At 36.0% G+C, this 72,089-nt stretch overlaps 4 protein-coding genes and 1 pseudogene across 5 annotated transcripts in view; 3 read left to right on the top strand and 2 right to left on the bottom strand.

The window, feature by feature from the left end:
• LOC113305355 (glutathione S-transferase 2-like) overlaps positions 1–5,202 on the top strand; it is a gene marked incomplete at its 5' end in the record, with an annotated part of 5,231 nt that extends 29 nt beyond the window's left edge. Inside the window, 10 exons of the mRNA XM_026554410.1 lie at positions 1–23; positions 114–209; positions 305–361; positions 455–540; positions 661–732; positions 1,354–1,407; positions 1,503–1,578; positions 1,793–1,854; positions 2,071–2,220; positions 5,071–5,202. The exon at positions 1–23 is cut by the window's left edge and continues 29 nt beyond it. Coding sequence (XP_026410195.1) covers positions 1–23; positions 114–209; positions 305–361; positions 455–540; positions 661–732; positions 1,354–1,407; positions 1,503–1,578; positions 1,793–1,854; positions 2,071–2,220; positions 5,071–5,151 — 757 coding nt within the window. The remainder of the gene's footprint in view (positions 24–113; positions 210–304; positions 362–454; positions 541–660; positions 733–1,353; positions 1,408–1,502; positions 1,579–1,792; positions 1,855–2,070; positions 2,221–5,070) is intronic.
• An 8,089-nt stretch (positions 5,203–13,291) lies between these two features.
• Positions 13,292–15,946, top strand: LOC113304808 (glutathione S-transferase 2-like). The gene is made up of 9 exons (XM_026553947.1): positions 13,292–13,432; positions 13,538–13,634; positions 13,735–13,791; positions 13,902–13,987; positions 14,113–14,184; positions 14,855–14,908; positions 15,025–15,100; positions 15,264–15,325; positions 15,525–15,946. Exons 1-9 carry the CDS (start codon positions 13,415–13,417, stop codon positions 15,687–15,689), a joined length of 687 nt encoding a protein of 228 aa, XP_026409732.1. The 5' UTR covers positions 13,292–13,414; the 3' UTR covers positions 15,690–15,946.
• A 1,789-nt stretch (positions 15,947–17,735) lies between these two features.
• Positions 17,736–21,704, bottom strand: LOC113302186 (uncharacterized protein At4g22758-like). Of its 2 annotated transcripts, XM_026551039.1 has the most exons (5): positions 21,013–21,704; positions 20,676–20,730; positions 19,014–19,309; positions 18,729–18,939; positions 17,736–18,235 (listed from the first exon to the last, which is right to left on the bottom strand). In XM_026551039.1, the coding sequence occupies exons 3-5, from the start codon at positions 19,077–19,079 to the stop codon at positions 17,931–17,933; spliced, it is 582 nt and encodes a 193-aa protein (XP_026406824.1). In that variant the 5' UTR covers positions 19,080–19,309; positions 20,676–20,730; positions 21,013–21,704; the 3' UTR covers positions 17,736–17,930. The 2 variants fall into 2 exon arrangements, with proteins under 2 accessions (XP_026406824.1, XP_026406823.1); XM_026551038.1 differs by lacking the exons at positions 20,676–20,730; positions 21,013–21,704 and having other exon boundaries at positions 19,014–19,645.
• Positions 21,705–38,131: 16,427 nt separating this feature from the next.
• Positions 38,132–39,471, bottom strand: LOC113305356 (annotated as a pseudogene).
• A 9,081-nt stretch (positions 39,472–48,552) lies between these two features.
• Positions 48,553–50,444, top strand: LOC113305357 (protein ALP1-like). The gene is made up of 4 exons (XM_026554411.1): positions 48,553–48,886; positions 49,299–49,419; positions 49,592–49,933; positions 50,057–50,444. The coding sequence occupies exons 1-4, from the start codon at positions 48,553–48,555 to the stop codon at positions 50,442–50,444; spliced, it is 1,185 nt and encodes a 394-aa protein (XP_026410196.1).
• The last annotated feature ends 21,645 nt before the right edge of the window (positions 50,445–72,089 follow it).

The raw sequence follows: 72,089 nt of genomic DNA on the forward strand, positions 1-72,089 counted from the left end.
ATTTACAGGTCCAAAATTTCCAAGTTCTGTCATATAATTTGACTTCTTATTGTTTACTTTATGCTCCTCAATCTATTTTAGGAGCTAATTATTTCTATTTCAATTTTGTGCAGGAAGTATCATCATCTGCACCAGAAAAAAACTCATCTTGTATTCCTGCTGGGGGAGTTCTTGTTCATGGCGGGTTAGATTCGCTCTACACTTAAAAGGTTAGATCCAATTTACTAAATTTGGTCTGGATATAAATTTGATGTAAATTTGGAAGTAGAAGTATTAACTGGGTGATTTCAATATTTACTCTCAGAGCTTCCTTATGAGTACAGAGCAGTTGATCTTAAGAAAGGAGAGCAATTTAGTTCAGGTTAATTCAACATCAGTTAAGTAATTAATAATCACAAGTTAGAATTAATATTAATTAATCATATGCCATACACGTGTTGTACTGAATTTGCAGAGTTTGATCGGTTAAATCCACTTCATTTCGTTCCGGTCATGGTGCACGGCGATCTGGTGATTACAGATTCATTTGCAATCTTAATGGTTAGTGATTATCGTTACAGTCTGACTATAAGAGATCATGGGTTCAAATCCCACCGCTAGCGATAAGATATATTTGAACAAGCTTCTTACTAGATTGTTGTTGTTGTGATGGGCTCACAGTATTTGGAAGAAAAGTATCCCCAAAATGCACTCTTGCCAAATGATCTAAAGCGCAAGGCTATTAATTTTCAGGTAGGTTGGAATGGTGTAATTGCACTGTCTAGACTTCAATTGATGACGGTACTTGACTTGCATAATATTTCTGTTTGTTATAGTTTGGGGTTTTTCGAAGAAAAAAATTCTTGTAATATGCAGCATATTTAGAGTTTCTAATGCGTCTTACCCGTACGAATACGTGAAAAATATTATTAGGCATTCTTGGATGAATTTCTACGTATCATGGGAGCAGTGGGCTTTAAATAGAATCCCTTCCTTTTTGTACACAGCTAGCACCACTTTTTGAGACAGTAAAAAATCCTCAACGAGGACTGCACTTTGCGGGAGTTATATCTTCTCGCAAAGATTACAATCTTCACCAAATATTGAGTTGAATTCAGAATTCTACTCATATTAGACTATTGGAGAAAGACTGAATTTTCCCTTAGCATGATGACAAATGGAAAGTAGTTTATCTTCGCAGCGGCTCATAACTGTAAAGTCTAGTCATCTGCGTATCAGAGTATATGAGTGTCTCTTACAGAACACATAGCCAAAGTTATTTGTGTCCGTTACAATTTTTTGACTTTCATATATGCCAAAGCTGATGAGGTTAACTTAACTGAAGTTATTTGAACTTAGAGTTTTATGTTACAGGCAGTAAGTATTGTCAGCTCCAGTATTCAACCTCTGCAGATGATGCGAGTGGTGGTAAGCCTCTATTACCACTTCATATCCACTCATTTGGTCCTTTATCACTTACAGAACTAGTCTGTGAAAATTGTTCTTCTCTCTTATTTCTGCAGCTGACCATTGAGGAAAAGGCTGGTCCAGGAGAAGGACTATCATGGGCTCAACAACACATAGAAAAAGGCTTTATAGGTATATATATTTTTCCCTGTTCTGCATTTCCGTTACCAATTTAGCTGTGGCTGATTAGGAGCTTAAACCTAAATATGCCGTGGTGTTACCATTTGGTTGTGGCCAATGGGGAGCTTAAACCTAAATACGTCGTGGTAAAAGAATTATCAGTAGAATTTTACTCGATCTTTTACAAATCTGATTTGTCTTCTCAAAACTTACACTTTATATACAGCTCTAGAGCAGTTGTTGAAGGGTATCTCTGGCAGATACGCTATTGGAGATGAAGTACATATGGTTTGCCACCTCTCCCCCTATTAAGTACTTTATGACAAAATGGATCATAATATTGTCACTTAACTAAGGGAATTAGGATACCCTATTTAATTTCAATTCTCTCTTGTTACTGCACTATGCTTTGCCTCAAGGGTAATGAAATTGGTAATCCCTTTAGTTTTTAACTAAGTATACTACTTCGTTTGACGAACGACTAAGAAATCTGTGTATGTGCAGGCTGATGTTTTTTTAGCTCCACAAATTGGTAATGCTATGAACAGGTTCAAAGTTAATATGGTGAAATTTCCTACTTTGAGTAAGATGTACGAATCGTGCAAAGTTCTACCAGCATTTCAAGCTTGTTTGCCAGAACGCCAACCAGATGCTGTAAGTATCTAGGCTTTGTTGTATTTGATTGTTGTTGTAAAAGTTTCCTATATGGACCTGCAATAGGTGCTTATATTCTGCCAGTAAAACCTGTAAGCGTCTCGTTTTGAAACTTCTTTACAGTTGTTGTAGTTGTCGGAAAAGATCAGTTTCAATTCTGAAGGTGTGTTTATCCTTTCTGGTATACATATTGTTTCTGTAAGCATCAGAATATATCGGTCCATGAGTCATTATTACTGCTATTCAATACATCGCACCTCAAGTTGAGCTTTTCTAGTTCACAAATTCGTCGGATAACTAAAGAAGTGGTTCATGATAGCCAACGTCAAGTTTTTAAAAGAAATTTGCGTGAAAAATAATCATAAAGACCTGATTCAGACATGAAATTTGAGTGAGTAGCATCATGAAATTCAAGTTCTAATTGATCCCAAATATCATATAAACACTTCGGTTATTGTCAGGGACGGAGGGAAATGGGGACAAATGGGGTCCCCACCCCCCACTTGATTTTTGAAATTGCTTTGGTGTAGGCTTATCATTTTTGTAATTTACGGATCTTGCGGGGGCAAATATGCTAAATAGAGTTGAGTTTTCATTTTTAATGGGATCAATGCTGTAAAACTAATATCAAATTAATAAAAATACATCAAATGTATGATTTAAAAATAAAAATTCATCTAAATTTCTATGTTTATTGTATTAAATTATTTTGTGACTTCATTTTCACTTAGTAAAAACTAAAAAGTAAATAAAATTGTCAAAAAATAATCATGCGGCCTTCGACCGCTTACTCGCACATAAATTTACTATATGAATTCGTTCCCATTTGAGAAAATGTCTGGCTATTACTGGTTATTGTTTTATTCCAAAAAGAAAAACAAGAAGAAATTATTGTTTTAAAAGAAGAAGTCATTTTGTTTCTTTATACATATATATAAAGTGTGCATAGTTGAAATTGAGATGCCCGAGTAAACTGCTACATCTATAGTGGGTTTTTTATCAGCATCCATCGCTAGTGACTTCCTTACAAAAGTTGGGAACCTCAGTTAAGTTATAGAGGAATTTTTTCACCCAAGAATTAAGAACGAGAAGTTCTTCATTGCTTAGAATAGCGGAGTATCCAGCGTGCTTAAATGAGTTTAAAAGAGCTCTCGATTTCTCTTTTAAGCATTGATTGTTTCCAAGTTTTAAACATGTTTGGTATTTCATCCGAAGCGTTCCACTAGTGGCTAATTTCTTATGACCATCACATTTTGAAACACTTCAAATTTGCAATGCTAATTTCCTCTGATTCTGTTGTTATTGGGATACTTTTGGGCATCAGCCTCGTTGGATAAGAGCCATAATTGCCATCTCCTTTGACACCTTTACTAGCAGTGATCAAGAGGGGTAGACCGTTCCACTAGTGGCTAGAACTGACAGTTCTTGCATAATTCGACACGGTAGATCCGTGGTTAGTAGAGCCGACATGGTTTCCATCCAGGACGATTAGTCAATAAGATGTTCAGTTTTTTGGTTAAATAGGCCTTAGATTTGAATTCCCGAGAGTATAAGACGAGTAAAATGTTGAGTTAGGTGTCTACTGTCAAAAGATTCTTTAGATACTTTACCCAAACATTTTTTTTAGAAGTACCCTCCTCTTTTTCTATTTTACTGTCTCTTATTTCCATGGGATCGTTTCCATTGTATTCTCGAGTGTTAGATCAGAGATTTTTGTTTTATGGTAATGTGTTTGACTTGATTCATGCTGCGAATGGGTTCCGCGACGGAGGTAACTGGAGAAATTAGAATTATTGATGGTTGATTTAGGGGCGTAAATTGGGCCGGGCCGGGCAGCCCGGCCTAATTATTAAATGGACGATACAGGATGGGCCGAAACATCTCTTAACGATGAAACTAAAAGGGTCGGGCGGACAGGGTTATTTATCTACAGTTAAAACACATGGCCTGCCCAAGCCTGTTTTGTAATTTGGACTCGGGCGGGTAGGGGCGGGAGGGCCTTGAATATTACAAATATATATTGATAAAAATAAAAAGAAAGTAGTGTAATAATACACCAGTTTTACTTAAAATTAATAATCAAATACGAGATTGAGATGGGAACAAGATAAACCAAACTTCCTATAAAATTTTCCTGAATTGAATCATTAGAAAAGGAAACTACGTTAGATTTTGCTCAATATTTTCTCTATATGATTCCTACGGAGTAAAAGTTAAGAAATATATATGAGGATTGACTGTATTAAGTATATGTACCCAAGTATATTATAGGATAAAAAAAATGAGAATAGTCACTTAGGCTAGGAAAATGGATAACATTGGCGGGCTAATAGGGGCGGGTAACATTGACCGTCTAATAGGGAGGGTATTGGGTCGGGCAAGAAAAATTGACTTGTGGCATGTGCCCGCCCTCTTATCCAAATGGGCTAGGTCGGACCATCCCGCAATGGGTTACGGGCACCCATGGGTTGTCATGGGACACGGCGGACAATACTGGGCCTTGGGCTGCCGGGAAAAATTTACACCCCTAGGTTGATTTAGATCGGATTTTGAAACCTAATGATGGTTTGTTTTGGTTGGATAATTTCTGAAGTCTTAAGACAAGCAGTGTTTTAGTTCTAACATTGAATTTGGTTGGGGTTTTAATGATGGTGATAGTGATGATGGTGGTAGTGGTGATGAAATTAGAGTTTTGTTTTAGTTCTCCTTCGAGCTTCTCTTGTACTCTTTTTCTTCTTAAAATTGACCTGGATTTGGTTGAACTTCTCTTTGAACGATGATACTTTTAAGTGTTCATGAATGTTGAATGATTACAGAGATGGGTTTGTTATGGAATTTGATTATGTGCAGGGAAGGAGAATATTGGTGTTTAAAATCATCAACAAGTTCATGTGTAAATCATTTGCGGAATGCAGTGAAGGTGTTTGTTAAAAGGACGGGATGACTTTGGCAGAGTTTATTACATTGTTAATCGGCAATTTGTACCCCCAGTAGGTCTGTCAAATGAAGGAAGATTGAATCCCCATGTAGATTTACAAGATTGTTGTAGTTTGCAGAGTGGCTTGGTATTTTACCCATTAGTCCAAAGAGAATGCTCGCTCAAGAACAACACGAATCTTCAACAAACAACAAAGGATATGAAGCAAAAATAATCTCGCAGAGAGAGGCACTCCACGTCAACAACAACATCTTCAAAGTCACACTAAGACATCGTCTCGACAATCCAACACGATCCAAGCTACTCCATTTCCATGCATCTCGCGCAAGAACAACATCAAGAAGAATTTTCTCTTAAGATCACTCTTCAAGCAATCTCAAAAGAAAAGAGACAAAATGCAGGGGCGAAATATCGCACAAGGCAAAGAACAGTTACGCGATGAAGATAATACGAAGACCAACTTCATTATGGAAGCACGAAGACCAAGTGATAGTGCGACAATTAGGGATGGCCTGGCGAGTAAGACAAATAGAGTCTGAATATAGTAGTACAACATGTGAGTCTTGGTTGTCTCCTATCGTGAATACCATCTATTTAAGGAGCTAGAAGGAATTGTAATAGGAGAGATCAATTTTAGAAAGAGATAACTTGAGAGAAATTGGAGAGAGAGATCACACAAAATATCTCCTACTTCTTCTTCTTTCATCCACCACCACCACCATTTAGATCTATAGCTCAAACACAAAACCCTTAATGGATTCTCATGTAATATCAATGTAATTTCATGCTAATAGTGAAGAACCATGGATATAGATCGTATTGATCGAACCATGTCAAAACTCTTGTGTCTCTTTACAATTCTAGCACTTTTACTTTCAATTTCATATTCAATAGGGTGAGATCTACTTAGTATCTCGACGGGTGTGGTTGTGGGATTTCTCGCAACTACAAGATAAGTAGGGTTTAGAGCCTCTGCTTCACCAACAAGAACAGACAACGACGGTGGTGGTATATTGCCAACAATAAAGCCAAACAGATTTATGGTAATCAAGATGGACTATATCTGGTTTTTCCGTACCAAGTAGTTGGTTTCATTCAGTTTCTCAGATACAAGATTCCCAATACTATTAAACGGTGAAGAAATCAAACTCAGAGGTAGGTGTGGGTGTAGGTGAAGGTGGAGTTGGAGTTCCAATAGCGGCTTCAGGGTTATCAAATATCAAGTGGTGTAGCCATTTAAGAAGATGTAAGAAAAGAAAAAGTTGAAATAAGAGGTATTAATGATGACGGCTCAAGAGTTAATGACACAAATCCTAAGAAATCGTTTAATGATTTCCTTCTGATACCATAATGGAACAGAGATATTAATGATGTAAGTAAGTGATATCAATGTTGACTGATGATTCAGCAGAGATATTGATGAACAATTATTATAGACAGAGTTACTGATAATGATAAGTAATATTCATTCAGCCTTATACAGCAGTTATTAGAAAGAAATATGATTAGAAAGCATGACAAATTCTAAAGGAATAATTGGTACCGATTACACCTTCCCAGTTATAGGCATTAAACATCTCCCAACCCTTCACTGTTGCAATTTCATTTTACGATGAAGTAACCATACATATGGACACTGTCATCAATTAATTCGGAACCAAAGCGTCCAAAACCATAGGAGTAAAGCTGACCTCCTCATCGTCCACTCCAAACTCAATATCCAGAGAGCACATTTCTCTCATACCGGGCCTTTCTAAAATGCATAAAACTGTTGGAGTTGTTGGAAAACATTTAATAAAAATTATAATTTATGGTTTTCTTTTATGAATGAAACTTATTAGTCCCATATTGTGGAGTTTCCAAGTTTTAGTAGTTTTAAGAAACTATATAAATCTTTTAGTCCAACATCGAGGAGTTTTTCTTCTTAAGTTATATTTGTCAATTATATAAACAAACTCACTACTTTTGTGAAATCTATGGGAAAGAGGTTGCTCTATATTTAGAGGGACCTTTAAGGGAAAAAAAAATTATATTGTTTTCTAAGTGTTCGAAATTTTCCTTTATGGTTTTTTCGGAGTTGTCAAGCTAAAGTTGAGCATCTACTACATATGCTAGTAGTAGGTGTAGTAGGGTGTTTTATCCTGGAGATATCCGTCCCGTAAGGGCTATAGCATCACTCTTGAGTGTATCCGGACGCTAATGTCTTAAGGGAAACGTGTTGAACACGTGACTCACTCTGTTTTTTCAAAGTTTTGCCTTGTTGCTGTTGCGGAGATATGGGGAGCTCGTCCGTTTCATCAAATCGATCACTTCCATTATAAAGGAGCTCAGTATCAATAACTTTTGCTTATTTGATTTTTTCTTGTTTTTGAATATTGCACCCAACAATCTTAAGACATTAAAATTTGCAATAATCGAAAATGGTTGGTTGGTTGGTTTGTGAATCATGGATGTTAATTGTGGAGTGAAAAAAAAAAAAAGAATTTTTGGTCAGCTGTAGAGTTTCGAGTTTATCTCTTAATCTAGAAGGAATTTCGATGAACCCTTTTTACACAACGTAGTAGACATCCTGATAGTTACCCACGTAAAATTTCAGAATTTTTGGAGTTGTAAAAGTATTTTTTTGATATTATACAAAACATAGAAACGTTCCTGAAAAATTCTGACGGGCAGAATTTTGTTGTTAACTAAAGTAGTTTTTATGGGGTAACCATGAGTTTTTTGATATGGTGGTTCAAACGAAGTTTATAAATCTAGATATTATCTTCAAAACTCATATTTTATCTGAACTAAGGTTTGTGAGATGTGGTGTATTAGGTGATTGGGAAATTACTCCGTGGTCAGAGTATAAACGAAGTTTGTGACATGAAATTGAAAAGGAACATGGCTACCAGGCGCATGTGGATGAACACAAGTCTTCCAAAGCTAAAAAAGGAGAGAACATCAAACACAATTCTAAGCGTAGTCTTCATAAGAAAGGTATGTTTCGTAAAACTGAATCCGACATTACTTTAATTAAGGGTGATTGTTATGTTTGTAAAATTCCTGTCCATACGGCAGTAAAGTGTAGACAACATAAAACCTTAATAAGTATAAAGTTAATGCTAATTTAGTTGAAACAAATTATAACGAGTTCATTGACATGATGTCGGAAGTTATTTTAATAACCAATGTGAAAGACTGGTGGGTGGACTCTGGAGCCACTAAGTATGTTTGTTGAAACAGAGACCTGTTCACCTCTTATCAGAGGATAAGGGATGTCAAGAAACTCTATATGAGTAACTCATCTACGACAGAGGTTGCATAAAATGGAAAGGTCGAGCATAAGCTCATATCTGTAATATTCTCACACTGAATGAAGTTTTCATGTTCCGAGCATATGAAAGAATCTTGTATCTTGTTCTCTTGAAGATGGTAAAAGATTGAAGATCTTAATTAAATGTGGAAAACTTGTTATAACTAAGGGCATTGATCTTTTAGGCAACGGTTATAGGACTTAGGGTCTATATAAGTTTAAAGGAAAATCTGATGAAGTGAACATAGTTGATTCTTGTGCTTTCTTTTGTGTGTCTTTAAATGTTTTGCATGGTAGACTTGGAACCGTAAAATTATAAGTCAATGCATAAACTGCCTAGCATAGGCTACGTACCCAAATTTAGTTTGGATCTTGAACACAAAAATGAAATGAATATGTTATAAAATCTTTTAGCACAAATGTTCAGAGTAATTCTAAGCCCTTAGAATTAATTCAGTTAGGCCTAGTTGACATGAGTTCAACCCAAAACCACTATGGTAAAAGATGGTTTATAACTTTCATGGATGATTGTACGAGGTACTATCTTGTATACTTTCTTAGGGATAAGGATGATGTCTTAGAAGCCTTAAGATGTATAAACTTGAAGTTCAAAACCAATTAGAATCCTTGAACATAACAACCGTATCCTTAAGAAGATGATATTTGCCATGTTGATTAGTTCAGAGGATTACCTGCGGCCTTGTGGGGGGAGGCAGTCCTCTTAACTAGTATATACTGAATATAGTACCCTTAAGGATCATGAAACTCCATAGGATTTATGGAAAGATAGATGACCTTCTTATGAATGCGTCAAAGTGTGGGAGTGTTTGACTAAGATTGTCATTCCTTTTCCTAAAAGAACTAGATAGAAACCAAAAATGTTGATTGTGTCTTCATATAGGGTATGCTGAGTATACTTCTACATATAGATTTTTGGTTGTGTGTTCTGATTTTTCATACTTTGGTGTGATTTTTCTGACTTTGTTGTGAATACTATTACATAATCTAGGGATGCTTAGTTCCTTGAACATGTTTATTCTTAAACCTGTACCTCGTTAGAGATGTGTTGTTGATCCCCTAGATTTATTTTCAAATAGTCAGAACTTATCTTAAAGGAAGATGAAGTTAAGGTTGAGCCTAAGAGAAGTAAACCAATTAGACTTGAGACTTCTTATGAAGTCGATTTCATAACATGCCTAGCTTAGTCTAAGCCCTGGACTTGTAAAGAATCCTTGATATCTACTGAAACCCCATTCTGGTAAGAAGCTTCATTTAGTGAAATGGACTTAGTCCGTCGGAACCTGACTTGGGAGGTTTCTAGTTTACCTCCAGAGAGTAAGACCATGAGATGTAAATGAGTCTTTAAGAGGAAAAATTAGGTATATGGAACTGTGGAAAAATATTAGGCTAAGTTGGTAGCTAAAGGATATAAACTAAAAGAAGGTGTATATTTCCTTGATTCTTATTCATATGTGACGAGATTTACTTCCGTTGAGATGCTAATTGTTATTGTTGTCATAAACAAATTAGAGATACATCAGATAGATGTTAAGATAGCTTTTCTAAAATTGTGAATTAGATAAAGAAATATACATAGACCAACCTGAGGACTTTGTAGTGAAAGTTTATGATGACAAAGTTTGTAATTTGAACAAAATTTTGTATGGTTTATAAAATAAGCACGTATACAGTGATATGGAAAATTTGATCATGTGATAATGTGTAGTGGATTTAAGTTAATGAATCTGATAAGTATATTTACAAGTAACTTGTTAAAGGATGCTTGTGTGGTTGTATGCTTGTATGTTGATGATATGCTTATACTTGATACAAACATAGATGTGATTAATTCCACTAAAAACATGCGCTGAATGAGAACGTTGACTTGAAAGACTTAGGCTGAGGATTAGAAAATAATCTAACATATGTAGTCTTAGTCATTCTCATTATGTTGAATTTGTGCTTAAGAGATACAATCAGTGTGATTGTAAGCCTGCTTGTACTCCGTACGATTATTCTTGTAGACTCAAGGAAAAAAGGGTAATGGAGTATCTTAACTTGAATACTCAAGAGTTATAGGATGTCTGATGAATTTAATGAACTGTAAGAGTCCAGACATTGCCTATATTGTGAGTAAGTTAAGTAGATATAATTGTAGTCCAGATCAATAGCATTCAGATGCACTGAGTAGAGTATTATGGTACCTAAAATACTTTATTACCTTTTATTTGATTTATGAAAGGTATCTTGCTGTCCTTGAAGGACTTTGTGATGTAAACTGGATAGTTGACTCAGAGGAGTCTAAGTCTACGAGTGGATATGTTTCACTCTAGCATGAGGGTTTGTTTTTTGAAGATTTACAAACAAACATATATTGCTCAATTCATTATGGAATCTGAGAGTATTGAGTTAGATAAAGCACGAGAGGGGGCCGAGTGCCTAAGATGCTTTTTAGAAGACATTCCTCTCTGGCATAGGCCTGTGCCAGCTATATCTATACATTGTGTTAGCCAAGTTATAATAGCTAAAGATGAAAATAACTAATCTCAATCGGCGTTATTTCCATTGATTGGATAAAGTCCAAGGAGAATATCGCGCAATCTTTGACGAAAGGTTTATCCCAAGAGATAGGTAGAAATGCATCGAGGGGAAGGGGCTTAAGCTCATAAATTAAACTTTCCATGAAGGATACTCAACCTTGCTGACTGGAGATCCCAAGATCAAGGTTTCGAATGAGACAACTAATTTGTGGTGGGTAAAGGTAAACACTATCTGAGAATTTTATTCTCTGCCCCTTCCATATGGTGTAGACGTGATAGTGTGACTGCATGTGAAGGATGACTTTTAAGAAGTCTTAATGAGTTCTATAGTTTAAATTTAAGATTGAAGTGGGGTGTATCAGTAACACTCTTTATGGAAACTCACCTATATGAATGAGGAAGTGGGCCGCTTCCTATGAGAATATGAGCTTTGATTCTCTAGAGCATTCTGAGAAACAGGATATGTCCAGGGACAAAATGGACAAAACGGCACGAGCTTGGCAGCAACCTTGGAGATATCACCCGTGGTTGTTATCGCGAATTACATCAAATGCTAGCATTTCAAGACATAGTTCACTGTCTCTAGCAAGTAATTCCGGTAATATCTCACTAAGCAAAGGTTCAAGACCTCTTGGACACCTCTGCCTAAAATGGTATTTCCTGCGTTTTTTATGTGATTTTCTTTTGATGGTTTTGGTATTACTGGAACTTAGGACATAAAGGTCACTAAGGGTTCACTAGTTCATGCTTTTTCACTTTGGTGAAAGATACCTATAGTCTCACCATGTGAGAACTAAAGATGAAAGCTCTCAATACTATTGTGATTTGTGCAATCCATAGTATGACCCTGGGGTCAACACACTTTTGTGTGAGGGAGAGGACGTAGAAATGACTAGTATGATTTCAACACTTGCACGATCAGTCTGTTTGGATAGTGAGATTGGGATGTTGATTTACCAAGATCTATCTGTGTTTTCATGTTTTATTGAGTTTTCATTCATGCGGGGGATTGTTGGAAAACGTTTAATAAAAATATAATTTATTGTTTTCTTTTGTGAATGAAACTCATTAGTCCCACATTGTGGAGTTTCCAATTTTAGTAGTTTTAAGAAACTATATAAACCTTTTAGTCCCACATCGGAGAGTTTTTCTTCTTAAGTTGTATTTGTCAATTATATAAACAAATTCACTACTTTTGTAAAATCTATGGGAAAGGGGTTGCTCTATATTTAGAGGGACCCTTAAGGGAAAAACATTTTATATTGTTTCTCAAGTGTTCGAAATTTTCCTTTATGGTTTTTTCGGAGTTGCCAAGCTCAAGTTGAGCATCTACTACATACGCTAGTAGTAGGTGTAGTAGGGTGTTTTATCCTGGAAATATCCGTCCTGTGAGGGCTATATCATCACTCTTGAGTGTAGCCGGGGGCTAATGTCTTAAAGGCAACGTGTTGAACACGTGACTCACTCGGTTTTTTCAAAGTTTTGCGTTGTTGCTGTTGCGGAGATATGAGGAGCTCGTCCGTGTCATCAAATCGATCACTTCCATTATAAAAGAGCTAAGTATCAATAACTTTTGCTTATTTGATTTTTCCTTGTTTTTAATTATTGCACCCCAACAGTTTGCATTCTATAAAAAACCTAGCTTGACATGATGAATAAGTATTGCGTCCAATACAAGCCTGCAATAAAAGAGATACTTTAATTAATTATAGAGGATATATAAATCTAACTTCTAGACATATTTATGCAGCAAGTATATTTATACCGGGAACATATATCTTTGAATACAAACCTGTGTAACGTGTAATCTTCCTTTTCCTCTGATAAACTTGTGAGTCACAACGGGTCTTTTTTTATTTAACTCTATCGCTGAACATGAGAAGATAGCATGGAAAAACCAGAATTCGATTAATTCAACTCAAAATCCAAAATTTAAAATGAAATAAGATGCGAGGAACAATAACAATACAGTAACACTCTAAGCTTACCCCAAAAAGTCATTCTTGTAAGAGGATCTAGCTAATTTGTGACAAGAAAATCCAATGGCTCAGTGCTAAAACCCTTGGTGTGGAACTGACGAGGACGATTGATGCTCCCTCCCTCTGTGAACAAGCTTCTAGTGCTCCTCCTAGTTTATATAGAGTTGTTATTCGTGCTACCTACAGTGCCATAACTAATGTCTCAGTACCATGTTATGGGCTACCCCGTAAGAGAAAGCAAAACGACACATCCTATAATGCTGACGCTTAGTTATTGACAAGTACATTGTTTGTATCTGTGTCGTGTTATCTTATTATTATTAAATACAATTTGATACTATGTCTCTATGCGGTACACCAAACCTTACCCCCCAGAATTAAATGATGCTGTACTAGTCAAAAGTTCACTGTTGATTATGTAACACCATTATTCAAGCTCATCATGGACCCAAATTTACAGGTCCAAATGTTTCAAGCTCTGTCACATAATTCAACTTGATTTGATTTCTTATGCTCCTCAATCAATTTTAGGAGCTAATTATTTCTACTTAACTTTTTTCTGCAGGAAATATCATCATCTGTACCAGAAAAAAAGCTCATCTTGTATTCCTGCTGGGGGAGTTCTTGTTCATGGCGAGTTAGATTCGCTCTACACTTAAAAGGTTAGATCCAATTTACTTAATTTGGTCCGGGTTTCCATAATTTGGTGAATATTTTTGGTAGTAGAAGTATTAAGTGGGTGATTTCTATTTTAATTATCAGAGCTTCCTTATGAGTACAGAGCAGTCGATCTTTCGAAAGGAGAGCAATTTAGTCCAGGTTAAGTCAAAGATTTTCCATCATGATTCATCAGCTATGTTATGTAATCAAGTTAGAATTAATACTAATAATTAATCATATGGCATACACGTGTTGTATTGAATTTGCAGAGTTTGATCGGTTAAATCCACTTCATTTCGTTCCGGTTTTGGTGGACGGTGATCTGGTGATCACAGATTCATTTGCAATCTTAATGGTTAGTAATGATCGTTACAGTCCGACTACTAGAGATCATGGGTTCAAATCCCACCGCCAGCAATAAGATATTTGAACAAGCTTCTTACTAGATTGTTGTTTTTGTTGTTGATCTGGTGGGCTCAGTATTTGGAAGAAAAGTATCCCCAAAATGCACTCTTGCCAAATGATCTAAAGCTAAAGGCTATTAATTTTCAGGTAGGTTGGAATGGTGTTTTTTCACTGTCTAGACTTCAATTGATGACGGTACTTGACTTGCATAAAATTTCTGTTTGTTATAGTTCGGGGTTTTTCGAAGAAAAAAATTCTTATAATATGCGGCAGATTTAGAGTTTCCAATGCGTGTTTCCCTTATGGATAGGTGAAAAATATTATTTGGCATTCTTGGATGAATTTCTACATATCATGCGAGCAGTGGGCTTTAAATAGAATCCCTTCCTTTTTGTACACAGCTAGCTAGTTGATAGCTCAAAAATAGGATCCCTTGGCACCACTTTTTGAGACACTAAAAAATACTCAACGAGGACTGCATTTTGCGGGAGTTATCTCTTCTCGCAAAGATTACAATCTTTACCAAATATTGAGTTGATTTCAGAATTCTACCCATATTAGACTATTGAAAGACTGAATTTCCCATTAGCATGATGACAAATTAAAAGTAGTTTATCTTCGCAGCAACTAATGACTGTAAAGGCTAGTCATCTGCGTATCAGAGAGTATAGGAGTCTCTCTTAAAGAACCCTTAAAGAAAATTTCATAGCCAAAGTTATTTCTGTCCGTTACGATTGATATGACTTTCATATGCTAGTTATCTGTTGATTATGTTAACTGCATACTTGAACTTGCTAAAATAGAGTCTTATGTACAGGCAGTAAGTATTGTCAGCTCCAGTATTCAACCTCTGCAGATGATGCGAGTGGTGGTAAGCCTCTATTAGCACTTCATATTCGCTCATTTGGTCCTTTATCACTTACTGTACAAAACTAGTCTGTTGAAATTGTTCCATCTTTCATTACTTTTTCTCTCTCATATCTGCAGCTGAGCATTGAGGAAAAAGCTGGTCCAGGAGAGGGACTATCATGGGCTCAGCAACATATAGAAAAAGGCTTTATAGGTTAGCATATATTTTTCCCTGTTCTGCATTTCCGTTACCATTTGGTTGTAGCCGGTCAGGATCTTAAACCTGAATATGTTGTGGTAAAAGAGTTGTCATTAGAATTTCACTCGATCTTTTATGAATCTGAATTGTCTTCTCAAAACTTACACTTTATATACAGCTCTAGAGCAGTTGTTGAAGGACGTCTCTGGCAAATACGCTATTGGAGATGAAGTACATATGGTGTGCTACTTCCCATTCTATTAATTATTTTTGTGACAAAAGGATCATAATATGGTCTCTTAATTAGGGGATTTAGGATCCCCTATTAATATTGATTCTCTGTTGTTACTGCATTATGCTTTTCCTCCAAGGTAAGTTTTTAACTGATAATATTACCTGCGCTGAACGACTAAGAAAGAAGTGTTTCCCTATGATGCAGGCTGATGTTTTTTTAGCTCCACAAATTGGTAATGCTATGAATAGGTTCAAAGTTGATATGTTGAAGTTTCCTACTCTGACTAAGATATACGAATCATGTAAAGTTCTACCAGCATTTCAAGCTTCTTTGCCAGAACGCCAACCTGATGCTGCTGTAAGTATCTAGGCTTTGTTGTATTTGATTGTTGTTGTAAAAGTTTCCACTTGTGACCAACCATATGCAAATATATGGACCTGCAATAGCTGCTTATATTTTACCAATAAAGCTTGAGCATCTCGTTTTGAAACTTCTACAATGCCAGCTTTACAGTTGTTGTAGTTATTGGAAAAGATTAGTTTCAATTCTGAAGGTGTTTATATCCTTCTCTGGTATATATTCTTACTGGAAGTGTCAGAATATATTGGTCCATGGATCATTCAACACATCGCACCTCAAGTTGAGCTTTCTTAGTTCACAAATTTATCAGATAACTAAAGAAGTGCTTCATGATGGCCGGCGTTTAGTTTTTAAAAGAAATTTGTGTGAAAAATAATCATAAAGACCTTATTTAGACATGCAATTTGAGTGAGTAGCATCATGAAATTCAGGTTCTACAAGACCTTATTTAGACATATAAACACTTCGACTAGTCTTTTATTCTGGAGAGAAAGAAAAGAACAAATTGATGAGTGTAAGAGAATAAGTCTTTTTTTTTTTTTATACACTAGAATTGAATAAAGTGAGCATAATTGTAACTGAGATGCCGGAGGAAACTGCTAAATCAACTGCATCAATGGTGGACTCGTGATTTGTTGTGTAAATATTGTTTTTACAGAACTTGGGAACTTCTGTTTTGAGTATCCACCGCCTTAATGAAATCCAGTTTAAAAGAGATAATGAGATCTTTTAAGCATGGGTAGTTTTTAAGTTCGGGTATCCACCAGCTGCATGTCAAGTTTTTTGTTTACAGCGCGTTTTCCGAATGCTTAAAATTTCAATGTTTGTAAAATTATGACCGTCACATTATGAAACATTCCAAATTTGCAATGGTAATTTTTATGTTTTTGTTTCTTGTTGGGATAGTTTTGTTGTGTCGAAGTAACATATCCCTCTCTCCTTTATTCACAACTGAGCTTTTCAAAATTGGAAAACTCCTGAGAATAGTAAAGAGAAACAGTTTATGGTAATTTTTCTGTTTTTGTTTCTTGTTGGGATAGTTTTGTTGTGTCGAAGTAACATATCCCACTCTCCTTTATTCACAACTGAGCTTTTCAAAATTGGAAAACTCCTGAGAGAAACAGTTTATGGTCCTCAAACCCGAAGTACAAATTGGTGGCCATGCTGGTCCTGCATCTAAATGGATCTCCCAGTGGGTATCACTATCACCGCATTGGATAAGGCTAAGATTCCTATGGACTAGATTGAGCTGTTTGATTAGCAGTTAATTGTTGCAATTCAAAAAAAAGTGTGGCCTAAAAGTTAACACTAGTTCTCTCGTGTGGCCTAAAAGTTAACACTAGTTCTCCCTCCTAACATTTACTCGCAGTTAATTGTTGTAAAGTGTAAACTATGCAAGCCGTTTCATCCGGGGGAACCATTGAACTATGCAAGGTGTTTCGAAATTGTAGATCACGGAATTAACGCGTGTAAACCCTTTGTTTAAGTAACACTGTAGAAAAACAATACAGCATTTCATACTTTACAAAGATGGTGATATTGAATGTATATGAATAAGAAAATAAGAAAATATGACATTATTAGTTAGGAAGACCTCTCTTTTTATGTGCGAAGAGCCGCTCATAAAATTTAAAAATTGGAGCATTGGGAGATATTCTCCAACAATGGGGTTTGCTTTCCTGTAAAACCAACAATGAAGAATCAAATTCAATAGGAGGCTCATTTTTCTTCATTCTTTACTTGGCCGACTTTCACCGTCCTATGTTTTCTCTAGTCCTTTTGACTTTCACAGAATACATGACATCCCCTAACATAGCCTTACATTTTCCAGACGTGTGAAAGTGATGTTCAAAGATTTTTTATGTTACTCCTGTGAAAGCTGCCTGCAACTATGCCCCTTCATTTACAGCCAACGGTCAGATATGTTGCAGGATTTTCCAGGGCAGGTCGAGAATTATTGTTTTCTATTAAGAGCTTCCGTGACTCCTAGTTGTGCTGGAAAAAAGGTGCAGTCACAACCCAGAAGATGACTGGAAACGGCGCAGTCTTATTAACTCTCAACACAACAACCGGAAATAATAACAAAATATATCATCCCTTAAATTTGTGAAGGCTTGCTTAATACATGCGATGAAATGACAGTAAATAATATTTCTACAGCTATTTGTTTTGTAAAGTTGGACTATACATAAATAAGGGGTGACTAAAAATATCCCAGGATATAAGATGCGAGATCGATGGAAGTGGTGGTTATCGACTATACATACAACCGAGGAAGACCTTCCAAAGCTTTATCGACCTTCTTCCAAATTTATTAAATGTTCGTGCTACAAGTGAAGAGAAAAGAAGAAAGGGTGGTGAAACATGGATGGTCTGGTTCGAACTTGAAGGAACAACTTCTGGGGCAGAGTGGGAGTAAGGAAGCAGAAGTCTTGTATGATCAGCTGGTCTGTCACCGTCATTGTAAGTAAAGCTACTGCTACGGCTATTGCTGTTAGTTCGTAAATAAAAGCTTCTGCTTCCAGCATCTCCTATCTTCAGCGTCTTATTTATACCTGAAAGAGAAAAAAAAAATCAACAATGATGTCTAAGCTGAGCAGATTTTCATTAGGTGGTGCAGTAGATTCAGAGACATCAAAAATACAGTTTGGACATACTAAATTACGTTTCTGAACCCTGAATCCTAACTGCCCTGGCCTAAAAGAACACTTGCACTCCTGTGCTCTCATCTGATATGCAATGTTCAGACGCTATAGCTCTAAGATTTCAATGACACTGATGAGAGGCCTCAAGGCAGACAGATCATTGTCTTGGTTGCTAGCCTTGCCTTATTATCCGGTGTTCTATGACTATCGTGTACTATGCAGTGATGCAGACGAATTTGGTTGAATGGGAGTTCTAAGTGACACAATTTACAATTTCTTCATTCACAAATGGGTAGGAGATGAATCTAAATTTTTCAACTTAGTTACGAAATAACAGAATTAACTAAAATTCAAAAAAGAGGAACTAAAATGAGAGAGGGAAAGAAGATCAAATTGAGGTTACTTTCAAGACTGAAGTGGGAATGATGTAACTCAAAATCAGTTACTGCTGTCTTCTGATCCAAGTAGGGCCGCCTTCCCTCGTCGCTATATCTATCCACAACAAGTTTAATCGTTTCCTCAACACTGGCTCCTAATCGGACCAAAGCCCGGACTGGTCCAGGACTACCTTCAACTGTTACATTGACTATAACTTTCGCATCCTTCTCATATTTCTACACACACCAAAATTTGCTTTAAGTTACAACAATAACCCAAAAAAATTCTTTTCAAGTTAACACAAAATTACCTCAGAATTCAACGAAGACGTAAAGGGCGACGCAAAAACATCCGTGCACGTAAGGGGCCGATGCATTTCAGGATAACTAGTAATCCCATTACCAAAAGCAATACCAACACTCCAAAGATTCGGTTCCGATTTGCAACGGTGTATAATTCCAGTTGGTTTAGGGGGAGGTTTTGATAACCGTGGTGTTGCTGCAAGCTTTCTTCTTCTGCTATTTGACGACGAAGAAGGTAAAGAAGAAGGAATTGGAAGTTTAGCTTTTTGTCTAGCTGAAGAAACCCTCTGCTTAATTTTTCTTTCTGTCATGGAATTTAAGTTTAAAATTTTCATACAAGAGATCAAAGAGATAAAAAAATAAAAAAAAAACAACAAAGGCTTTTATGTTCAATAGAAGTTAATTCTTGGAGGGACAGTGAGAGAGACAAATGAAAGTGTGAAGAAGTTGCTTAGAGAGAGAGGAGGGGTGTAGCTGTTGGTTGGGGTTGCGTCAGCTTTGTGCTTGCCAAAATCTTAAGTGATGCCTTTGGATTTCTCTGCTTTTAAAGTAATCTTCCAAGATTCTGATTGGTTCTTTTTAATTATTATTATAAATCTTTAGAGAGAATTTTTTTTTAGACAGTTGAGACAACTTATGTATGTGGAATAATCTAAACCTTTGATTTAGGTGGTTGTTTATGTTTTAAGACAATTAAGGTAGTTAAGATCTAATGGTCTCAATTTTTGTCATGGAGATTTTCTTTGACCATTTTTAAAATTAGATTGACTGGTAGAACCAAAAACTAACCCTTAGATTTGCAAAAGTGTATTAAGGTTTGGTATGATTATTAGTTAGAGATTCTAGCTGGGGAAGCATAATATCAGTGAAGGTTTCTACTACTAGAGTTGTTCTAGCAGTAAAGTCAACGCAAGTCGGCATTGAAAACGATATAAGCACTGTAAATCAAACCAGTTACAACAGCAGTGGTTCTAGTTGAGGTGCAAAACCTTGAAATCTTGACAAATTTTCATCTTAACATTTTTGGATGCTTTGAGTAGAGATCAAGATATACCAATTTGGGTTGGTTTCTTAAGAAAAAGAAAGCATGTGATAAAATCTATTATTATCAAGAAAAAGAAAGAGATAAGATATCCATATGAAACTTATAGAAAAAAATCTAATTTCCGAAGAAAAACCTCAAGTACAACAAGAAATAACCATACATCTGTAATTAACAGAGAACTGCACGTCAAGAAATCAAGTATAGGCAGGGAAGCTAACTTGGATGTTTTTTTTTCTAAATGAGTGAAAATAGAATAGGTAATCTGTTTACTTGTTTTCTTGATCCTTCCTTTTTCACCCTATGCCATATAGCTTCTATCAAAGTTCTTAGGAATCCTTAACAGATGAAAAGGTCTGGAACCGTATTAAGTATTTTGCTATAGTACAAGAATAAAATAGTTTCCGGTAATAGCAAACAACTACCATGTACAACTGGTTCCTTTCTACCTCAGTAATAAAGAGGTTCGAGTCTCTGTTATATAAAAATATGATCACAGAGACCTGAACAGATGACCTTTTCATATCTGAGAATTAAATGAAACAAGCGCACATCGGTAGTTTTTTTTTTTTTTTAATGACAAATTCTAGATGTGGAGAATTTCAGTTTGTGGCAGTGGGAAGCTTACCTCTCTACTTGGCAGGAGATCGAAACTCAGAAGCATGTTACCATCCCATTAGGATCTGCCAGAAATCACATCAAAATGTTACTTAACCAACACAAGTATGAATAAAAGAGATTTGATAAATGCAGATGATACAATCAGACTCCTCAGACTCCAATGGATGCTGTTTAATAGAAATGGCAAACTATGATACCTAACAAGACGAATCTCAAGCTACTTTTGCAGGAGAGCGAAAACTACGTGAGCTGGTCAAATGATAACGCGACTCAGAACAGAAAAATGGGGCTTTCTGGTACCTATAACCTACGGGTAAAGATGTATGACAGTCAGATTCACCAACCTCAGCAGTCTTTCAAGTTGAACCCTTCCAGATGCCACCATCAATCCATTCCTCCACCAAAATTCTAATATAAGTTAGCATAAGAGAATACCGAATCAAGTTCAAACCAAATGCAAATGAGAGCTACAAACTCTCAAGGTCGGCATTGCAACCTAGGCTCCAGCTGCATCCTGGTACCATAATCTTGGTTAATCCCTACAATTCCATCGTCATTATTCTTTGTATCAAAGCATCATCCCATATCTGTTCAGAAGCATAGATACCCCAAAAGAGAATAAAGCCCACTTGTTTTAGAAGCATCATTCCATAGACAGTCTTCATTGGATCGAAGCATCTGTTACCTTCTTCGACCAAACCAGCACCCACATAAGCAGTTACGATCCCGGAAAACGTAATTTCAATTGGTTGAATTTTAGCTTCTAACATCTTTTCAAACAGCTTGATTGCATCAGGAGTTTTCTATTAACGTTAAACAACCTAAAACCATCGCACCATATGAATTACATGTTTTGCTTCTCAAGAAATTAAACAGCTCAAATGCCTACCAACGGAACCACATTTTGTGTATGAATCGATTAATGCAGTTGCTAAACTATCCTCCAATTGAACACCAATTGTATTCATTTATATTATATGCAATAAATCATGGAATTACAAGCGAACAATATCTCTCGCCATTTTTGAACAGAGAGCTCAAGAGCATGAATCGACATCCTCGCATTCATTGAATTCTAAGAAGCTGGATCCCTCTCTAGCATGTAACTACCTTCTTTGCATACAAGGAATCATCGAATTCCAAGAAATATCTTCCATCGGAAGTTTTAGAGAACAAGCGTTAGGAGTTTCCGTCTAGTTTCTTTCTTGGTTATGAGTCGCATATACTGTAGGTTCCAGGGAACATGTTGCGTGGGCCTAATAAGGTTATATTTCGGTAGGCCTGCTAATGACTTCCTAATCCTTTTCCTTCCCTTTTTTTGTGCAGAACTCCAATTTTCAAACAAGGAAATACCAATTGGTCCTACAAATAATATATTAGAAAGGGTCTAGTTTAATTGACCTAGTCAATTGTCTGTTTGGTCCTATTTGGTAATATAAATTATAGTTTGGTCCTAAAAATTATAGTTTGGTCCTAGGGTGATGTCATGGATGATGTAAATGTCATCTTGTAATGGCAGAAATACCCTTTTGGATAAGGACCATATATATAGTCAAAAGGTAAGAGAGAAGAAATCATTCTCAGATTTACTTTCTCTCCCCTGTATTTTCAGATCTAGAATTTCTCTCTCTTTTTTTCTTTTTTTATTTTCTTCCTGCTAGTGATGAAGAAGATGAAGATGATGATGAACGATTCTCTATTCTCTCTATTTTTTTCTCTGCTAGTGATGAATATGAAGATAATGATGAATACGACGAAGGTTTTGTGTTTTTTTCTTTTTTCTTTTTTCTTTGTGCTATTTTGCTCTGTTTTGATGATGAAGACGGTGAGGTTAAAGATTTTGCTGTTATTTATGATGATGATGAACCTTTATCATCTTCACATGCTTGGGTAAGTTTCGGATCTATAAAAGAAGATGAATATGACGGAGTTCATTTCTGGAATGAACTCTGGTTTGTGATGAAGATTTTGATGTTTTTCGTCTGTTGTTGCTGCTGATGATGGAGAGGATGAAGATGAGTTGTTGCTGCTGATGAAGAAGATGAAGATGACGGAGTTTATTTTCAGGAATGAACTCTGGTTTGTGATGCTGCTACTGTTGAAGTTCATCTTCGTCGCTGCTGAAGATGTAAACTAGTTTTTTTCTTGATTTTAATATGTTGTTGCATCCGTTTTGATAAAGACGACGATGAAACAGATCTGTTTGATAAAGAAACAACACGAGTTGATGAAGACGACGATGATGAACACGAGTTTTTTTCTTGATTTTAATCTGCTGCTGCATCTGTTTGATAAATACGACGACGAAAACGAGTTTTTTTCTTGATTTTCTTGCTACTAGTGTTGTTGAAGATGGTGGAGACGATGAAGATGATGAAGACGACGAAGATTTGTGATGAAGATGTTGTTGGTGAAGATGAACTCGTGCTTTGTTGTTGAAGACGACGAAGATGATGATGTTGTAGTTCATTCCATCATTGAACTCTGTTTTTTTTAGGTTTTTATATGGAGTTCATTCTGGAATGAACTCTGTTTTTCTTTAGGTTTTTACATGGAGTTCATTTCTGGAATGAACTCTATTTTTTTTAGGTTTTTATATGGAGTTCATTTCTGGAATGAACTCTGTTTTTTTAGGTTTTTATATGGAGTTCATTTCTGGAATGAACTCTGTTTTTTTAGGTTTTTATATGGAGTTCATTTCTGGAATGAACTCTGTTTTTTTAGGTTTTTATATGGAGTTCATTTCTGGAATGAACTCTGTTTTTTTAGGTTTTTATATGGAGTTCATTTCTGGAATGAACTCTGTCTTTTTAGGTTTTGTATGGAGTTCATTTCTGGAATGAACTCTGTCTTTTTAGGTTTTTATATGGAGTTCATTTCTAGAATGAACTCTGTTTTTTTTAAGTTTTTATATGGAGTTCATTTCTGGAATGAACTCTGTTTTTTTAGGTTTTTATATGGAGTTCATTTCTGGAATGAACTCTGTTTTTTTAGGTTTTTATATGGAGTTCATTTCTGGAATGAACTCTGTTTTTTTAGGTTTTTATATGGAGTTCATTTCTGGAATGAACTCTGTTTTTTTAGGTTTTTATATGGAGTTCATTTCTGGAATGAACTCTGTTTTTTTTAGGTTTTATATGGAGTTCATTTTCTGGAATGAACTCTGTTTTTTAGGTGCTTTCTGAAAAAATAAGTAGAAATTAACATGAGTTCATTTTGAAGAATGAACTGCTACAAAAAAAATTAACACGGAAGGATATTTTTGTCCATTTAAATATTTTTAATTAATTATGGACCAAACGGTAAAGGCGTTTGACCAAAGAACCAAAGGACCAAACGATATTTTTCATACATCACCTCTGGTGTTCTGATTAATCATGGCGGAAAGGAACTCTAGTCTTGTCAGTGTCAGCATACAGTGTCCAGAAAACCCACCTCCAGAACTAAAACTTGATAACGGAACAGGGCTTATTCAAATCAAGGTTAGGAAGATTATGCATGATAATTCAGTACTATCCATCCATGAAGATTCGGCGCCTCAGTACACTTGTGATAAAATCGAAAATTTTTGTTTGTTTTGTGACAATATAAGCTGAATATGGCGTATGTTTCATGGGTTGCAAATTCTTAGAGGAGAATCTTCAGACGACGCATGTACGATGATTTCGAAGAATGTTACCCGTACTGCTAAAGAAGTTAATGGAGGTAGTGCAGATATCAAGCGGTTTTTAGTTTATGTAGATCTGCAAGTGGAAGTTGATGATGAGGACGTTGATGATGAGATGAAAGAATGAGTGATAAGGTCGGTGTCACTTATCTACAATGGTAAAGTTATTGGATGATGATATCCGTGACCTTAGTTTGAAACTCACCAGCACCAATTCTTTGCCGATCAAAAAGAACAAAAGAATAAGTGACAACGAAGATATGGACATGGCAAGTGACGAAGAATTTACAAGTGACAATAATGATATCAACATGGTCGGAGTTGTCGGTAGATGCGTAAGAAAATCAAAAAGTTTGTGCTTTGAGGTCTGCTATTGATGGATTAAAACGAGAGAATTACTTTTCTAAAAGTGGTGGTTGTTTATCTTTTAAGACTAGTTAAGATCTAATGGTCTCAATTTTTGTGAAGATTTTCTTTGAACTTTTTTAAAACTATGGCTGAATTAGATTGACTAGTAGAACCAAAAACTAACCCTTAGATTTGCAAAAGTGTATTAAGTTTCGGTCTGATTATGAAATTCTAGTTGTGGAAGCATAATATCCGTGAAGGTTTGTATTAGAATTGTTCTAGCAGTAAAGTCAACGCAAGTCAGCATTGAAATCGATATAAGCACTGTAAATCAAACCAGTTATAACAGCAGTGGTTCCAGCTGAGGTGCCAAACCTTGAAAAATTTTCATCTTAACATTTTTAGATGCTTTGAGTAAAGATCAAGATATACCAATTTGGAGTTTATGTTATTTGGGTTGGTTTCTTAAGCAAGATTTGATTAAAGATTTTACTGAATTTGTACTGGAAAGAAAGATAAAAGAAAGCATGTGAAAGAATCACTTATTATCAAGAAAAAGAAATAGATAATGAAACTTGCAGGAAAAAAAATCAATTTTCCAAAGAAAAGAGTGGATTGCAGCAAGAAATAACCATACATCTGTAATTAACAGAGAGCAGGGAAGCTAATTTGGATGTTTTTCTTTCTAAATGAGTGAAAATAGAAATGGGTAATCTGTTTACTTGTTTTCTTTGATCCTTCCTTTTTAACCCTATGCCATATAGCTTCTATCAAAGTTCTTTGGGCTCCTTAACAGAGTAAAAATTTGGAACTGTAGTATTCTGCTAGTACAAGAACAAAATAGTCTGCGATAATAGCAAACAACTACCGCGTACAACAGGTTCCTTTCTACCTCAGTAATAGAGAGGTTAGAGGTTCGAGTCTCTGCCAGTAGTAGAAAACTATTGTCACAGAGACTTGAACACATGACCTTTTCATATCTGAGGAGGAAATGAAACGAGTGCACGTGGCACATTGGTAGTTTTTTCTTTTTTATAACAACATGCATCCCTAGTTTCTAATTAAGAATTCTAGATGTGGAGAATTTCAGTTTGTGGCAGTGGGAAGCTTACCTCTCTACGCGGCAGGAGATTGAAACTCCACGAGAAAATGCATGTGACCATCTCAATAGGATCTGCCTTAAATCATATCATAATGTTAGAAACAAAAAAAAATAATGTACGGACAGAAGAGAATTCATAGATGCATATAATACAGTCGGACTACTTTTGGTGCTGTCGAATACAAATGGCAGCCTATGGTAGTACGGTACCTAAAAAGACGAATCTCAAGCTACTTTTGCAGGAGGGATAAAACTACATGAACTGATCAAACAATAACACGACTCAGAATCCTCCACTATGAAGATAAACCAGTCAATGACTATTTGCATTTAGCAGGAAAAACAAGATTCTTGAGTCGCTTTAAGTCTATAAGTCCAGGTTTTATACATGTATGACAGTCAGGATTCACCAACCTCGGCTGCAAGAACTCTTTCAAGTTGGCCCCATCCAGATACCACTATCAATCCATTCTCCTCCACTGAAATTTACGAAAGTTAAGAATACCCAGTCAAATCAAACTGAGTGCAAATGAGAGCAACTAATTCTCGAGCTGCATCCTGGTATCATAATCTTGGTTAATCCTAACTCCATAGTTATTATTCTTAGTCTTGAAGCATCAGCCTATCTCTGGAACTGAAGCATCTGTTAGCTTTTTCGACCAAACAAGCACCCGCATATGCAGAGACAATCCTAGTAATGTAACTTCATTTGGTTGTAAACAGCTTGATTGTACATCTACCCGTAACCCAAATCTGAATGCGCCTAACTGAGAACACCCGTAGATAACACTAGAAAGGATCATCTGATTAGGCTGTACGTTTACCTTACGTTTTCACATACTATTAGATAGTTGGAGGGCTTTGTGAGTTGACTGTTTTGCGCATCCAAGAAATCATGGAATTCCAAGGGAAAAAAGCTTTCTCATCCATTTTGATCAGAGAGATCAAGAGTACAATTGACGTCCTCACATTCAGAACACTAAAATGCAAGAGACGTTACTTCTACACTGCATTTCATCAAACATATAACATGCCAACTTACTGTTGAATTCCGTGAAGCTTGATCCCTCTCTGGCATGGCATGTGCTCAAACAAAGAACTTTTCATGCTCGTATAACCTTCTTTGGATACCACGATATCATCGAATTCCAAGAAACGTCTTCGATTGGAAGTCTAGTAATAAGTTTTCGAGAACAGCAGCATCAGAAGAAATGGTATGATTTGTTATTTATGACCTTAATGGGCTCTGTGGGCTTATTGTTGTTATTTTCCTTTCAAAACAGTAATTCCGCCGGTGGGCAGATTTGCCCCTTTCCACCCGACAATGGGATAAGATCCCAATGCAGTGAAAAATACTAGAACCATCCTACTATATGGGTTCAACATATAGAATCCCCACTAAATGGATCATTTATTGTCAACTCCATACTTTCAAAAAATGCTACTACTAGGCCCAAAATATCAATTTTTCTTCAGATCTGGCCCAAAATTAATTATTCCGAATTTTAATAATGGCAACATTACCCTTTAGTAAATATACAAGAGGAATATCAGAAGATATTTTTCATTTCTCAATTATGTTTCTCTGTCTTCTCTATTCTCTTTCTCTCCCGGCTCCAGCGATTTCAGATCTATGAAGAAGAAGAATTGATTCAATCGATTTCATTTGAATCTAGGTTTTAGTTGGGTCTAAGATGCATCAGGTTAGGTTTTTTTCGTTCGTTCGACTGGTTTTTTTTTGAAGATTTTGAATCGAATCTAAGTTTCAGTTGATTCGAAGCAGCAGAAATCATTTCCGATTAGGTTAATCATTCTTTCTTTTCTTAGTTCGATTAGGTTTTTGATTTTTTATTTTGATTGATTTTGTTCAGATATGAGAAGAAGAATAACCTGATTTTTTTTTTGAATCAATCGAAGATCTTCAATGTCGTTTTAACCCTAATTACTTACTTTTTATGCAGATTCAACAATGGAATTAAGAAGATCTTCAACAGCAGCAGAAATGAAATCGTCGTATGAGAAAAGATCTGAAAATCAGTAAGATTTCTCTCGTTTTTAATTGAATCAACAAGTTTTAAATCTAGGTATGCGTTTAGAATATCGTTGTTTTTGTTGTTGACGATGATTACTTGTCGTTATCAGTAACTGTAGGGGGTACTAATGTTCATCAATAGTGTTGGTGGTGGATATGTAGGTTTTGGTGGAAGATGAGGAGGTTGTAGTGGTAGAGGTGGTGGTATTTGAGAAGTTTTGGAGAAGGATTTGAAGTCAGTGGTAAGTAAGTTGATTCCTTCTTTCTTATTTGACATAACTTGCTTTATTTTCAGCATTTTTTATGAATAGATGTATTCTATGTACAAATTTATAGCAATATGACATGTTATGTGTTGTTTCATTAATGTGTATGGATAGCTTGATACTTAGAAATTACTGTGCAAGTGTATGAGTCTTAGAATTTTGATGCACAACATGTGTAACTTGCGTCTACATATCCAAATTGCATGTGTAACTTGCGTATACACATGTGTAATTAGGAGTTACACATGTTAATTGAATGTGTAACTTATAGTTACATATGTGTTTTCATTGAACTGCTGGATACACATATCATATATGGATGTGTAATTCTCAGTTACACTAGTCAGGTGCATGTATAACTCCTAACTACACATGCTAAGCTAACTTATCAACTGCCTTTCTGTGATTTTTTATACTATGACTGTGTGGCTAAACAAACAAAATCAATTGCAGGCACTTTCCTACCCCCATTGTTGAGACATTACTTCCAAAACACCCAAGGTCCTATCTTCGTGTAACCGCTAGTTAGTGGTGGTGTTTTGGTATGAAGTTGAGAGGTTTAGTATGGATAATTTGTATTTGGAGTTAGTGGTGGTGTTTTGGTATGAAGCTGAGAGGTTTGGTATGGATGTTGGAGCTGTGTTAGACACTGTAAGTTGGATCTACTTTACATTCTGTTTATCTTAGTGGTGGTGTTTTGGTATGAAATATATCTCGATGCACATAGTGTTTTAAATATGTTAGCCATCTATAATATCATCTTCTATCTACTCTGAGAAGGATATTATGTGATTTTTATAACCATATCCTTGCTTATCAGTTTGCAGCTATGTGTACTCTACATGATAGTTTGCGTGTTTAACTAGCATTGGTAGACTATGGATGTGTAACTAGTAGTTACACGTGCTAATTAAATGTGTAACTTCTAGGTACACAAGCTAAATGGATGTGTATCTACTAGTTACACATGCTAATTAGATGTGTAACTATAAGTTACACATGCTAATTTGATGGGATATGCATATACAGTTCTTAGAGGCATACCTGCTGATCTAATTGAAACTCTTCTGCTGATCTACTGGTTTTGTGTTGTTTTGTGTAGGGAAACGCATTAGGAAGTTGGTTAAATATGGATTCATCCGTTGCAAACCAACCCATATTTTCTCTGGATCTCATGCACGAAGAATGACAAAAGCCATGTGTTAGTTTAGGACTTCATAAGAACAACTTGGATTGGCTGCAAAAATGTCTGAGAACCTTTCAGACTATTGGTAAATCGCTTACTCTTAATCTTTTCTAGTATGTACTTTTTCCAAATTAATTAAAATGATTTTATGCATATTGATTCGACAGTCTCATGGTAGATTTTTGATTGGATGATAGCTCAATTCCGAGTTGATTCCACTAGTTAAAGGGGAATCTTCTGAGCGCCAGGTAACTTTGTCTTTTTCTGTGTTATCTTGCTATTATGGTATGTTTAATTCATTTATAAGGTCAGATTAGACTATTGAGTGGATATAATGTATGTGTTCAGGTCATGACAAGTAATCCTAAAGTGTATATAGTATTGTAATTCGTTATTAAAGGCGAGCTCTTTAACAAAACAGTAAGTCTTGATTGAATTTATCCATTCATTCATCATTACTAGCCATATGCATGTGTAATTGCATGCATATAACATGTGTAATAAGGAGATACACATGCTATATGCATGTGTAACTCTCAGTTACACAAGTCAGCTGGTGTAAGCTTACACAATGGTATGTCTCTATATGATTCTTGGTTCATTTATGGTCAATGTATGATTGAAAATATTGAATGGTGCTGGAAATAATTTTGATTGTTTTATTTGTGCTTGAATTAATTTTTTTGCAGTGGATTGACTACGTTAAACTACACAGAGCTTGCTCAATTGTATCAGAAGTGCTAGGATCAAGGTTTGTGTTTCGATTTTTAAATGCCAGTACCTTTTGTTATTTGACTGAAACTTTTACAAGTAATTCACTGGACTTGACTGATAGACTAGCTTTGGCACTTGATATCATCATATATATTGACATATTTAAACTGAACCAAGAATCATGTTCATGTGAAACCAATCCTTTTTAGTTGTTTGTTCCTGGCCTGTAGTTGTATGTTTTATTTGATGTTTGTGAGTCTTCGTTTATATCTGAATAGGTACTTCCTTGGCCTTCTACAACTGAAGTATCTAGTATTCATGTATTGGAGGTGATTTTTATATGAGCATCTGTAACTTTAAGTTACACTAGGAAAATGCATGTGTAACTACTAGTTACACTAGGAAGATGCTTATGATTTTGCTAGATTCAGTTGTGAAATCTAATGTGATTGTGGTTAGAAAGGAATAAGAAGTAGAACCATAACCAAAAGTAGTGATTGTTTCTGGTGCTGAATGCCAATATGAATGTGTAACTTCTAGTTACACTAGTAAGTTGCATGTGTAACTGCTAGCTACACTAGTCAGATTCATGTGAAACTATACATTGTTGTATGTATTGTTCATTTAATCTTATACAAACTGATTGTTTTGTGTTATATTACAGGTTTCCAATAGCTTTTAATTGCTTATTTGTGGTACTGGTGTCGCTGGAATTGGAGTTGACGCTGAATACACAAGTCAGATGCATGTGTAAATCTCAATTGCACTAGATAGATGCATATGTAACTCCCAATTACACTAGACAAATTATTGTAAATAAATCTTAAAGTAATACATGTATTTTTTTATGTTTTCTTTTTGATGTCTATTTTTTTGATTTGTAACTTCTCATTGTACGTGCCATATGGATGTGTAACCTTTGATTACACATGTCATTTGCATGTGTAACTTCTGCTTACACATGTCGTACGCATGTGAAACCTTTTCATGCCATACCCATGTGTAACTTCTGGATACACATGCTCGTTGCATGTGTAACTTCAGATTACACATCCATATATTATCGGTGGTGGTGGCCGGCGGCGGCGGTCGGTGGTTGTGATGGTTGGTGGTGGTGGTGGTGGTGGTCGGAGGTGGTTTGACGTTGGTGGTGGTGGTCGGAGGTGGTTTGACGGTGGTGGTTGGTGTTGGTGGTGGTCGGAGGTGGTTTGACAGTGGTGGTGGTGGTCGGAGGTGGTTTGACGGTGGTGGTTTGACAGTGGTGGTTGGTGGAGGTGGTGGTCGGAGGTGATTTGACGGTGGTGGTAGGAGGTGGTTAGTGGCGGTGGTGGTCGGAGGTGGTTGGCGGTGGCTGTGGTGGTTGGAGGTGATTGACTATATTTTAATAATTTTGGACCTAAATTTAAATTTTATTTAATTATGGGCTTGACAATATGTAAAAGGGTATGGATGTCTTTTAATAATTCCGGGCCTAGATTTAAACTTCTTTTAATTAAGGGCCTAATATTATGGGTTATCCATGGGTGGGGTCTTAGCCTATTTTCCCAATGCTATAACGGATGGCCAAAGGATCGAATGCGAGAGTTTGCCCATCTTGTCCAGATTGAGCCGGTCGAATCAACTAGAGACGAACAGTTGATGCCCGATTCTGGTTGATACAATGGTTGTTTCAATTTGAGCTTCAGTCTTTTCGGATCCCATCCAACGGCTCTAGTTCCCCTCTCCCCCCTTTTTTTGGACCTTCTTTTTGAGAATTGAATGATAAAAAATAAAGAATTTAAATGTTCAGTTTTCTACACCCTAAGTTTCTTATAATCTCAAGGTTTTAATCTCAAAATCTAAATCACAAGAAATAAAATCCAAAGAAAATGTTCGGTTCATCACAAACACAGAATACTTCGACAGAAAATATTTCATCAGCAAAAGCTCATGCTCAAAAAGGATAGTCCGGATGGAAAATAAAGCTTCACAAAAGTTATGTCGCATTTACACTTGATAATATCAATGGTGCTAAATTGCAACATAATATGCTTTGTGGGAATATTTATAAGCATTTTAATCAGGAAACTGCGAATATTCAAAATCATGATGTTGCTGGGTTATCAAGTCGTTATAATTCAATCAATAAAGACAAGAACAGTTGGGTAGCTTTAGTGATGCAAATGAATCATTGAAAAGCTTCCGGTGATACGAAAGTCGATGTGGTAAGTCGCATTTCAGATTGTTTAATTGGTTTGCAAAACGCGTTGTGTTTCTTAATTTATAAATATTCAAATTGCAACAACGAAAAACCCGAGAGGACCATAAAAGAACAAGTACTTCTAGTTTCAAGCACGAAGATTATTTTCATATCCTCGAAAAGATGAACCGGTATAAACCATGATTTATTGAATAGATATCACGTATCAGAGGAGTCACCTTACGAGACTACAAATTCTTCTCAAGGGTCTCCTTATTCTTCACCATAAACAAACTCAAACTCTTAACTCAACACTGACAGATTCCCACATGGTAATTTTAATCTTAAGTTATTGGAAATGCATAAATATATGATGGAGTGAGTGTCAAAAGAGCAAAAAGAAAACCAGAAAGGCAGATAAATGCCTCACAATCATCTACTTTAGGATTCAACTAGTAGATCGTAAGAAAATGGCTTCAAAAATGAAGAGAGGTCGTAAGGCGGTTAAACAGAATTTATTTAATGCGCATATGAGAGGAATCATGGGAACAAACACATCAAATATGAATCCTGCACGACTCCGACAAGATGAATTTTGATGAAATTCAAGCACATAAGGCACGAGTACGCCCAAAAACAGTTGACATTTGTTAAAGCACTTATCGGTCGAACTCGCAAGTGTTTTTATCTCAAGCTTGTTTGTCAAGTTTAGTTGATCAAAACTATGTACTTGATTTCTAGTCTACTTATAGCTATGTCTCGGATTAGGATAAAAGTGTGTAGTTGAGCTTTGAACTTCACGGCGTTCACCAATTGAAGAAGAAGATCTACTGAAAAGATTGGAGGAACTTCATCAACAAAGGTATATGGAGACTAAAACTTATCTATCATTCAGAAGTCTATTCTATTTTATCTTCTAATGAGACTAAGTTGTATAGCTGTATATACTTTTACATTATACACATTTCATATTTCGAGCCGAGTTTATCTTGCTTATCTATTTCTCGAAATATATGTTGGAAGCCTTTAGCTTTAGCTAAGTTCATCGTATTCTTGACGAGTTTAGTTGGAAACAATTTACTTGTTGGAAACTAAATATTAAGTTAAAAGATTATCATGTGAAAATTACCTTGACATCTTATATAATTTGTTGAGATAATCATTTGATGTCAACTTGGGAAGTTTCGTATTGATTAATTAATCACTTAAAAATTACTTGAAGCTAGTGGTATGTGTAAGATTACCATTGTTTTCTTCCAAGGATATTTCAATGATTAAATGAGAGTTTTAGAACAACTACCATGTCTGGATATATTATAGGTTGCGTACTTTGTATGTTAACTATGTAAGTCTAGTTCAGGTCCGGAACTATTGTTCGCGAACTGGTTTACCTATGAAAGGGTCCAGAGTTTTTGTTCGCGCACCCTGTTTGTGAATGGAGTAGACAAGGCCAAGTCCAAAGCCAGTGTTCGCGTACTCAGTTTGCGAACAAAGTGGTTAAGTTCTAAAATCTGTAAAGTGTGATTTTCATACTCATGAACTCAGGTTCGTTTGAGAACTATGTTTGCGAATTAAAGTCCCTGGAACTTTAATGTATTAAGGTATGTGAACTAGTTTTACAAACCATGGTATTATGTTCATGAATTGGTTCTTGTATAAGTAATTTGTACAATTACAAACCGAACCGATTTTGCTTCAAATGGTTCATATACATATTCTTATAAGATGATGAACATTTGAACAACTCTCTTGAAACACATTTAGATTCATTTGATTATCTATCATCATATTTGATCTAAAAGTGTTAGATGAATATGTCTAAGTTATAAGTGTTAATATGGCTAACTTCGGTTAACTATTATTGAGCTAACTGAGTATACACGTTTGGGTACGGTTCATCCATATCTAAATATAGGTATATTTCATTTGTGTGTATCAAGATAATATCATCTAACGGTGGAGATTGATTTCTTAATTTCTAAGACGACTTATCTTGAATATTAAATCAAGAGTTCATCTAACGGTGAATATCAATTGCTTTGTTACTAAGCTATCTTCGCTTTGATTGTAAGCAACCCTGATTTGAAAGACTATATAAGAGAGAACTCTAGCATCTGGGAAAACCTAATCCCGACACTTACGTGTATCATAGTTGCAAACTAGAGTTGATCCTCCTTTAGCCTAGAGTTTTCCAAAACCATTATTAGGTTAATGACTTGAAGACTTCATTTGGGATTCGTGAAGCCAGATCAAACTATTTTCTCTGTTATTGCATATTCTGATCTTAGTTTTTCTATCGTATTGAGTTTTATCTTCTCTAAGATTTACTCTAGATTTATCTCCGATAGGTAAGACATAAAAAGTAATCACAACAGTTCTTCGCCTCAGACTCTTGCAATTTCGCGATAACTTTTTCTATTAATCAGTTGGGTTATTGTGAGGTAACTGATATTTCTATGTTACTCTTCAAAAGTATAAGTCCGGGGTTTTAGTTGAGTTTCATTCACCTTGATTTATCTAAAGACGGAAACAACAACTAGAATATATACATATTTGTGGGATACAAATTTGTTTATAAGTCTTCGACTTTGGGTCGTAACAACTCTTAGTTGTGAGTGAGATCAGCTAAGGGAATCAAGTGCGTAGAGTCCTGCTGGGATTCAAGAGGCGTAAGAGACGCGATTTTACTTTAATCGGTGTGAGACTTGGTTAGATCTCAACTAAATTCCAATATGAAGTTAACTTGTAGTAGGCTAGAGTCTGTAGCGGCTTAATACAGTGTGGTGTTCAAATCTAGACTAGGTCCGGGTTTTCTGCATTTGTGGTTTCCTCGTTAAAAAAATTTCTAGTGTTTGTGTTATTTCTTTTCCGCATTATATTTTTTATATAATTAAAATATCACATGTTGTGCTTAGTTCAATAAGTTGATAAATCCGACCGTGTTTGTGGGATAAAACTTGATTGACACTTGGGCATTTGTCTTTGCTACCGTCCAAGTTATTTGTCATATCAATCGGGCTCATAGATTTCTATATGTTTGATTTGTTGATTGTGTTGAGAAAGAGATAAAGCTCTTTGATATCTTTCTTGATTTAGTCTCACTTTTAAGTTGGTTCTCTCAATTATATTGGAGTTTAGTTCATAAAGATTGCAGAACGAATTATTGGGTGTGGTTGTTATACCCTCGGTTTTTTCAACATTGATTCTGATAAAAGAGGACACCTTATATGGGGATAACAATAACGCCATTACACTTGTTTAGTTATTAGTTTTAAGTTCGGGTGTAATAGTTAGTTTCAAATTAATAATTAGTTTTAAATTTAATGTAATCTTTAATTTCGATTTCAATGTTTGTTCAAGTCAAATTACACAAATCATCATAATACAAACCAAATTATATTAATGTAGTTGAAATGATGACTATAAATTAATAACAAATTGTATCCAATGGAGGTTTCTTTTCCCGATTTCATCCTAATTATGCGCAATGAGGTGCTCCCTTAATGTTAAATATAAATCTTTATTTTGAATTCTCTCTTCTTCCATTTTATACTCTCTTGCGGACACACCATAAAAGGGTTGAACTTCTTTCCTCAAATCTTTATCTAGATAACTTTTCAAACTGGTACCCTGTCAGGTTTCTTTGATTACCATATTATGCAAAATGATGCAAGTTAGCATTATACTATTCATTTTTATTGATCCAAAAAAACGATATGATCCACAAATTATATGGAACTTCCTCTTCAAAATTCCAAATGTCCGTTCATCATCGCTCTTACACCCCATCTGCTTCTTGTTAAGATACCTTTTGTCTGTCAGAAAACACTCCATGCTATAGTTATTATTGTTGGCGTGAAATTTGCAGTTGGAGTAGTTCCATACTTCATTTCTTCAAATGAAGGCAATTTATGAAAAATATTGATATCGTTGTTGCAACCCGAGACGCAAAAAGAAGCATGACATATCCAACATTCATAAGAAGTTCTTGCTTCCAGAAAAATAGTTGGTTTTGAGTAGTGCCCTTATACTGACCTTGCCAAGCATAAGGACATCCATACCACACCAAGTGCATGAAATCAAGGCTATATACCTAGCATTCTGGGAAAGACCTTCTTCGCATTTTCTACTAGTAGTCGACCGACATCATCTTGTGTTGGATGTCGTAAAAAACATGGACCAAAATGGTTGATTACAGTTTCGCAAAACATGTCGATATTTTCATATGATGTTGTTTTTGACATACGAATGTACTTATCACAGGCATTTGTTGGCTCACCATAACCTAGAATCCCAGGGTCGCAGTGACTTTTTTCTTCAGGACTATCTCCTCATACATTTCATGCATCGAATTGATAGTTGAATTTAGGATTTACCTGACAAAGCTCTCCAATAATCCTAATAACCAAGTGTTGTGGCATGCAGATTCGACGTTGAAAATATTCGTCATGAGTACATACATCCGTTGGTAAAATAATCACGCATCATTTATTGATGTTTTTCCTCTCAAAACTTTCATGTATATCTTCTTGTCAATATTGTTCTTGATTCTGGATTTTGCGGTATTTGCCCCGTGTATAGTTGTATCATGGTGTTGGTGATTGTCCTCTCAACGTCTGACTCTTCATCCATTTGGTTCAACTGTTGCGTCCATGCTTGTTGTTGTTGTTGGAGAAAGATTATCTCATCTGAGTGTGTTTCCTCATTTCTCAAATTACGATCCATAAAGAAAAGGAAAATCTTGATTGAAACGACTAAAAACAAGTACTATATTGAAAAAACTGGATGAATTTTTGTGAAAATAGAAAATAGATAGAAGTTGTGTGTATTATTGGTGTATTAAAAGAGATTTATATGGGTACGATGGAGATACAGTCGCTGGATAGCGTAGTCATTGTCGTCCATAGTTGAGACGAGACTCGGCTCATATTGAACCCTATCTTGAAAAATTAAATTATATCATATAATTTGCATATATAACCCATAATTTTTCAAGTGAATTAAATTATTAAATTATTTCCTATAATTTGCATTTTTTTTAGGAAAATGGGTGAAATTTATTTATAAAGAAAAAATTACAAGACTACAAACGGTAGCCTGAATTACAACCTCATTGTATGGTTCTCAGTATCATATGTGACTTAGTCCTTAATAAACAATGTGTTCCAGTTGAATATTAAATTAGAAAAACTAATATCTTTGAACCAAGAATGAAGCGCATCCCAGTTAAAAATTAGTCTCTTAACTTATATGATCATCATTTCTTTATCTCGGCTTCTTTTCTTTGCCATAACCCTCCTCTTTCTTTCATTCCAAATATCCCAACTGATGGCAAATGGTATTATATACTAGACCTTCTTTGACAACTGCTTGCAAGAGTTAGTGTGCCATTGTATTTTCTGATCTCTGAAATTAGTTTTATGTGTCCATTCTGCATCAAGAGAAGAAGCAAAGTGATCCCAAATGCTTCTGGACAACATTGTAGTAGAGTATGATTCACATCCCCCTCTTCATCGCTACACAAAAAATATCTTCTTGATTGAATTTCACTTCATCTCTTGTTAAGATTATCAATTATGGGTATGGAATTTTGAATTTCCAGCCAGACTAACAGGGGGTTAGTCCTCGAGTGATTTGTGGGGAGTTGAGTGTATTTTAAATCTTGGGGATTTTGAGAGAGTGTAGGGAGTTTGAGAGAGTTTGGTGTTTTTGAGTTGGGGGAGTGTAGGGAGTTTGAGAGAGTTTATTAGAAGGAGTTTGGGGGAGTTTGAGAGAGTTCACTCCTAACTCAGTCTCTTTTAAGAAACAATAAACCCTCATTTACAAATAAAAATGATCTTTAATCAAAATAAAAAACATAAATATCTTTGTATCAATAGTATGTTATTGTTGTGCAACGAGATAATTTTTTTCCCTTCATTTTAACGGTCTCCATACAATTCTAACTCCCTTTGTTCACGAACATTTTTCCACATATCATCTGCTATACTCTTTCTCCATGCATTAGCTTCTTGACGTTGTTGTTCTTGAGTTTGTTGTGTCAAAACTTCATCGTCATTTACAAGCGTTGATGGATGGCTATCTTCCTCTTCCTCGACTGGAAACTCATCTGAACGACATTCTTTTCGCAAGATGTTGTGTAAGCCTGCACAAGCTGTCACTATCTATGCTTGCACTTGATACGGAAATGGAGGTCGAGACTTAAAGATCAAGAAACGAGACTTCAAAACACCAAACAATCTTTCAACTACATTCCTCAAAGAAGCATGACGCATGTTAAATAATTCTTCAGCCTTTTTCGCATGATTACCCGTACCAGAAAATTCTTTCAAATGATAACATTGGCCACGAAATGGTGTTAAACAATATCGCCTGTTTGCAAACCCACCATCCCCCAAGTAATATTTACCTGAATAAAACACAAAAACAAAACTTCATCAAGTAGAACCCAAATATAACTTAACCAAAAATCAAAACTTCACATTAGATAAAAGTAAAATTACCTTGCGGTATTTTCAGTCTATTTCTTTTTGTCATTGCGTCGTTAAGTATTTTCGAATCATAAGCAAACCCTTCCCATCCACTGAGCACGTATATGAACTCCAAGTCGAAGTTGTAAACCGCTAACACATTTTGAGATGTAATTCCATGTCGATTCCAATAAACGTCTGCATCTCTTTTCTTTACCATTGCCGGGATATGTGTATCGTCCATAGCTCAAATGCAATCCTTAAAGTAAGGATAAAATCGTGTACTCTCACGAATTTTAAATGGAGTTGCACTTGTTGGCTTAGCCATCATCTTCGGAGCTATAGCATTTAAAGCTCGCAACATCTTGTTGAAGTTTTTACTAACTGTCCACCGAGAGCGACCAAATACGTCACGTATTGTGCAATATCGTGAACTTTGGCCAACAATGAGTAAAAATGTACTACGCATTTCTTCAATGGGAACACATCTTGTATCACTTAATGCTGTAGTTTTTCTAATGATACAACATAGTTTTACAAAAATATCAGGGTACATCCTATAACTTCGACGAAAGTCTTCTGGGTCTTCGCGCAAAACTCTCCTTATATAGTTATACCCAAATAAATTAATCGGGCGTCTCATTGGTCTTTCAATGACTTTGTATGTATTATAATTGCTTAATTATATCCATCAACCATGAATGCACCGCTGAAAGTATATTCAAAAATATGGATAGTTCAAACTCATCATTGCTACTTACCTCTTCATCACCACTGCTTTCTTCTTCTGTATCGAAGGCTTGATCTTCACTATCAGTAGATAAATCCAAATCAGACATGTTCACCTAAAAGGATGATAAAAGTATTATTTTTTTTATTAGAATCATCATTATCTCAAAAGCATAAAAGTATATATGTGTATAAAAATAAGCATATAGAATATAAAGTTCATAGATTCAATCATAATAACCATAAAGATGTCAATCCATAACAATTAGTAGCTGAATCCATAACCATAAGGTCTCAACTAGGGGAAAAATAACCATAAAGTCTCAACTAGGGGAAAAATAAAATAAATACTAATAGTTACGAAGCAAAGCGACCCAATTTTGTAACTCTAAAATCCCATTACACCTAACAGAAACTTGTAAAGATGTCAGGTTTATGCTTTTAACTTTGAACCAATCCACAACTTTCTCTCTTCAGGAGTAAAACGTATGAATAAGTTCTTCTTGTGATTGTTGTCGAGCATTTCAATCACTTTCAGCTTATCTTCCAAAGAAATTTTAGTCATGCCATAAACAAGATCCCATACTTGGTTATCTTTCTTATCCTTATCAATTCTGCGCATTTCTTTTTCAATTTTGCGGTCTTCTTTCTCTTTCGCAATAAGAGCATGCATTGAATCAATAGAAGAAGCAATCGATGAACTGTTGGCAATCAATTTCTCTAAATAATCAGACTGCTCAGTAGGATTAGTTGATGTAGAAGAGTCACCAATGTCACACCTTGGTCTTTTCCTTGGTGCCGTTTTTCTGACAGGAATTTTCTTTGTGTTCATATCTTGAGTTTAATCTTTATCTTGTTCATCATTTTCCTCTGAACCATATCCCACATATGATATGTTAAAAGCACTATCATATTGCTCTCGTTGAGTATAATCAACATCTAAGTAATCATCTTGTTCATCTTCCTCATCACAGGTTCTAGCACTTGTACCCTCATGGGTAAGATCAACTGTAACTTTTCCAGAAGCACATTTATTCCCAAAAACAATAAGCAAGTCACCATAGTCTTTACCATTATCTTCCCTTAAATTAGTTTGCTTTGGATGGCTCTGTTAACAAAAAAAAAAGGATAAAGCATGAATTAGAACTATGCATAAAATAGAAGAAAAAAAATTCAAATTCAGATGTCGGTAAGTAACACACACATACCTCAAAGTAATTGTTCCACATCTCGTCGGTTCCAGTAATCATCTTGTTAGCATCATCCCAACTGAATATAGAAGTACAAGACTTAAACAAATCCTGGTATTGACCAAATCGAGTCTTGAATCATCTATGTTTCCCTTTATAGTTCTCATAAGATTTGTCACAACCATATGCTTGGTTAAGTTTTGGAAGTACCTCATCTTCCACTAGTCTCTTAGTAAAACATCCATTAGTGTCTTTCTTCTTCTCAAGTGTAGCTTCTACTAATAGTTCCAATAATTTCTCAGTCTCTCGTGTTTTCCATTGTTTGTAATTCGTATTCACATCCGTATCCGGTTCCGAATTCTTATTCTTCCTAACATTCTTTTTCTTCTTGTTGTTTTCAGCAGGTTGGCTGGATTTGTCCATTCTATGGTGCAACATGTTAGCTACATTAGTACTTAGACTAATACTAGAACTTAACAAAGCAAGAAAGGATATTCAGGAAAAATAAACAACATAAATCTCAAATTCCTACTAATCATTTTATAAAAACAAATAAACCATTTAGTTCACTTTTTCGAGAACAATGGATGGTTCTTCATTGGATCTAAAGATGAACCAGCTAAGATTACTGACAAAAATCTAAACACATCCAAAGCTACAACAAGTCTTTCTTCCTTCCGGTCACAATACAAAATGGTGGTGATTGGAGATACTATACCAGCTAGCTCGTCTTTTACATTTTAGAAACATGGATGCAATGTTTGTGAACTCTTTTGGTAATTTAGATTACTAAATAAAAAAAATATCTTTCGGTAAAGCTATGATACAACTAGTAATGACTACTCATCAATACAGTAGGTATCGACATACAACAAAAAGCGTAAACGATTCACTCAATTTTAGTTGAAGGTTGCATTAGACATCCATGTATACTAATTCTAAGTTTCAGAGAAAAAAGAAAGTTTTAATTTAAAATTACATCAGCCATCCATGTACATTACTTCTAAGTTTTAGAGAAAAATGGAAAGACGTCTACAAAAAATGTAAAATGTGTATAGTATGTGAAGTGATGGAATGTGGCTGTCAGCAAACGCCTAACTTGTTAGCATTAGTAAAAGATATGCCTTTAACACTCATTAGTAAAAGATAAATGTGTATAGTATGTGAAGGGATGGAATGTGGCTGTCAGCAAACGCCTAACTTGTTAGCATTAGTAAAAGATATGCCTTTAACACTCATTAGTAAAAGATATGCCATTATCTTGTTTCTCATTCATTTATTTGACCCGTAGATGCAGTGATTAATTTTGTTAATGTTAGACATGGAAACAATATGAATGTCAGTAACTAATATCTATTCATCCTATGTAGCTAATTCATGTATCTACTCTTCTTGCTTGAGCCTAGTTCTTCTTCTTCTTTCCCATTTCTCAAGTCAAAACCCACAGCTAAATTCCTTAATGTAAACAACTGACATTTAACATAAGCATATGAATAATAATTGTCTTACATGCTGCGTCTACACAACTAGTAGATATTCATCTTACTAACTGAGATTAGTTCCTCTGAATTATCCTTAATTGATTAATAGGTAATTCATTCATCCCAGCCAGACATTTGTATGGCTTACTCAGCTAATATCACCAATGATAAAGAAGTTATGTTACAAGATAATATATATATTTTTTCTGAGATCAAAAGTACAGAGTATTTTACAAAAGTAAAGCATTCAGGGTGTGGTATCGTTGTGTTGCCCCCACTCAAGGTTGTAAGGCAAAGACCAGTATTCAGTATAGAGATGAACATCGAAACAAAAAAAAGAGTTAAACCCTAAACATGGTGAAACCCTAAACAGAGAAAACAAAAACGAAAGAAAACAATCAAAATAGGGTTTTTACTTTTAAAACTGATATCAAAACAATCAAAATAGTAACAATCAAACAAAACAATGAGATTAGAGAAGAAAAAATAGATGAAAAAGCATACCTGAAGCTGAAGGGTTTCCCTTGTGTACAGGCAAAAATGCACTATCAACTCTCCAGAACTCCCCAAAACAATCAACTCCCTAGCATTCTAAGGTTTTACCACTAACAGGGAGTTCAAGAGTTTTTTTCAAACTCCCCCACGACTAACAGATGTTTTGTAGGGAGTTTGGGAGACTCTTCTAAAATCTCCCACGACTAACGGGGATTTTGAGAGACTCCCTTGAACTCCCTCACGACTAATGGGTAAAACCCAACTACACCTAACTCCCCACAAATCACTCGAGGACTAACCCCCTGTAACATTTGAGCTTTTGAAGGTACCTTTTTGTTACATACTTTCTTGTAGTCTGAGTCATTGTCTTCTTGTTGATTTATGAGCCATTTGTAGCCTTCCTGTGATGTGTAGCTGGATGCTAACTTGTATTTGACTGAGTCTGATTCATCACATAATAAAGGGGGGTCTTCTAACAAATTCAACAAATTAATGATTTCTGATTTGACCTCTTCAGATATTTTGAGAGAATAGGAGGTTCCAAGTACCATGATAAAGCAAATCTGCACTTTCGCATCTTTTTGAGAGGAAGCTTTGAAGATTTTTTTTTAGTGTCTGAAAAGGGAGTGTGATATTTCCATGGATCTTTCCAGGATTTTGTTGCACTTTCCATCACCAATATGTACTTATCCATTCCAATGAAACACTCCATTACCTTTTTCAATACCTTTCCAGAACCCTCTTCCATAAGTGGATTTATAGCTTTTAGGGAAAATATCCTCTTCATCGGTTTCAGTTTGTGTTGAATGATTTTTCTCCGCATGGTCTCTTTTTATTGAGTGTATCTCCATCTCCATTTAGAAATCAGTGCCTTTTTTGAAGCTCTAAGATTTCTTATTCCTAGACCACCAAGTCTTTTTGGCTTACAAGCTCTTTCTCATCCAATCAAACAAATTTTTCTTTTATCTGATGTAGCTCCCTACAAGAAATCTCTCGTGAGTTTTATCATTCTCTTTTTAATTGAGACTGGCATCTCAATGGGGGACATGAAGTAAACTGGCAAGCTTGCAAGTGCACTGTTTATCAACTCAATTCGTCCAACCTTTGATAAAAATCTTCTCTTCCATTTTGCTAATTATGCTTGAAATTTTTCTATTATACACTCCCATATATTGGTTTGCTTTCTGCTGGCTCCAAGTGCCATACCCAAGTATTTGAAGGGTAGACATTCAACTCTACAGTTCAGTATTTTACTAAATCCTGAATTTTATTGTCAGCACCAATGCTTATCATTGTGCTTTTCTCCATATTTACTTTAAGCCCTGTAATAGCCTCATAGATTTGCAGAATCATGAAAAGATTTTCCACTTCTTCTTCTTTTGCTTCCAAGAAAACTAGGGTGTCATCAGCAAACTACAAATGTGACACCTTAATGTCTTCTTTTATTTTGAAAACAATAATCATATTTAGTTCCCAGCTCTTTTTAATAGTCTTGTGAAAACTTCAACAACCAAAATAAACAGAAAAGGGGAAAATGAGTCACCTTGTCTAAGCCCTTTGTTATGCTTGAATTTATTTGTGGAGCTGCCATTAACTAGAATGGATGATTGATAAGAAGAGAGACACCACCATATCCAGTTCCTCCATTTATATCTATATCCTACACCCTTGAGAAGCATATCCATATAATGTCAATTGACATTGTCAAAGGCCTTTTCAATATCCAATTTGCATAAAGTACCAGGCTTATTCGATTTGAATCTTGAATAAATTAGTTCTTATGCTATTAAAATATCATCTTGTATTTGCTTTCCTTGAATAAAATCTCCTTGATGCTCACTGATTACTTTTGGAAGAACTATTTTGAATCTTTCTACCAGATTTTTTGAGATGATTTTGTAAATACTACTTACTAGACTGATACGTCTTTAATGTTGAGGCTGTCTTGCCATTTATTTTTTAGGAAGTAGACAAATGAAGGCAATGTTTACTCTCCAGTATCTTTTCTTGTTCAAAGAATTCTACATTTACCTCCATCATTTCTTTCTTGATCACCTTCCAAGCAACTTTGTGAAACTCCATTGGTAGCCATCTGGCACTGGAAATTTTTTTTTACCACAACTCTTGATTGCTTTCCATACTTCATCCTCACTGGTTTCTCTTGGTATCCACTCTTTCTCTTTAATTGTAATTTTTGGGCAGTTATCATCCACCAGTCGAGGTCTTCAATCATGAGACTGCTTGAATATATTTGAAAAGTACTTAAAGAATTCTTTTTTGATATCAGGCTGATTAAAGTTGTCTTCTCCTTCTATGACTAACTTGTGGATGGTTTTCTTGCTCTTTCTCCAGTTTGCCAACTGGTGCAAATATTTTGTATTCTTCTCACCATTTTTCAGTTGATTTGTCTTTGCTCTAGACTGCCACTTTCAATGCTTATCTAGTCTGATTTGTTTTAATTCAGTTTTCCATTTTTCTCTATTTGTAAATTCAACTATGTCAAGCATCTCATCTTCTTCTTTCAAATTCAGTTCATCAATCTATGCAATGAGTTCCCTTTGCTTGTATTTTTGCTTCCCATATTCAGGGACGGCCCTGAGGAAAGCAAAGCGAATACTTTCTTTAGGCCGGAAACGTTAAGGGGGCGGCAAAGAATGATATTTTTCAAGGAGTTGATGTTTATAGTAAATTAAGTTTGTCTAAACCGTGAATAAAATGAAAATAAAGGACCAGTATCATTAAAAAATGAAAGGGCGTAATATATATAATCAGTTAGTGCACTGGTCTAAAATAAATATTTAATACATACAAAAATTCAGGAACAAAATTGCTTGCGTCCTGCATCATTTATTTATTTTTGCTCGGTAACCCTCATAAATTATCTTCTTTCTCGAACCCTATTTCTCCCTTGTGTGCTCTAATAGTCACCATTAATCTCATGGATAGTGTAACTATTATATGGATCAAGTAGATTAATCATTCATATGGATATGGGAATCGTGATTCATTTTCTATTGATTTTTCCATGTCCAAGAATGTATTAGTAATCATTGTGTAATTTCTGTTTGGAAGTAAAACTGGTTGCTATCGTCGGTTGCTTGTAGAAACTTTTGTATTCCTTCTTATGACTGCAAGACTTTTCCGTCTTCTCATTTCTAGAAGTAAAAACAGGATTGGTGATACTTGTGGGGCAACAAATTTATCTTCCCTTAGGAGAAACAAACTCTCAGGACCGGCCTGCCCATATTGCGCTCTGTCCCATCTTTTGATAAATTGTTTGAGACTCTACAATTTTTTGGCTAGAATGAAACTTGGAGAACCCTCAAAATGCATTGAATTCCACCAGATTTCCAAATTCTTAGAAATTTTTTGTTGTGCAACCAGAAGATTTCAATTCTAAAGGGAGGGTTTGGTCTTTGTATATTACCAGTTGTGAGTAAAAGAGGTGAGTGATCTGAAACATTCCTTGACAAGATTGTTTGAGATGGATCTGGGTAATGTGTTTCAAAGAGAGGGGATATTAGTATTCTGTCAAGCCTACATAGAATAGGATCATGCTTCATGTTTGACCAAGTGTACATGCCCTCATCCCACTGGCATATCAATGATTTCATGATTAGCCATATACTCATTGAAAAGTCTTTTCCCAATTCTTAATCCTCCTTGCTTGTTCCTTTCCCAACCTCTTTTTATTACATTAAAATATCCATCTATGCACCAAATTTCTGATCTCCAGCCTTCTAAATCTTCAAGTTCTTCCCAAAAGTATGTCCTCTTATCAGCAATGCAGGGAGAGTATACATTAGTTAATGCCCACTCAAACGTGTCATCTATATTTTTGAACTTTTGGTTTAATGTGTTTGCAGAGAATACTTCATCTAAACATTCAAGTTTTTCTGAATCCCTTAGAGCAAAGGCTATGGGTAGTCTCCATTGGAGACGAACTCGCCCATATGAACGAGTATAGCCACTGTGGGAAAATATAAAAAAAGGACTAGACGGGGGACCGTCCCCGTTTAATAGTTTTTTTGAAACTTTAAGGGGGACAGTCTCCCGTAAGAAATAAAAAGAAATCTTGACGGGAGACAGTCACCCGTCTAAAATAAATAAAAATCCAAACGGGGGACGGTTCCCCGTTTGTGTAGGAAGTAGATATCAGGAGAAAATTCTCCTGGATGTTTTCATTCTTCTTCAACATTTTAATGGTTTTTCATCTTCTCCTTCACTATAATCTTCAAAAACGATTAGTAATCCGATTTCTTGCAAAAATAAATGTATCCCATTGATTAACTAGTAGAGGTAAATCCTATTCTAACAAAAAAAATCGTTTATTGATATTAATTTCATCATCTTATTTAGTTTTGGTTAAAAGTTACCCTAATTTGATTTTTTTTTTCTAAATTCTTGAAGGTGTTGAGCTAATTGGGATAATTGAGCGAATTAAAGGTATGATTCTTAGCTTAATCTTAATGTTGAGCGAATTAATTTTGTTTACCTCTTGTTTCATTGTTTTAATTTGATTGATTTATAGCTTAATTTTGATAAATGGTTAATGACACTTGTTTTAGGGTTCATATAGAGAACAATGGATTATACTATTTTGTCTTCTAAAGGTGAAGAAAATCATATATGCAACACTCTTGACATAGTAGATGGTGAACCTTCAATTAGATTTAGAGGTGGATGGAGCAATATGCATAATTTGTATGAAATTGTATGTAAAAATGAAAAATGTAAGTTGTTTGTAGACCAATGTGGATTGGGTCGATTACTTGAGATAAATGTTTCGAAAGATGATCAACAACTCACGCACACAATTGTTGAGCGGTTTTGTAAATCTACAAATACTTTTCATTTTTCTACATTTGAAATAGGGCTCACACCCAATGACTTATCTTGGTTGACGGGTTTAGAAGTAGGAAAAGGAGTAAAGCTAGATTATGTAAATTGGTGTGATAAGGAAAATAGAGAAACTTGCTTGGAGTATATTGAAAACCTTTTGCCCAATTTAGCTCAACTTATTTTCGATAAAGCCGAGAAAAAGAAAGCCGCGGAAAAGAAGAAAGCACTAGAAAAGGGGAAAGGGAAAGCCAAAGCAACTGAGCAAGAAAGTGATGATGAAGAAGATATTCATGAGAATTTGGATCCGAATGATAGTGAAGAAGAAATTGGTGAGAATGGGGAAAACATAATTCGTGGTCTTGATGTGTCCTCCTATTTGAGCAAGAGGAGTGGTGGTATCAAATGTGTAGATATGTGTGATTGGTTGAAGACATTTAAAGGAAAGAGTGGAGTGGATATGGAACCATATTGGGATGAAATTGTTCGGGTTTTTATTTTATGGATGATTGGTCAAGTGCTTATGCCAAATAGTGTATCCACCACAAAGGTAGGATGGTTATGTAACTTTGAGGAGTTGGATTTAGAAAACATAAATAGGTTTGATTGGGGATCTCCGACGTTGGCTTGTCTTTATAAATCTTTGGGCGAGGCTAGTAGAAAATTGAAGACTTTCAACGGGATGTGGATGATCTTAGAGGTATGTACATATGGATCATTTTATATCTTAAACCCATTTAATGTTGATATTTGTGGGAAAATGTTATATATTAATTTCCCCCACTTTTTTTTGTAGTATTGGTTTTACTACTATTTCCACACTTTGTTTCCAAAAATCGATGGAAATGCACCGGTTTGGGATGATTTGTGTCCAAAAATTAAGGTGTTTAACAAGGAGAATTTAGCGGAGGTTCAAAGGGATATGGGAAGACATTAAATTACTATTCCTCGTAAGCAAATGGAGAATAGGTCAATACAAGGAACAACATGGCAGCCATGACGAGGAAGTGAGCATACTAATAATTAAGTCCTAAGATATTCGCATAGGTTGTCAAAGAAACGATGTGTTTTCTTGGATATTGAAGATGATCAAGGTTATAGGTACTTGGGTGAGAGATGTTCATTTCAAGTAACCGGTGTATTAGGTATTCCGCCTCGCCCACCTCCTGAACATGAAATGGTACGAATGGATCAAAGAGCATGTGAGAAGTGCAAAGGTTTGAGGACTTGTAGGGAACCCAATAGGATTGCAACTGTTGAGGAGTATGAAAGCTGGTGGTCTCAAGTTTCTGTTGGTCCATACTTTGCAAGGGTTAAGCCAACATTGGTTCGAGGCCGAAATCGTGACGACATTTCCTCATCATCTCAAGCGCAGTTTCGTGTTCCATATCCTCCTCCTATGCAAACAAGTTCATATGGGTATGAAAATGAGCGATCTCAAAATGAGAATGAGAATGTAGATCTTGAGTATCTTCGAAGTCGGGTTGTAATCCTTGAAAATGAGAATGTAGGGCTTCAAAGTGAGAATCAAATTTCGAAGCTCCTTCAATTCACAAGAGTGTTATGCTCCAATTGTTGGGGGGTTATCTAGTAAAGTTTATTCGGATGTTGTTAATGAAACTGAAGATCCTCCTCAACCATCTAATCCATCTAATACTACTTGGAATGGACAACAGTTTACGGACTTAATGAGTTAGAGCAATTGGATACTTGCTTGATTAAAATTGAATGTCATTTTGTAGTTTTTCTTTTTAAAAATGTATGTTATTTTGATACTTGGTTGTTTAAAAATTAATGTTATTTTGGATTTACAAGTTATTTTGGATTGACATGTTATTTTGGTTAAGTGACATGTTGTTTTACTTATTTACGTGTTAAGTTGGTTATTTTGCAAAATTTTCGTGGTCCTAATTTGTTTTAAATTTTTTACAGGTATAATGAGTGACACGGACTCGGATGAAGATTACTTTTCTAGACGTCGTAAAAGGAGACGAGCTAATGCGGCGATGGTGGTGAGGACATTAATGTGGCAACAGTCAATCGCTCTTTTGAGGTAAAAAGAAGACGTTAATTGGCTCAACAACCCGAACATATTGAGGTAAAAAAAAGACGTTATTCCATTAGGAATACGGTTCTTCATGATGCTATTATGATACGTGATTATTTTACGGTGGTAAACTCACTTATTCGGAAAAGAATTTTCATGACTGTCTACGTATGAAAAGAGAATTGTTTCTTAAAATTAAAGATGATTTGTGTGAAATGGACCCAGAGTGGCCTCTGGGAATAGATGCACTTGGAATCCCGGGTCATTATCCACATATGAAAACGCTAGCTTGTCTTAGGTTACTTGCTACGGGGCAATCGTCCGACTCGATAGATGATTATGTGAGAATGGGTAAAACAACTCTATATAAGTACTTGAAGAGATTCGTTAGAAACATAGTTAGGCGTTATGGCGGGGAGTACTTGCGCAACCCAAACCAAGATGATATTAATCGCATTTTAGCCGAGAATGAAGCAAGGGGTTTTCCGGGTATGGTTGGGAGTGTGGATTGCATGCATTGGTCTTGGAAGAATTGTCCTTCGTCTTGGGCGGGATATTATGCATCTTATAAAGGTGAACCGACGATAGTTTTGGATGGGGTTGCTACTTATGATTTGTGGTTTTGACATGCATATTTTGGGAGTCCCGGATCAAATAATGATCTTAATGTACTTAACACATCTCCATTGTTCGATGGTATCTTCGATGAAAATGCTCCAAAAGTTGATTTTCAAGTAGGTGGTGGAAGATTTGATATGGGTTACTACTTGGCCGATGGGATATATCCTAAGTTATCCATTATTGTGCAAGCTTATAAGAAACCAACAAATTCGAGACAAAGATGTTTTACCAAGATGCAAGAAGGGGCTCGGAAAGATGTTGAGCGTGCATTTGGTATTCTACAAGCAAAATGGCATATAGTGAGAGGTCCGGTTGAATATTGGGATGAAGAAGACTTAAAATTCATAATGTTGTCTTGTGTGATATTGCATAACATGATAATTGAACATGAGAGGCAAGATGGGGCATAGAGAACCTTTGGAGATGAAGACTATAGGGTATACCGTGATATTGTACCTCGCGGAGCCGTTAACTATCATGAGTTAAAACATGAACTCATGTATAATGATCTTCGACTAAGATTGACAAATCATGTTTGGGATATGTTTGGTAACAACATGGCACCGGAACAAGCGGAGGAAGCACAATACATGGATGAACAGTAAAGGACAAGATAATTAAAAGTTAGTTTCATTTGGTTGTTTGGACAATGTCTTTATTTTTGTTAATTTTTATGACCAAATAACATTGAAACTTAGAAAAGTAGTAGTTATCTTAAATTTGTTCCATTAATATTGAGTCCTACTAACTCATTACATTGTATATTGTTCATGGTAACAATCTTTTAATTGAAAGGAAATTACAATTAGGAAAACAACAACACCAAATATTAGACACTACTCATCCTCGTTACTATCTTGCTCCATCAAGTTCGTTTTCTCTAGTATCTTGTTTTGTTTACGTTCAAGCCAAATTTGGCCGGCATTATGTAGCTTAGACATATCCTCCATCATAATTCTTTCTACATGTTCCTTTTTCTTTTCTTTGATCCTTTTCATATTCTCCTCTTTTAGTTGTTCTTCTTGATCTTTCAAATAACTTAACGTTCTCTCATTGGTTTCACTAAAGTTGGATTCAATGGAATCACTTGGAGTACCACTTTGATATTTTGCTTGTTTTTGAGCTTGAAGAGCTTTCTTCCCGGGTCCCCTTTTTTTTCCTTGAGCATCACTCGTTTGTTTTGTATTACAATCGACTCATGTCTCTTCCTCATCGACTCCATCGACACGTTGGACACCATCGACACCCTCGGCACCATCATCATCAACAACTTGGACTACGGGTGGTGGGGGTAGCGGGGGTACTTCAACATACTTGGTGTAATCGTAACCTGGTTCATTCTTGTATAACTCGTAGCACTCATCAAGGATGAAGGGTATCCCATGTAGCTTGTAGAAGTCACACCGACCACATATCATCTACAATGTAAACTTATCATATGAGTATTTATTTTTACAAACATAACGAGCAATACGTACAAAACAAAAATACTTACCGTGTGCTCGGCTCCGTAACCACTTATTCGTCCTCCTCAAAATAATTTTCCAAGAACGGCGACAAATAGCTTAATGTCTTTCTTTATAGCATATATTCGGTTTTCTAAACTAGTTTTGTCTCTATCATGTGGGTTACCTTTCATTTTCTTGATAAATAATGGAATAATACGATCTCAATATTTGGTTTTTCCTTGATGCACACCAACACTACCATCACATGTTATTGATATATATATGTGCTTCGCAAAGAGCTACATCTTCCTCTGTAGTAAATATAATTTGTTGTTTCCTACGAGTTTTTTGAGCTTTTTGGGTTGAAGGGGTCGGTGTTGATGAAGAAGACATGGATAAAGAGAAGAAGAGAACTTCAAAACTAAAATGGAGTAGAATGAAATTGAGTTGGAGTTGAAGTGGAATGAAGAGAACAGAGTTTTATGGGTTGGTTTTATAACATGAAATGTAGCCGTTGGGGGAACAAAATTCAAATACCAAACGGGAGACAGTCTCCCGTTTTTATCTTAAAAACTCATGAAACAGGGGACAGTCACCCGTAAAGAAAAAAAAATATAAACGGGAGACTGTCCCCCGTAAAGAAGAAAATAAAAACCTTACGGGAAACTGTCTCCCGTTTGTTGTTATGTTTTCTTACGGGGATAGTCCCCCGTCTAGTGCGAAACTCCCAACCACTCGTTCAGCTAGGATTTGAGAGAAAAATGGGTTGAAACCTACTCATAGGAAAGCCTAATTTTTTCAAATTGGTAGTGCACTCTTTCATCTTAAAGGATGACACTGCCTATAACCCTTGCTCTTATAGATAACATCCTCTTCCCAAACCTTCAGATGGTAGCATACTCCATTTGTTTCTATCATTACCCCATAAATGATTAATAAGCCAATCTGATATTTTCATCATTTTGGTTTCCTGGATGACAACCGTTGTTGGCTTGAATTTATGAATTAGAGTTTTCAAATTATCAAGTCTATCCACTCCATTTAGACCTCTTGCATTCCACGAGAGTATCTGTATTTCGTCCACTAAATATTCATAACCATATATACATCCTCATTTTATCCAATATTTCAAATTATCAAGTTTATCAAGTTTAACTAACCCTAGCTTTAGCCTCCCTAAAATATTCACAACCACATATACATCCTCATTTTATTCAATATTTCGTCCACTAAATATTTACTTAGTCAACTTAGGTCCTTATATTTCTACATAATAAAAAAATCAGCCCCCTTCATAGCATTTTGTGGCTCCAGCAACTTGTCATTATAATCAACAGTGGTCTAACCAAAAGGCGTTGAAGTTAATAATCAATTTTGAACTGGTACTACTAAAAGGTTAAAAAGAGAGAATGATGGATGGACGTATGTGTTTAAATTTCGAACTCACTGATTGAGGTAGACTGAGCACCAGGATGCTAAGATTCGAGCCACGGCAGTTGAGTTTAATCAAAAGGTCGTACCCGCTTCAATATGACAACGGCCAGTTACTACTATAGCGGGTTGTGGCCTTGCGGGATCCATAATGGGCGTAATGAATATTACTACCAGCACCTGATCTTACAAATGATGGTGAATCCATCATCATTTAGATCCTCATATCTAGTCTCTTTTTTTACTCACTGGATGTTTTTTCTTTCATCATGAAGTCATTTTTCCACCACCACCACAGTTCACAACTTTTCTTACTACTTTACTTCTTGAATTCTACTTATGATCATCAAACCTTCATTTTTACCTTTCTTTTTGATTTTTCACTTTTACTGAACAAGAAACTCAAAATTGCCTGCTCTGATGGAGCAACCCCCCAATCATATCGTATCAACAGAAAGTAAAACAGTATCCCAGTGGGCATTGCATTGATCATCAAAAATAGTGGTGATATATGCAGAAGCTTGATCACGCATGATTAAACATTTACACAATCTTTTCGGGTCCTACTGATATCGCACCAACCTTGTTATTATTTTCTTGTTCATCTGTCACGGGCCAGGACCATTTGCTTCCATCATATTTATTCTCAATATGTCAATCTACTTATTCTTTTATACTAGGAGCAGATTCTTTACTCGACGTATTCTTTTATAGTATGTCATTCATTTTTGTCGCTTCCTTTCTCGAGCGGACCACTCACGTGCACAGTGACTTGTATCCCATAATTTTTTCTTTGGGATCCAAGTTAAAAAAAAATTATATTTCTAAATTCTGTTTAAGCGTCACCGCGAACGTGATCGGCACTCTCGATTACTTCATATTGTACAAAATTTCTTTGCCGGGTATCAATTTCGTTCGTGTGCACAGCTCTGCATTTTACCTGAAAAAAATAGAAAATCTGTAAGCTCTGCTAAATAGAACTCTAACAGCATTACTGCCGGCGGCCCTCATAGCATTCATTGCGAGTATTTATTTTTAAAAGCGAAAACAAAAAAAACTTCTGCGCTGCTATTGTTTTCTCCGCTTGCGAGTATTTATTTTTGAACCCTGACACAAGGCAATCTCCGCTCCAGATGTCCATTATTTAATACTCCTAAATTCCAGATGTTTCATAGATGCATCCGGGTGCAGATCCTCTGTCTCCAAAAACTCCCTGTCTCCTTGTGCTTCCGAATTACAAAACAACACCTGTCCGCTGCATTTAAGGTTAACAGAGTTAATAAATCCGTTAATAATAAATCCGTTAATCTTGGTCAGCACGCACTTCGACGGCCTTTTGGCATTCATTTAGTAAGAGCGATAAGCGACAGAGATAGTTAAGTATGCCATCTCGACTCTAGACTTTAGAGATGTTCTACCTAGGGCTATCAACGGGTCCGGGTCCTTCCGGGTATCAATGGATCCGGACCCGGACCCTATTTATAAAAGTCGGGTCCGGTTACTAGCGGTTTCGGGTCCGGTTCCTAAATTAGTGGACCCAGAACCGGACCCGTTTAAAACCCCGGGTACCCATCAGTTCCGGGTACCCGTTGGGTATTAAGAAAACACACATAAAAGTTCAAAATTTTGATGTCTTTCCCTTTTTTTTGCTTGAATCAAACTTATTTCTATAAAAATTTGGTATTCTTTCTTTATTAATGTACTAAATAAAGATTAAATGTAAGAAGAAATGAAAAATGAGAAAAAAATTCAAAACCAAACTAGCAAAATACTTGTAATTTTGCTAAAAAGAGGGATAAAAGAATGAATAACCGGGTACCCGTTCGGACCCGTTTAGATTCGGGTCCAATCGGGTAATTACCCGTCGGGTCCTAACTTGTTAATGGGTCCAATTTTGGGACCCGGAACCGGACCCTATTCGCTCGGGTCCGGTTCCGGTTCCGGATAACGGGTACCCATTGACAGCCCTAGTTCTACCCAGATCATTAGCACATTCCGGTGAACGTTTCATTTGTGATGCATTAGTGCAATAATAAAATAGGGTACATGCATGATTTTGTCGGATTTTGTAATTGAATTTTAAGTCACGGTTGCATCAAAAACATGTTTATGGAAACAAATCACAAATTTATGATTCATATATGAGTCATCCCAGTATGTAACTCACCTAACAAAATTAAAGTTGCTTCATCATGTTCCTTAATCTCCAATCTCCTCCTAATAATGCTTGGAAAGCTCTTTAGAAAGTGAAGGTTCCACGGTGACCAATTTTGTATATGGAAATGTCTTCTAAGAGCATCTCCTATGGGTAGTCTCCAAATGGAAACTAACTCGCCCATATGAAAGACTACTCGTTCATATGAATTAGTGAACTCACGGGAAATTGTCTCCCGTTAGATGGAAAAAAAATTGAACAAGACGGGGGACTGTTCCCCGTGCATAAAAAAAGAAATTGGAAAAAAATCTGGACATGAACTCTCTCCAGTCTGGTACTGATTTCTATTTCATCTCCTGACACGTAATGGTAAGTGTAGGACTTACATCTGTATTTACTTAATAATTTAAAATAACTCAGTTCTTGGAGGCATGAGAAAAGAAGAGTGAGATACGGAGATTTCAAGGTAGCAGTTTTTATTTTCTTCCTTTTGTGTGCCGTTGGATTTGAACATCTAATGGTTGATACCTGTAGTGGGACCACGTTTATGTTCGTCTGCATTTTCCATTCATTCGTCAATAGTGGACCCCGGGATGAAAACAAAAAGTGTTATAAATTCACTGTGTCGTATAAGTGGTATATTGGAATACTGGTATTATGTTGGAACAACCAATCTTAATTTCCCAAGTGCTCTTGTATACAAACTATATACCTAACAGTTATGTACTAATCACTTAGATATATAATTGTTAAGGCACTAAGTTAATAGTAGTGAGTACTAAGTGGGGTTCTGTTCTCTGTATGAGAATCTTAAAGGTCATAAAGAAGCTTAAGGGTCATAACTTAATAAGAAAGGGAGCAGTGTATTATTACTAGTTCGGTCATATATTACAATCCGTCAGGGCATCACCCTTTTATAGGCCCTTATGCATGAGAAAAACAAAGTACAATAAAGACACGTAGATAAATGTGTGTCTTCATCATTTCTAGACACCTGACCTATAAATGGTGTGTCATCCACACATGGTGACACGTCATATAACACTCCCCATTGGATGATCACCATTCTAAATATGCTGCCTCGTTAAAACCTTACCGGTAAAGCTCGATGGGACAAAATCCGGTCGAATGAAAAAGAGTACAACAATGATGTTTTAGAACAGTGTTGGACACGCATATGCTGCCTCGTTAAAACCTTGACAAGGAAAACCCAATGGAAAAAACCTTGACTAGGAAAAAGAGTACAACGCGTTATAGTCCACAACTCCCCCTCAACAAAATTCCCGTTTATTTGTCTGTTTGTATATGTGGCCCATTCTGATCCCGTAAACCAGCTTCCGGAAGTGTTTTGTCGGTAATGATTTGGTGAAGAGATCAACATAATTCTCACAAGATTGTATCTTCTGGATCTCAATCTCGTTGTTCTTCTGGAGGTGGTGAGCGTAAAATAGTTTTGGTGAAATATGCTTTATCCTATCACCTTTGATGTAGCCTTCTTTAATTTGTGCTATGCAAGCTGAGTTGTCTTCACAAATTATTGTTGGAGCACTGGTAATGGACGGTAGACCACAAGAGCTTCTGATATGCTCGACTAATGATCGCAGCCACCCACATTCTCGACTCGTTTCATGTAGAGAAATTATTTCAGAGTGGTTGGAGGAGGTAGCTGGCATGCTCTGCTTACAAGATCGCCATGAAAATGTCGTGCCGCTGCTTGTAAAGACGTATCCTGTTTGAGAAATTTCTTTGTATGGGTCTGAAAGATAACCGACATCTGTGTAACCCTTAATCTTCGAGCAGTTCTCTGAGTCCTTTGAGTAGAACAGTCCCATGTCCGTAGTGCCACACAGATAGCGGAAAATGTGTTTTACTCCAGACCAATGTCTCTTTGTTGGCGCAGAACTGTACCTGGCTAAGAGATTCACAACAAAAGAAATGTCTGGTCTAGTACAGTGAGCTAAATACAATAACCCACCGATGGCACTTAAGTATGGTACTTCTTGACCAAGGAGTGTTTCGCTTTCTTCTTTGGGGCGAAATGGATCTCTTTTGGGATCAAGAGATCTCACAACCATTGGAGTGCTGAGCGGATACGATTTGTCCATATTAAAGCGTTTGAGAAGTTTCTCTGTATACGCTGACTGATGGACAAGAATTCCGCCCTCATAGTGCTCAAGTTGTAGACCAAGATAAAACTTTGTTTTACCGAGATCTTTCATCTCGAACTCCTTCTTTAAGCATTTTTGTGTTTTGGAGAGTTCATCAGGAGTTCCAATAAGATTGATGTCATCTACATATATAGCAATTATGGCAAACCCAGTGTTTGCCTTTTTAATGAAAATACATGGGCATATAGGATTGTTCACATAACCCTGACTTAACAAGTATTCACTTAGACGATTATACCACATCCGTCCAGATTGTTTCAAACCATACAAGGCTCGATTTAATTTTAGTGAATACATATGACATGGTTTATCTGCTGGCATCTGAAAACCTTCAGGGATTTTCATATAGATATATGTATCCAGTTTTCCATACAGATATGCAGTAACCACGTCCATTAGATGCATGCCGAGTCCTTCATGGACTACCAGACTAATCAAATACCTAAAGGTAATTGCATCCATAACAGGTGAATATGTTTCCTCGTAATCAATCCCTGGCCTCTATGAGAAACCTTGTTCCACTAGTCTTGCTTTATAGCGAACGATTTCATTTTTCACATTTCGCTTGCGCAAAACACCCATTTACAGCCAACCGGGCTCACATTGTCTGGTGTTCGGACTGCAGTACCAAAAACATTGCGCTTAGCGAGAGAAAGTAATTCTGCTTGGATTGCCCTTTTCCATTTTGGCTAATCTTCCCTTTGACGACATTCCTCTATAGAGTGTGGTCCAACACCATCATCATCCAAGGCAATGTCAGTAGCTACTGTAAATGAAAATATGTCGTCAACAATCATTGTACTTAGATCCCAAACTTCTCTATTGCATGCGTAATTAATAGAGGCTTCCTCATTTTGAGGTTCCACTGTCTCCGTCGAGACATTCTCCTCGTTAGGAGATCTATTTTCAGAGAGTTTGGATCCTTCTTTAATAGTATCCTCAAAATCACTATTAGTCAATGATTGGGATTGGCTTTTCCTCTTTCGAGGAGCAGAATCCTTTGATCCAACTGGTCGTCCACGCTTACGGCGTGCCTCAGACGACTTGTTTGCTGCCTCATCCACAGATTGTCCTACAGGAACATCAATACGTGATGGAGCATTTTTAGCTGGCACATCTACTTCATTATTTTTGATGTATATGTAAATGCATCAGGCATTTGATTTGCAATATTTTGAAGATTTAAAATCTTCTGCACCTCAGTTTCACACTGGCTTGTGCGTACATCAGGATGAGACAATTTTGGTATACCAGGATAATTCACGCCGTTCTTCAGGCGGTAACTCCCCCCCCCCCCCCTAACGGTGGGAAGACTGTCTCATCAAAATGACAATCTGCAAATCTATCCGTAAAAACATCCCCTGTTAATGGTTCAAGATATTGAATTATATATGGCGAGTCAAATCCAACATATATCCCAAGTCGACGTTGTGGGCCAAACTTGGTCTGCTGTGGTGGTGCAATAGGAACATAAACAGCACAACCAAAAATACGCAAGTGAGATATGTCTGGTGGATGACCTAACACATGTTGTAAAGGAGAATACTGATTATTTGCACAAGGTCTATAGCACACCAGTGCAGCAGCGTGCAAGATTGCATGTCCCCAAGCAGAAACAGGGAGCTGAGTTTTCATAAGCATAGTTCGGGCAATGAGTTGCAGGTGTTTAATGAATGATTCTGCTAAACCATTCTGTGTATGCACATGAGCAACAGGATGCTCAACCTCAATGCCTAATGACATGCAATATGTATCAAATGCCTTTGAAGAAAACTCCGCTGCACCATCAAGCCGAATGGACTTGATAGAATAATCAGGAAAATGAGCACATAATTTAATAATTTGGGGAAGGAGCCGAGCAAATGCTAAATTACGTGTCGAAAGTAAACAAACATGTGACCACCTAGCAGAAGCATCGATCAGAACCATAAAATACTGAAAGGGTCCACTGTAGGGATGTATTGGACCACATATATCACCTTGTATTCTTTGCAAGAAAGTAGGCGATTCTAGAACCACTTTTGTCAAGGATGGTTTCGTAATCAATTTTCCCAAAGAACAAGCAGTACAGCCAAGTTCTTTGGTAAGCAGAAGTTTCTGCAAAGGATGTCCCTGACAGGTCTGAACAATTCTACTCATCATAGTAGAACCTGGGTGTCCAAGTCGATTGTGCCACAACAAAAATGTATTCGGGTCATAAAACTTTCGAACTACAACCGAATAAGATTCAACTTTTCGAATCTTTGTATGGTACAACCCAGAAGCGAGAGCTGGAAGCCTCTCATCAATATGCTTTCCGTTAAGCGATGTAATATACAAGTACTCCTTATTGTTCTCATCAACCGTTTTAATATGGTATCCATTACTGCGTATATCTTTAAAACTCAACAGATTCCTATGGGATCCGGAGGAATATAACGCATCATTGATAGTGAATATGGTACCACATGGTAATGAGACACAAGCTTTACCAGCACCTTCTATAAGGTTAGCTGAACCACTGATGGTAGTGATACTAGCCTTGAAACTTTTCAAGGTTACCAAGTACTTAGTACTTCGAAACATTGAATTTGTCGTCCCACTATCAACAAGAAAAAATTCACCATCGGGATTGCTTTCAGAGTCCATACCCTTTCGTATACATAGAGAAGGTATAAGATAGTTGCACAAAATAATTTTAGCAACACACGTATATTACATACATTCATACATATTACACAAATACAAGCCCAAAAATTAGTACAAGCCAAAAATACCAAAAATAGGTAAGTACAAAATAAGGTAACACACTAAAAACGGGATATTATAACTTTAATTTACAGTAAACAACCCATCAGCAAACTGGTCAAAATAAGTCTGGTATCCATTGCCCTCAAAATCGAGTAGGTAGTCAGAAACCTCTAACTTTGGAGATTCAGTGGAAATATTGCGTTCTGCCAAATTCATCTCAACGTTTGCTTCCCTTTTCTTGTGAGGCTCACAGAGATAAGCGCGGCAGCATTTATACCAATGGTCTTTAGAACCACAGCGATAGAAACCCTCGTCATTTTTCTTGGGGGGATTCTCAGATTTCTTTTGAGAATTGGAAGTCGATCCCTTCCCTTTATCTTGCTTTGCTCCCACATTTTTGTTATACGGATGGATGTTGGCATTTCTATGCCTATAGCCTCCGCGTTTACGCTTCTTTCCACGATAACCCTGCTTACCACGATCATGTCCATGTCCAGAATACGATGCCCTATTTACTTCGGGCACCGGAGCAGAACCACAAGGACGGGACTCGTGATTTTTAATTAACAATTCGTTATTCTGCTGAGCCACGAGAAGACAACATATAAGATCAGAATACCGTGTAAAACGGCGTTCCCGATATAACTACTGAAGTACAATATGCGAAGCATGAAATGTGCTTAACGTCTTCTCTAGCTTGGATTCTTCTGACAACGGCTCACCGCACATCTCAAATTGAGCAGCGATTTTATGCAATTCAGAATTGTAAGCCGATACAGATTTAAAATCCTGAAACCTCAGATGAATCCATTGGTCACGAATTTTTGGCAGGGTGACCACTTTAAAATGGTCATATTTCCCTTTTATGGTACTCCATAACTTTTGAGGTTCTCTACAGTGTGCTACCTCATGTTTCAGGTTGGGGAGAGGTGACGGCGCAAGTAAGCTACAACTCTAGCGCGTTCGTCTGATGTACAATCTCCTCCAATGATCGTATGACCAAGTTTATTCGCTTCCAGATGCAGCTCTGCATCGAGCGCCCATGAGAGATAGTTTTCACCGGAGTCCTCAAGTGGCATAAAATCCAGACTAACTAAATTCGACGACATTTTAAAAGAAATGTGAAACCTGCCGGAACGGAGCCTGAAAATGATCGGAACAGATGGCCACTCCTTTAGCTTGATTGAATGCTGGAACACCAAGTACACACCGAGCTATTTCGTGCTGATAACGTGTTATAAATTCACTGTGTCGTATAAGTGGTATACTGGAATGCTGGTATTATGTTGGAACAACCAATCTTAATTTCCCAAGTGCTCTTGTATACAAACTATATACCTAACAGTTATGTACTAATCACTTAGATATATAATTGTTAAGGCACTAAGTTAATAGTAGTGAGTACTAAGTGGGGTTCTGTTCTCCGTATGAGAATCTTAAAGGTCATAAAGAAGCTTAAAAGGGTCATAACTTAATAAGAAAGGGAGCAGTGTATTATTACTAGTTCGGTCATATATTACAATCCGTCGGGCATCACCCTTTTATAGGCCCTTATGCATGAGAAAAACAAAATACAATAAAAACACGTAGATAAATGTGTGTCTTCATCATTTCTAGACACCTGACCTGTAAATGGTGTGTCATCCACACATGGTGACACGTCATATAACATGATTATTTCCACTTTTAAAAGAACTGTTTAACGGGGAAAGTCCCCCTTCCACCTCAAAATTGGAAAACCAAACGGGAGACAGTTACCCGTCCAAACCTAATTTTCTTATAAACGGGAGACAGTCTTCCGTTTATTACTTTTTTTTACAGACGGGGATAGTCTCCCGTCTAGTGTTACTCTCCCAACTACTCGTTCAAATGAACAAGTGCATGAACGTGTTTGGGTGAAAAGGGAGCTAAACACTACCCATAAAAGCCTCTAATTTGGTCTAATTGGTAGTGCACTCCTTCATTTAAAAGAGTGACACTATCCATAGAATTTGCTCTAAGGGCATTTTCCATTTAGAGAGAAACTGAGTAGGTAAAAGAGTGACATCGAATTCCATTGTATTATTTGTATCCTTTATGATGACCGTCTTAAAACTGTGGAGTGTGGACTTGTTCTATTTTAATTATCATTATGTTAAGCTAGTTTGGTTAGCTGTGAAAATTAGTTTTCAACGATCGGTTTTAAGTTTGTTTAAAAAATATTTACCTTTTTGATGATTATTAGTTGAACGATACATAAGGATAGTGTAATCTTGTTTTCTAAAATTCATAATTGGTTTTTGAAAGAGAAAGGGTACCAAGTGAACCAGTAATTTTTTAGTTCGGCAATCAGTATGAACAAAACATAATACAATTGCACGTAAAACTAATTAAAGATTTTTGAACGATTATGAGTATAGAGTTTTTCTCTCTCTTCCACGATCAATGTATCTAGACTTATAAAGTCGTGAACCTGATTGTGTATAAGAGTTATTTGACGATCTCACAAGTGAGAATTTTATAAATACCCTCCATCTTTGTTGATCTTGCACAAATATCCCCGAGGGGTAAAACATATTTTTTTTGGAGTCAACTTGAGAAAGTTGCTTCTACTTTTCGAAGCAACTTGTATAAAGTTGCGTCCACTTCTGGAAACAACTTGTGCTAGTTGCGTCCAATTCTGAAAGCAACTTGTACTGTTTGCTTCCACTTTTTAGAAGGTAGGGTATTTTTATAAATTGAATAAAGGTATATTTTAAGGGGAGAATTTTGAGGGGTATTTAAATAATGTTCCCATCTCACAAATCAGTATCCAAGATCAATCTAGTCGTATCCAAATCAAGAGGATCCGAAAATTCTGTCAAGTATGGCGCTTGTAATTTATCTTTCAAGATTCGCATTCAACAATAACAAGTCTCGTTAATAATCACAATTAATAAGGACTTAAACTAACTAGAAAGAATACGTACTACTTGTGGTATTCCTATTATAAAGATAAAACAATATAATGCGGACAAGGAAAAACACAAGAAACCAAAAATTTTGTTAATGAGGAAAACTACACCCGCTGAAAAACCCCGGGAACTCGTTCAGCTTTAAACACCAAACTGTATTAAGCCGCTACAGACACTAGCCTACTATCATACTTTAGACTAGAATATAGTTGAAACCGAATTAACCCTCCAAGCAGTTTAGCTGCAGTTCGTGCTACTTACGTCTCTTGAATCTCGTTTCCCTTAGCTATCGTCCTTTACAGTCTAAGAGTTGCTTCAATCTAAGTGAATACTTTTGATACCAATCTTCCTTTAACAAATAAGCATATTTGGTTTCCCTTTAGATCTTTTAGATCAAGGCTTGGAAATCGGTTTGATATAGACAAAGCTAGCAATCATCACGAATCTGGAACACTTACACTCAGTTAGCTGAGAAGCTAGATTACTAAACACCTCTCAAGATCAATCTAAACCCACCAATTAAGAAGAGTTATAAATATATATCTTTAGGAATCACAAATTATGAGAAAAAGAGAACTTTGTGATTTCCATATATCTCATTCCTAATTGGAGATTGATGAAAACCTCAAAGATCAATAAGAACATGATCAGGATACGCGAACTATCAGGTAAAAAATAGTCGGACCTGGCTTCACGAATCCCTAAGTAAAATATACAACTCGTAAACCTGATTATGTTTCTCATAGACAACCTAGGTTAATAGAGGGCGATTGTAGTTTGAAACTAGGAGACAGAAGTGTCAGCCAGTTGCAAGACATCTCTATTTATAGATTTTCAAGGCTCTAGTTAGCTTTCAATTCAAGCTAAGATAACTTGAGATTCAAGCAAACACTTTCTCAATTTAGATGAAATTCTTGTTAGAAATTCATGTAAGCATGTGAGAATTTCTCCTTGGAATTACGTAGAAGAATATACACTATGGTCCAGGGTTCTAAAACCGTGTACACTGATAGTTCATGGAAAATATGCCTTATGAAGCATAATCGTGTTCATTAACACTCAAGACTTAAACCATGATTCACATACACAAAGTGATTTAGTGTACAAAGTAATCTAAGAAGTGTTTAAGATAGTTGTAGCAATACGAAACGTATTTGCGAAATGGTTTGTGTTCATATGCTTAGTTCAATAATGGGTAGGTATGTGTAGGGGTACACATATTATATACTATCCTGTGAACTTAGGCAATTGGGCTAGTGTACTGTGTATGTGTACCCTTATTCATTCACGATATCAGGCCCTTGGGGTACACGTACTGGATATGGTTACCTCTCCCGTTCCGGAACTCAGTTTTCTAGGATACGCGTATTGGGTATGTGTACCTACCCAATGTCCAGAATTTCAGTATTTCTGACAACTTTCTGTAAACGATTTGAAACATTCCCAATCTCCATAGATAATAAATATTATTTCTTGGGAAATTTCCAAATTATCAACTTGAAACAAAAATAATTCATTAATAACAAATTGTTCTTAACCAAGATTGTTAAGGATCTATGAACATCCATTGCTTGAATCATATTTAGAAAAATTTATTAAGACAAGCTTAACTCGAAATTTCTTATATGTAATATAAAATATACTAAAATCATTTTACATAGTCTCATAAAGATAAAATGATAAGTGTCATGAATAAATAGGATGGTTCAATCATCACGTACCTATTTGTCAATGAAGTTCTCCAAATGTCTTCGTTTGATATTCAGTCTTCAATTTTCGAGGGTTATTCAGTGGTGTCTGATACTCAACTACCATACTCTAATCCTAGTCCGAGACTTGACTTTAGTATACAAAAAAAATCAAGATATAGTTTTGTGTATCAAACAACACTGATAACAAGATTGAGATAATAAAAGTTGCGAGTTCGATTAAGCAGTACTCTAACAGTTTTCTAATAATTGTAGGTTATTTGATGTTTAGTACTCAGGTTTTTTCCGGTTTTAGTGTTTGGATCTAACACTTGTCCAAGTTAGGGCTCGCTACTAAAAATTAACACTGAACGGCATTGACTATGTCAAGCGATAATGTGTAGAAATTTTTTTTAACTGTATAATGATGCAGTTTAAATTGTGGCAAGAAAGGGATTCGATTCTCGGACTCTTTTTAAAGATTTGGTTTTTGATTATTTAAAGAAAATACTGAGACAAACTAATTAAATCTGATTTTGTTTACCAATGAGAGATGAATCTAGGTTTTGGATTCCACTACTTCTAATATTTGTAAACTCAATAACAATTTCTTTGACAAATACTGCTACTTTACTCAAAACAATTTCGAACCCAATCTCATGCTTTGGAAAATATAACGTGAAAAAGCTGGGGTACAACAACCAACCCAATATTTCGATTAGCAATCTGTATGGACTAACTCCAATATACTTTCAAGAGAATCAACTAGACTCAATCTTAATAAAGTATATCAAAGATTTATATATCTCTTTATCGATTCAATTCTTACTCAAGCAAATAGAAATCTGCGAGTCTAATTGAATACAAGAGAAATCACTTGAACGGTACCAAAGACCAATGTTCAAGTATCAATCAATTTCAATCAACAACCGAAGGTCGGATTTCCAATTGATTGATTCAAACACACAACCTGTGATATTTCAATTATATAACAAAATATAATGCGTAAATAGAAGTAACACATACACCAGAAATTTTTTTAACGAGGAAACCGCAAATGCATAAAAACCCCAGGACCTAGTCCAGATTGAACACACACTGTATTAAGCCGCTACAAACACTAGCCTACTACAAACTAACTTCGGTCTGGACTGTAATTGAACCCCAATCAATCTCACACTGATCCAAGGTACAGTTGCGCTCCCTACGTCTCTGATCCCAGCAGGATACTACGCACTTGATTCCCTTAGCTGATCTCACCCACAACTAAGAGTTGCTACGACCCAAAGTCGAAGACTTTAATAAACAAATCTGTATCACACAGAAAAGTCTACGGTAATAGATAAATCTGTCTCCCACAGAAATACCTACAAGTTTTTGTTCCGTAGTTTGATAAATCAGGGTGAACAGGAACCAAATGATAACCCGGACTTATATTCCTGAAGAACAGCCTAAAATTATCAATCACCTCACAATAATCTTAATCGACGTGGCGAAAGAAGATATTGTGGAATCACAAAGGATGAGACGAAGATGTTTGTGAGTACTTTTATATATTGCCTATCGGAGATATTAATCTCAAGCCAATCGTTACGATTGTACTCAACACGATAGAATCAGCAAGATCAGATCACACAACTACGAGAAAGTAGTATCAGTCTGGCTTCACAATCCCAATGAAGTCTTCAAGTCGTTAACCTGGTTTACAAGAAGAAACTTAAGGTCAAAGGAGAATCGACTCTAGCTAATACAACTAGTATCACACAGAAGGTGTGGGCATTAGGTTTCCCAGTTGTTAGAGTTCTCCCTTATATAGTCTTTCAAATCAGGGTTTGCAATCAATGTTAGCTTGGTAACAAAGCATTCAATATTCGCCGTTAGATGAAAACCTGATTAGATTCAAGATAATATCTTTCAACCGTTAGATCGAAAACCTAGCTTGTTACACACAAGTGAAATGCACGATTTTAGGTTTGTGTAACCGTACCCAAACATGTACATATGTTGGTTCAACAGTAGTTATCCAAATGGTTAGCCATATGAGCACTTTCATATCAACCATATTCTTCTTCACCATAACTAGTTCAAATGACTCAAATGAACTAGTTAGAGAGTTGTTCAGTTGTATAAATCTTGTATAACTATACAAGACACAATTGAAGCAAAAACGATTTGATTCACTCGAACCGATTCATGAAATTTATAGCCACGGTTTGCAATTTGTATTCCTTAGTTAATATAAATATAATTTAACAAATAATCGTCTTTAGATATAACCAACTTTAGTTCGCAGACTTAAGTTCCCGGAAGGAGTTCACAAACTCCAACAGATATTCTCGTGATGAGAACCTCCGCCAGTTCGCGGACTGAGCTCACAGCTCTTGTTCCGGTTTTCCTGATCAACAAAGTACACATACTTTGGTTCAAGGAATAAGGACTTATACATATATGTGTTGCCACACAATGCTTATATCCAACAATGGTTATATAATCTAAACTCTCATTTCAATCGTTGAAACATTCTTAGAGGACGTTATATAGTTGTTATTCACAAACCATTTTTCGTCAAAGCCATTTTCAAAGTGATTGAAACATAACATGAATTTCGTCACTAGGTAAAGATGAACTTGGCCAAAGCGAAAGCTTACCAACACATATTTTGAGAAATAGATAGGTGAGATAAACTCGGCTCGAAATAGCAAATGTGTATAATCAAAGTCTATATAGCAAAACGACTTTTGTCTCAAAATAAGAGATAGAGTAGATAGACTTTTGAGTGATAGATAAGTTCAAGTCTCCACATAACTTTTAGTCGATGAAGTTCCACCAGTTCCTTGAGTAGTTCTTCGTCTTGTATGATGATCGCCATGGAGTTCTTGAGCTCAATTACACTTTCTATCCTAGTCCGAGACTTAGCTATAGTAGACTAGAAATCAAGACTTATAGTTTTGATCACTAACATTGAAAAACATGCTTGAGATAGCAACGCATGCGATTTCAACCGAGCACTGCTCTAACATAACGTTACAAGCTCTTTTTATGACTTTCTTCGCCTATTCTAAGGCCTAATTTTCCTTCGCTTAAAAAAGATCGATAGATACACTACCCAAAACAATTATTATGAAGCATGTAAAGAAGATAAATTTTTTAATAATTTTAAAGCACTAAAATGGAGTAAATATGTCAAAGAAAATAATTACTAACAATTACTCATAGAAAATAGCTTCTTCCAAAACCCTAGAAAAGAAATTTAGCTACTCATGAATCGAGAACTGGAGAAATTTTGATTATTCATTGTATTCAAAAAGAGTATAAATTGCTTACAATGATCCTGCAGTCGCTAAAGATTTTTGCGAAAAAATTGAACAGTTCAGTTACCAACGAGGTACAGTTGCTAAAAGTCTATCGCCACTGGAAGAGTAAACAATACACACCTTATGTGATTGTCCAGCGATTGTCTCCGCAACTGATTTCAACATACTTTTGTTCTTCGTGTTCTTGGTTGCAGTAGCAGAAAGGATCTTCCTGCAACCTACAAATTCTTAGATTCTAAGCCTATACTTTTGTGAAGACCCTCAAGCTCGTCAACGCTATTAGACCAGTCAAGAGACGATTTAGCCGCTAATGACCCGATTAGTTTGACAGAACGTTAATTAATAGGAAATAATCTAACAATGATCTAGATGCGAAACTAGTATCATTGAATAGGTCTTGAAATTTATGTCGAATGGACTGCTCGAATGTGTCATTCGGACACCGGACGAAGAAGACATCATCGAATACGTACGAAGGGTAAAATAGTCTCTTTGCTTTGGACCGACATTGGCTGCCCTTATCGAAGCGTGAGGGTGTATTAGTATTCTTGATGGTCTTGTCTCAAACCACTCTAAAGATAAAATAAGTTTCTCTTCTTTCTCTTTTATTCTTTTATTTTCTTTCTCTCGTTCCTCTGTTCTTTCTTTGTAAAGGTTTAGGAGTTGATTTTGAGAGTGATTTAGAGAGAGTTTGATTCATGAAACTATTTTTATAGTGAAGGAGGTGACGTGGTTGTGATTTAGGAAGGAGAAAGGTTAGATATTGTTAGGGTTTTGAAGTGGATTTAGGATTTCGAGGTAGGCGAGGCTTGTCATCAAATCAGGTGGGAACTCTGTAACCTTCTTGTAATCATTAAGTTTATTTTATATGCGAGCACGATGAGTCTTTAATTTTTGTGAACTTGTTGTTTGTAATTGAATGAGTATGTTGTGTGATATGCGTTGTGTATTTCCCTCGCGAGAAGTGTTTGTGTTTCCCTACAGCTCCTTGCTAAGTTAAGTAGGGAGGTACGCCATCCGTCGGCAATAGTATTACATTTTCTGTTTATATGAAAGTAGGGCGGTACGCCATCCGTCGTAAATAGTATTTAGTATACCGGTACGTCATCTGTTATGATATTATATATATTATTTTAATTGGGAGAAATTACTCGTGTGCATATCATACTTGATTGTTCAGTATTAGCAGTATGACTGGGTTACTACGGCCTTAACTTAGGAAGAAATTTTAGGTTCATTATTGCAGATGGTCATTATTTGGAGACTTCGGTCTACGAATAATGATTGGGACTTTTGAGAACCTGTTGTGCGGGGTCAGATCATAGTAATCAAAACCTTATTATATTCTAGACTTAGATGGTGGCATCATAGTTTATGAGGTGTACGCATTCCACGATAATATCTTACGGTACCCGGATTTATGCTATCATTTGAGAATGGAGTTATTCCTAGCATCTTCTTCTCCATTGATTGAGACGGGGTTAGGATAACATATGTTTAGGTTGTTTAATTCAATTCTCGTAGATCTGGTGGTGGATCTTTCATGGATATTGCCACAATGGACGCAATATCTGGGGAAAAGAGTTAAAGCAATCTTCTGCTTCGTTTTGTGTGTTAAAGGTGTTATCCGATCTCTTCTATTGTTTTGCTTCTTTTAAGTTTATTATCTTTTAGAACTGTGAGATATGTTAGTGATTACTTGAAAGTTATATGTTTTCGTTGGGCACCCCTTTTGGATAATGTGCTCACTCCCACTTCAGTTTCAGTGATCAGAAGAATTGATGCGCGTGAAGATATTCGTTTTCATAGCTTAAGGTTTTAGCGAACTGAAGATGTTTGTTTATCTTTTATGTACGTATTTTTTTGTTAAATCTGTAACACAACACATTATTATATTCATATCACTCGAGAGATTTTCACTTATTTAATATCAGTGTATATGGGATTGTTTTTGGGAATCAGATTATGTAATTATGATTATTAGGATCAGTAAACTAGGTTTGATGCTTCAATTAGGTTGTAACTCTATCAGCTAAGAAGGATTAGTATTTGGGGCGTCACAAGTTTCTTCCCAGTCTCTCCGTATATCTTTCTCTCCAATCGATTCCAGGTCAACTACCATTCCTGTTTAGTTTTAACAGACCCGTACAAGTCCAAAACCATGATTGAGTCTCATCCATACTCCTCCAATTCTCTAACAAACCCGAGAACAAACCATTTTCCCTGTTTTGCATCAATAGGTTTATCCATCCCAACTGGGTTGAACAAATCACCCATATCCTCCCCGTTTACTCTTAACAGGCCCATGAAACAAATCCATCAATTGAATCTCAGTAAATCTCGTCCAAAATTCGAACGCTAAATCCGGTTCGTGAAGACAACTTTCCCGCTAAAATCTTTTCAAACTGTGAATTCTCTGTTCTTCAAATTTCGATTATGTGGCCACTTATAACTGAATCAAAGACCATTACCATCCTTGTTAAGCTCAAGGGAGCAAACCCACAAAATTTCAGCGATTGAATCTCAGTAGAACACCTTCAAATCTTCAACCCTAATTCTGTTGCATTAGAAACCCAATCTTCCCGCCTTTTTTCTAAATTCAAATTGTTGAAGAAGGTCACCCCTTATCCAACAACTAGGGGTGGCGATAGTAATTGGGTGCTCCTTATCCACTTCGGGGTGCCTTTAACAAATTTCGTGAGTGCCTATAAAACATTTCCAGGGTACCCTAAGTAATTTTTATGGGTGTCTTTAAAGCCTTATAGGGGTACCCTTATCCAAAAGTTGGGGTGCCTCTAACACTTTTTCGAGACGATTTCTTTAAAAATGTTTCTTTTCCTGAAATACATTCACACACATAAAACACCATAATAAGTACAAAAATGAGTACTTAACAATATAGAAAATTTTGGACAATTCCGATACATAAATGTGTCTATGATACAGTTAATTACAAAAGTAAATTTAATTGTACTAAAAAATACCAACTAAGTCTTTAACACTTCTTACACATGGATAATCTCCACACATCCAAAAATTATGGGCTAATAATAAATAAGCCTAATTGATTTTGTATATTTTATTCTCCAAATTGGAATTGAAGAACCTTAAAAATTAGCAGTCCCTTTCTTCACTTTGTTCTTTTGTATTGAGGGGATAAGTAGATGATTTATCTTCCTAAATGAATTGAGGAGATTGTAGACGTTTGAGCTATTACAACACCACCATCAACAATAGCATCAGAGTAAAAGGATTTCACATACACGGAGTAGTAGATGAAGAGTAAGTGGCTGAGAAAGCTGAATGCATGGCCATGAAGGAACTAATAGAATAACATGAAGATTTGATTTTTCATGTTTGAATATGATTTTCAATTAGAAGTGAAATCAATTGACAAACCTACTTCCAATGTTCATAAAAAGAATCTCTTTTTTTTGGTATCTTTTTATGAAAGTGTATTAGTTCTTGAAATTAAACACCTCTTGTTAAGAGAGACATATTTGGAAATAGAGTATAATGAATAAGGTAACATATTTTTTTGCCAAAAAAAGTAAGAATCGATATTGTCAAATTTCTAGTAACTTGCATTTTTTTTTTCATTTACAATTTGGTTAATAAGTACAAAATGGACGTACCTTGTATTAATTTAATTTATTTTATTTTTATAAGATGACCTCTAAAAGAAACTAAGAATACCTACAAACTACAAGTATTGGTGTACCCACATCAATACATCATTTTGAAATGAAGTAAATAAAAACTTGACATATTCCCAATCCAGGTGAATCTATGTTCTATGGACGCTCCATCTAACCTATCAGGAACATTATTAGCTTTTATGTATCTTTGTTAAAATTTCACTTGGCTAAAGGAGATTTAAGTTTAGTAATTTCATTGATGAGACCTTGAGTATCCCACTGAGGTTGAGCATCATCTCGGCGTAACCAGATAATATCGCTCGAAACACTTTATACTTCCACACAATGCATGCGCAACTCAACAACCAAAAGAAAACCATCTCTGATTACCCAAACTTCAACAACATTGTTGTTGTTTTCGAAAATATGTTTGTCATAACACGCAACAAAGGTTCGCTATCCATCTCTATTTACCCCTCTAATATATGGCAAATCCACAACCATCAGAAAAACCATTAATATTAAGTTTCAGAAAGTCATTACTTGGAAC

The sequence above is a fragment of the Papaver somniferum genome, chromosome 8, assembly GCF_003573695.1.
Source record: "Papaver somniferum cultivar HN1 chromosome 8, ASM357369v1, whole genome shotgun sequence".
Lineage (NCBI taxonomy): Eukaryota > Viridiplantae > Streptophyta > Magnoliopsida > Ranunculales > Papaveraceae > Papaver > Papaver somniferum.

What these genes read in the sequence shown, in the direction of transcription:
- LOC113304808 (XM_026553947.1), top strand. An exon ending in ATTCATTTGCAATCTTAATG is followed by an intron (nt 13,988 to 14,112) that starts GTTAGTAATGAT and finishes TGGTGGGCTCAG; the next exon opens with TATTTGGAAGAAAAGTATCC. An exon ending in TAAAGGCTATTAATTTTCAG is followed by an intron (nt 14,185 to 14,854) that starts GTAGGTTGGAAT and finishes TCTTATGTACAG; the next exon opens with GCAGTAAGTATTGTCAGCTC.
- LOC113302186 (XM_026551038.1), bottom strand. Translation starts at nt 19,340, where the DNA reads ATGAAAATTTTAAACTTAAATTCCATGACAGAAAGAAAAATTAAGCAG. An exon ending in CGTCTTCGTTGAATTCTGAG is followed by an intron (nt 18,940 to 19,013) that starts GTAATTTTGTGT and finishes TGGTGTGTGTAG; the next exon opens with AAATATGAGAAGGATGCGAA. An exon ending in TTCCCACTTCAGTCTTGAAA is followed by an intron (nt 18,236 to 18,728) that starts GTAACCTCAATT and finishes TTTCTCTTTCAG; the next exon opens with GTATAAATAAGACGCTGAAG.
- LOC113305357 (XM_026554411.1), top strand. Translation starts at nt 48,553, where the DNA reads ATGGATCAAAGAGCATGTGAGAAGTGCAAAGGTTTGAGGACTTGTAGG. An exon ending in CAGTCAATCGCTCTTTTGAG is followed by an intron (nt 49,420 to 49,591) that starts GTAAAAAGAAGA and finishes ACGTATGAAAAG; the next exon opens with AGAATTGTTTCTTAAAATTA. An exon ending in AGTGTGGATTGCATGCATTG is followed by an intron (nt 49,934 to 50,056) that starts GTCTTGGAAGAA and finishes ATATTTTGGGAG; the next exon opens with TCCCGGATCAAATAATGATC.